The sequence below is a fragment of the Hermetia illucens genome, chromosome 4, assembly GCF_905115235.1.
Source record: "Hermetia illucens chromosome 4, iHerIll2.2.curated.20191125, whole genome shotgun sequence".
In the NCBI taxonomy this organism is placed as follows: domain Eukaryota; kingdom Metazoa; phylum Arthropoda; class Insecta; order Diptera; family Stratiomyidae; genus Hermetia; species Hermetia illucens.
Window position 1 is genome coordinate 89,517,818 of NC_051852.1, and position 72,089 is coordinate 89,589,906.

Below are 72,089 nucleotides of genomic sequence, written 5' to 3' on the forward strand. Positions count from 1 at the left end.
TGCAATATTAATGGGTATGGACTGCCATAAAAATGCTCTCTTCTTCGGCAAAATTTAAGTCGTTGACTTCGCCGATTTCGAGGATACTTTCGAAAGGCGAAGGGAGAACTTTTTGGGGATGCTCTACGGATAACGGGCATTCCCCAGAAGGTACTAGCTAATATTAGAGCGGGATATATAATATATATAGCATAAGCTATTATGGCAAAGTAGTATCGTTCACCGTTCATCAAAATGAGCTTCATCTCTTTCCAGAGCACCACGAAACGTTTCCCCCCTCTCTACACTGTTTTGCGCCATGACTTTTTAGGACAACCCAATTGCTGGCTATCTTGGGATAGTGCAATTGAGTTGCCCCCTTTCCTTAATATGTGGCATCTTCTCCCTTCTGATTAACACGTCCACGAGTAACTGGTCTTCGTGCCGATGAAATAATTTCGAATGAATCGAAATTGTATCAGCCCGTCGTTTTCCGATAACAAGTCGCAAACAAGTGTTAATGAAGGCTTTGGGTCATTGCATGTCACGCTGATTATAGCTAGTAACTAGCAGGGAAACTTCGCTGAAATGCATCTCCTGTGTATAGCACGCCAGGTAAACTCCCTGGAAGCTTTTCGAAATCAGTGAAGAGCCGGTGAAGCGAAAATCTAAACAGCTGTTTTCTTTGCGATGGCAAGGTACAAACAGGTTTGTCGTCAGTTGTCGCCAAACCCAGCGAGTTTGCTGGTTTAGATTGCATTGATGGCGGAGATGTTCTCTCTGCTCTCTTCTGTTTAGAGGACCGGAGCAGTTCGTATCTGCATATTATGGGGATTAGCCAATTCCGTCATATTATTTATATAGTATACTGTTCCAAAGCTCATATAATAGAGGGAGGTTTGAGGCAACGTACTTTGTACTATTACAAGTAAATTAAAAATAACATTTTGAAATTAAGCAAAGTGATAAACAGAGTATAGTTGGAGTTACTTGTCCGGCACCAAGCTGACAAAGAAAATGCATTCAATGTTATTAACAATAAAAAAATATCGTGTTTGAATTCAAAAGTATTGGATAAATGCTAGGGTGTTCAACTCAGTCGATACGGCGAATCTTGGTGAAAAATTAGCAGCGGTTGTTGACGATGCACGGCGTCAGGGCGACGACGGCCAGGCAACACGAAAACATGCCCGCACGCTAAATGTTGATACTGAAAAGACGAAGGAACTCGCAGAACCCTTCGGAAAGGGCGGATAGATATTTGCGCTCTACAGGAAACTCGACTATGGTGCATCAGAAGCTGCGACATACGTTAGAATGCTATTGCGATAAAAGCGGTTCAAAAATTTTCTACTTTGATAGCTCACAGCTTATTATTATGTTATCGACGGCATCTCTGAGGGTTTCCTTATTGCCATTAAGAACTCGAGCGATTTTATGACCGGTTAAGAAAGTATGTTGTGTCCGGGTAGCTGACAGGTTAGAGCACAAGGCTGTAATACAGAAGGTCGCGGTTCAAATCTCACTGGTGGCAGTGGAATTTGTATCATGATTTAACGTCGGATACCAGTCGAATGAGCTGTGAATGAGTACCTGAGTCCAATCCAGGGAATAATCTCGGGTGAGCGCAACGCTGACTACATTGCCTTCTACAGTGCAACATAGTACTGTAGTGTACCGTTACGGTTTTGAATGAAGTGCTCTAACACACTTCAAGACTCTGATCCAATATGGATTGTTGCGCCAATGATTATTATTATTAAGCAAGTTCAGCATTATATCAGCTGATCGCGTGATTCATTTTGCACCGCATACGCACCACGTACAGGTCGCCTTGATACCAAGAAAGATGCCTTCTGGCAACTTATCGACACAAAGATCTGTAACGAGGTGCTGGACACGCGGGGCGTGAGAAAGATCTGTAGGGCCTTTTCAAAAGCCGACACCCACGCACACAGGGTGTCGAACGCGAACAGTTCAGTTCTTCTCTTCCGAACGCACTCCCGACATTTAGAACAATTGCACTTGTCAGCGCCAAATAAGTCGAAGAAGCAATAAGACGAATGAAATCGGGGATAGCTATAGGACCTGATGACATCGCGTATGAATTCTGGGAAGTGGGAGAGAGAGTTGGTATGAAACACTGTGACTCAGCGAGTTTATCAATCGGGCTATTGAAACACCATCTGACTCGCAAGAGAATGTTCAAATTACCATCTGATCTGGTTATTACCCGATACCGTGAAGATTTTTGAATGCATTCTTTACGAACGTATTAATGACATCAACCAAATAAGCGTAAATCTATCCAGATTTGTCGGGAACTGCGGACGTACTGACGCAATATACGCTGTGCGGTTACTCATGGAGATACACCGTGAGGAACATCGCCCTCTTTACATTGCATTTCTGGGCCTGGAGAAGACGTTTGACCGCGTGTCACATGAATTCATCTGGTATGCTCTGCGGTAGCATCCCCTGCCATCTTACGCTGGGTTAAATCGCTCTACCTCGATCCAGAAAGTGAAATCCAAAGTGTGGCGGATGCATTAAAAAAGATGTGTGTCTCTGTTTTTATCCGTCAAGAAAGCATTCTTCCACCAACCCTGTTTGTTATTGTTATGGACACTGTCGTACGGGAGATCCAACGTCCAGCGCTCTATACACTACTTCATGCAGTCAATGTTTTCCTAGCGTCTCAGAGCAAAGTCATCAGTTTCGACGCAAATTGAAGAAGTGACCTTCCACAATGGCATCTTTGTGATCAACGTATTAGCCAACTTCTCAAATCAAAAATTTATAGCATTCCCACCTTCTATAGTTCTGAATATTGCCGTATATAGAAGATAATGAACGACATCTCGCTGTAATGAAAACGAAAATGTTGCCTTAAACTGGTAGCGTAGCATGCCATTATCACATCCGAAATGAGGAAATCCATAATCGATATGGGATTGTAAAGGTTCCAGAGAGACATCTTTGATGGTATTCTAACGCAATTCACGTTAAGGAAAGTTCACTTGCAAAGATTGTTCTGAACATCGAAATCGATGGGAAAGGACCAAAAGGTCGACTGAGACAAAGATGGCTTCATACCTATGTCGTCGTTTGAAAGCTTCGCGGCTACATCCTGATCAGTCGACCCCGCTTCGGAACGGGGTGAAAGTGGAAGAGGAAGTAGATGATGACTAGCCACATCATCTACAAGAGAAATACAGTAGCACAGTGACGCAGGAAGAGGAAGAATATTCCCCAGAATATCCCATCTAACTTCACCTTACCCAAGAATCTCCAGCTTGTGACGTTGCAACTCACACTTAAGTTGATGAATTGTGGGCCTCCTGAGCAGCCTCGATACCCGTATCGTGGAGCATATGAATATTAAAAAAACCAAACCCAGCCAAAAGTCGTTCCTTATTTGAGGCAAGGATAACGTTTGCATAGCAAAGTAAAAATTCGAAATGTGCGGGTTCCTAGCCCACAAATTTCTACCTCTGGAATTAGAAACAGATTCAAACAAGATCTGACTGATGATAATAATGAAGGTTTGCAATCTGATGGGTCATCATATTAATCGACGGACCATCAAGCAATATGAAGAAAAGTCGAACGAAGATCTGCGTCGTAACTGCAATGGAATTCATTATCTTGGAGTTCCTGACAGGTGGTGCCATACAAAACACTTGGGATGGTAGAGTTGAGGATATGTATAAATAGGCTTAATGGGCATATTTCCTCGAATCGATAACGGTGGGACGCAATAATGGACCTGCTATGCTTAATTTAGGGGATATTAACTTCCATATAGGTTCAGACTTTGACGGATCATGGAAATTTTTCTACTTGAATCAATAAGCAGAACACCAAAATGATCCTGATATTCTAGTCAAGTATAATTTCGAAGGGAGGATTTATTCGGCGCACTTACTAGACACCGGTACAGGTAGACGTGTTGATTGGAAGCCGGATGTGATAATGACCAGGCAACACATGGGGGAAGTACGGCAGTTCCACAGTTGGGTATAGCCTTTAATGGAATCCAATAATCTTGAATAGAGTTTCTCAGAACGTTCTGATAAATATACTGGCTTAGCAACCATGTGGCACTGACGGACTCCCAAAATGTAGTGTACCCAGAAAATTTTATCTAACTTTTGCTTAAAAAGTTTATTGTGTAATTATTGCTTATAATGGAAGCTTGTTCGTTTTATGTGCAAATTCGGAGTACTTTTTTTGGGAAAGCCTCTTGAAAAAGGGAAACCATTAGTCGGTTATTTGCGAAGGGGGTAGTCACACATTAAACTGCCTGTAGCTTCCATTATCGAACAATTTATTTTTGATATTATATTTATAAGCGATATTCCCATAATTTTTCTACCAGCTTCATACAGACCTTCCAGTAAATCGGTGCTAACTATAAGGTAACAATAAATTTAATGAAGAAAATCCTTCCATGTTTAGTCTAATTGACGCCCAATTAAATCCTAAGAAGAATAACGTCTACAATCAACAAATGCATTGTTTCGCAACAGCTGAAAATTTAATTCCGATAATGCCTTGGAGCCATTGTCTACTACAATTTCCGTTGTAGTACAAAAGTTCCATTCCAGACATCCGTACAAGACTTCGCGAGACTTCTGATAAATTTTTGGCCCCGACATCCAATCGTTCTGAATGATAACAACCAGTCGCTCAGCTACTAAAAGAAGGGAGAATGTATTGTACTTACAAACGATCAAATTTGAGGAAACCAAAAAAAAGAAAATAGAAAAAATAGCTTCAAGTGGCGAACGAAGTACGATAAAGGAAATCGTCAGAGAAAACGGTATGCTGAGGAAAATTTCCAATTAAAGAACAACTAAGTCGATGTAATACGACAACAACTCTTTGACCAGGGAATTTTTCATTATTGCACTCGTCCCCAAATCGAATCTTTTTTTGGCTGAAAAAGGACGAAAGAAAAAAGATTACTTCACCGTAAGAGAGGAAATTAAACGTCCGTTCAGGACGCGTGTGTTGTTGAAAGAATGGCTACAAGAAAAGTTCTACAGTAGTCACAAATAAATTTTAGAACACTTTACGTATGTGTGGACTTATTGCATTTCAAGTTACAATTCTCGAAAAATTTTCATCAGGAAGTGAAAATTGTTATATTTCTTCCTATTACTTTTCCTTCAAGAATTCGCCAACATCATGCTATGCATGTATGTTCCAGTAACTGCGGGCAAGCCTGGAAAGTACTTCACTCTTTCATTTTTCGAGAAAATATTTCAGGTTTGGGATAGCAGAATTAATTAGAATAATTTCAGCATCTTTACCAAGGGACCTTAATATCAAGAATAATTGGAATCTATTTAGAAAATATTTCAGAATATATTTTAATTCCGGGCACGAAAAATGCTAATTGCGAATTCAAAGCGTTTTGAATGTTCGTATTATTTCGACCTTGACGTTTCTTCAGGCGGATTCTCCTTGATCCTAAATATTCCTTTCCGGGTAGAGCAATTTGACTTTATTTCAAACTGAATCGATGTACGTAGAGGTTCACGAAGGTTCTAATTATCAAAACTCGAGAAGAATCTGGAAAATATCTTTGGAAATCGGAGCACGTAAAGAATCCGATGAAAAGGTGAGCAGAAAATGAAAATGTAGAAAAATACATTTCTTGAAATTCTGATAAGGACGCCGAAAGAAATCAAGAACGAATGACCAGCTCGCAAAATGTATCTCAACGTTGAAGGGAAGAAGCTGAAAAATCGGAAGGTAATGCCTCCTCAGAAGCATTTATCAGCACCTTTTTACTGTTGACGCAGTCATTTATAAACTTGAATTTCCTAAGAAATATCTTAAAATGCTGTTAGATGCAAAATCGTTGAACATAATAAAACAAAGGGTTTAGAAAACATAAGAGTTGGTAGAAGGAATAACACCTTCCCTTTCCCATAATTTCGGGTACCCACACCCAAATCTATTTTCAGATTAACTTAAACGCAAGCAAATATTTAAAATCTAATCTGGAATAATTTGAGAATTCAAAGCGGAAATGTGAATTTGAATTTCAAATACGTAGAACAGCAGTCGTTCACAATGTGACATGGAAATATTTACAATTCAATTTGAATTCTATGATATGGAACCTGAGCTTTTAGCATAGTTTAGCCAGTGCTGTGCAGACATCTTCCGTTTGCCAAATGTTCTAGCACGAATAAAATATGGATGAATTTGTATAATGCATATATGTACGTACATACTACATACGTACATACTCGTACATACATTCCTTTCATTTGCAGTTTAGTGTGAAATTTGAAACGATTTATCCAATCAAGTTTGAAATTGTTTGAAACTTGTGAAATGTCTGACATTTAGCTAGTGAGTTAGCGCAGATTGAAGAACAGATCCGAATCTCAGGCTTTTAATGTTTGAACCAAGTGTTTCTGGCAATTAAAACTTCGTTATGAAATGGAGTACACTTGGCCTCAAATTAATAGCAGTTGATGAAAATAGACACTTCAATTCGGCATCCAATTTTTGTGGAAAATGATTGTATTCGGTTGAAAAATGGAAAAGAGATGAAATGAAGAATCAAAAATCCATTATCGGTTATCTACCAAACTTCTTTTTACTTTTCATATAAAAGTATTATAGTGCAAGTTTTTTATTTGCACATGAAATATTCCATACACGACAATTCAATTTATGTGTACCTAATAAGTCAAACAATTCATTTCAATACGATACAGGCATTCGGTGCTGCCATGGAGTACGGTAAATGCACACAAAATAGAGAATTTGACTTAATATAACTCCCTCGACGATTACCTACCTTGTCGTGGTGAGGGACCTCAGTAAGGAAGATCCTCCAGGGAGGTGACACCTGAAGCCAAGCGATAATCAAAACCCCAAGCCAAGGTGTGACTACCGTGCCGAGGGCTGAATGGTCGCAGGGGTTAAGATGTGGCCACAAACGGTGAACTCTGGGTTCCAGGCGAACCCCAGTTTCAACTAGCCTTGTCTCGGCAAAAAGGGGCTCTGCCGAGATCGACTTACTTTCCCCAGAAAACTTGAGCATGGCAGCAAACTATGAAAAAGCAAAAAGAACATAAACCCATTAAGCAAACACAGTTAAACTTGGATCGTGACGATTCAACCCCGAGTGAAGGGGCAACCCTGAGCTCATCGATAGAGAACCTGAGTCTAGACTCAGTGATCTTCGGACGGTCCTAACTCTTCGACCCAAAAGGCAGCAAAGAGGGCTCGGCCGGCAACGGCTAGGCCTTCGTTTGCAGTCAAGGCTATCGAAGCCGATGGATGGGTCCTGTATGACGACTCTAATCCATCCGGCTACCATACTAAGCAGTGCGAACCACTGGTGGCAGTGGAATTTGTATCGTAATTTGACGTCGGATACCAGTCGACTCAGCTGTGAATGAGTACCTGAGTCAAATCAGGGTAATAATCTCGGGCGAGCGCAATGCTGACCACATTGCCTCCTAGTGTACCGTTACGGTCTTGAATGAAGTGCTCTAACACACTTCAAGCCCCTGATCCAACATGGGTTGTTGCGCCAACGATTATTATTATTATTAGCCAATGCTAGTAACACCCCAATCGCTGGTTCCGGTTCGGAAATCGGGGAAATTGAACCCCCTTTTGCTAAAGTATCCAAGATTTTATTTCCCTGTGCACCACACTGACCAGTTGCCCAGAGTAGTTTCACCATATTCTAGAGACAGAGTTCAATCGATATCAACATTCCTGAACGATTTTTGAAGTGATCACAGGAGTACTCAGCGTGCTCAATACAGCTTGACTATGGCTATAGATTGTGTGATTAGGTTCGCATATACTTCAGCCTGAAATACCTCTCGTTTTTTATTCGAAGCCCTGTTCCGTTTTTGAGCCATCGGTGCAGAAGACGTCAGTATATGCTGGCACGCATTCTTCTGGTTCGTTCAAGTTTTCTCTCTGTTTCAAGATAACGTCATATCTTCTAGGAAAAAGATGGGGATTCGAGAATCAGAACGCATTGCGAAAATTGGCTTCAATTCTCCCAATCATCCTTCCGAAGCTCTGTGCCTCCTTGTCCTTTGTTTCCCCATAGATCTAATCGAGATCAAATCCAAGGGTTGCAAATTGATGTGATGCTCATGGCACCGATGATACCCAGACACACAGTTCTTTGCAGTGTGGTTAGTTCATAGCGAAAACTCTTTTGTTTCTGCTTAACCCACTACACTATGGATACATAGCGAACATAGCATATGTCCACATTATTACCTGAAGCCTAAGTCCTCATGTTGAGGCAAAAGTCTGCTTACACAGCCCACAAGTTGGGAGATTTCGTTTCATATTTATCTGCGCATATTTGCTCCAAACAAGTTTTTTGTCTAGAATAACTAGCAGATACTTCACTCCTTCGGAGAGTTGAAGAGTTGTAACCTTCCTCTCTGCAAGGCAAAAACCATTCAGTTTCCTCCTTTTTGTAAGTTATACCATTGTAATTTTATTTGGATTTACTGAAAGGCCATGCCAGAGGCACCAACTGTTAATGAAACAAACAAAAACGCCTTGCGTATTTCTACACACCATTCCGAGATCTCGAACAGCAGCTAGCACAGCCACGTCATCCGCATAAGCTTGAACGTATGTTAGCAGATTCTGCAGTTCACATAGTGGTCGATCAATATACTCACACAAAAGTGGCGATAGCATATCTCCTTGAGGGCAGCCTTTCGTCGCTCCGTTGTTAAGTAGCGATCAACACTCACTTCAGCACATAGCAATCTCTGCGTTAGCATAGCATAGATCTACTTAATTAAAGTTTCATCAACACCATGCCCTCTGACGGCATCACGGAACTTATGTATGAAGACCATCTTAACCTTCAGCTAAGAAGAAGGCGCGTAGTCCAGAGCAATAAATCCTCGGAAAATATTTCCCTAAAGTCGCTCTATGTGCTCAGTACCCTCCCTTAGCAGCTGGGTAAATGCTATCACTGCCAGATGTTTTGAAGTGTTCAAATGGTAGTATAGCAGTTCTCGCCTTTTCATTGGTAACAACGGTTCTCGCAGTGTCCCAAATCTCTTTGTAACACCTTCGTATTGAAAGGTTTGGAGAAGCCGCCAGTTTTCTTCCTCTCGCTTCTGAGACCGGAGGGTGTCCTTCCAAAAGAGTCTGCGTAAACACAAAGAAGTTCATGAAAGTGTCATCCGGTTTTCAACCTGGCAGACTCATCCTTGGTAAAGACTTTGTACAGTCTCGAAATCTCCCTTTCACCTTCCAGTTGCTCAAAGTATGCTCTAAAAGAGTCACGTTTCATACATTTTACGAGCCTTTTATAAATTAACGCTGTGAGTGTCGGAAGTTTAACCAGTCTTCTTCCTTATTGCTTTTGCAAGCACGATTTATAAGTCGTCTGGTTGATTTCCTCAGACTTTGTAGCTCCGTTTTACCTCGTCGGTATCGAGGAATAGGATAAGCCTTTTAAAAACACTCAAAAATTGTTTGATTCAGAGTTTCCTTGATTGATCTTCTATCGTCAAAGTAGTCCTTACTCTTCCAGGGAACTCCACTTGGTCGCCAAGGAGTTCATCCAACTTGTCCAATCCGTTTTCCTAGGATACCTGCAATAGTCAGACTAAACTCTTTGTGGAGGTAATTTGAGAGTGAGACTTCATCTAGCACTCGCCAGTCTCTAATCAACTCTAGTAGCTTTGAAGTGCAGATTGCAAGGTCAATTACTTCTTTTCTTTTTGGTCCTACAAACATAGAGGCGCACCCTACGTTCGCTGTCATCAGAACAGCTAAAGTGATAAAATTAAACAGCCTCTCTCCTTTAGGATTGCATTTGCTACTGCCCCAACAAATATGCTGAGCGTTCGCATCACAACTTATTAAGAGTTCAAGGCCATTTGATTCTGCATACACTACCAGATTCTTTAGTTCTGTGTCGGCGGAGGCAACAATGAATCATAGGGTAAGTAAGCAGAGGCAACTATGACGTTTCTTCTCTTACCATCAAGAGGAGGATTGGTGATTACATACCTGGCAATGCAGCAGCCGGGCGGGTCGGTTCGGCACGCGTAAAGATCGAAAAAGAAGTCTGTGAGAACTAACGGGCCTGCGAACTCGAGAAGTACAGGAAGCCACCGTACCGGGTGGAAATTTTACTGACAAATCTAGTCCATATACCCCTCGGAGTCATCATATCGAGAGAAACCCAAACTAATGTTGCCAGCTGAAGAGGATGCACTAATGTTGAAAACATAAACGGATTTAAAATGGTCCATGCAATTCATCGGTTTAAAAATCATAAGTGACATGGAATCTATGGAATTATAGCCAAACTAGTTATATGATGCGGCCAACTAGACTGAACGGTTCCTCTAATTGTGCCCAAGGATTCCGACAGCGAAACAATACCTTATGACTGGTACGAGGATAACACCTAACGGCACACAAATGACTTTGAGCAACAGGAAGCTCGACGTTTCAATTACGAAAGGTATTGCTTGTTTCTTATGTAAGTACATTTGAGTGCAAAACTAGTCCATTTGCTGTAATGTATGTGCGTTTAGCATGCCAAACTATTCACTTCAATCTGATATTGATATTTAGTGTTTTGGGGTTGTAGCACACGCAAGAGACAATTTCGAGCGACAGCCCCTTTTGCATGGAGGACCCCCCTTTAACTCAACGTAGAAAGATGCGACTTACTGCATGTGTGGTCTTTCGCAGTTCCGACCTTCTCACTATTTCGTGTCAATTGGAGTAGTCGTTTCTTAGAAAAGTAGGGGTGACAGATAAATAGGCTTGTACCGATTACTGAAAGGGAGGGTGGTCTCTCAGATAGGCAGTTGGTATTCCAAAAAGCAAGCTCTACTGTCAATGTGATCGGCATAATAATAATAATAATCGTTGCTCCTTGCGGAGCCTTCAAATCAGGGAATTCCTTTCACCAACGGGAGGGGAGAGGAGGAAGGGAACTGTCAGTTCAAGCAACCCCCTACCATCCGGCTCCTCCACCGGTCGAACTCTATCGTCTTAGCAACGAGAAGGGCCCGAACGTAATAGGCAACACGGTTCCACCTGTCAGCATTCCTCAGCATCTCTTCCACAATGTTGTTTGGAGAGAGATCCCCTGTGTTTAAATAGAGCTGCTGACGAACCCAATCCCAACTTCCACAAGAAAAAAAAGTGTGGTGGGCATCGTCCACAACTCCATTGCAAAACACACAATCCGGAGAACGCGCCTTTCCAATCTTGCGCAGGTAAGACTGAAAACTTCCATGCCCACTTAAAAATTGGGTAAGGAAATAGTTAGTTTCACCGTGCTTCCGATTCAGCTACGCACCTAAGTCGCGCAGTCCATCTGCCTTTAGTTTCATTTTGCCAAGAGAACTGCCACTCGTCTAGAGTGTGTTGCCGTTCTACGCGAGCAATTACCCCCTTTGGCTGATCTCCTTTGAGCTTGTATATGGCCTGACGCTCCCTAGCAAGAAGGGCAACGGGGATAACTCCCGCGATCACCATCACGGCCGGTTCAGAGACTGTGCGGTACGCAGAGGCCACCCGTAAAGCTCCCCGTCTCTGTACTTGTGCGGGGCGTCTACGATATACCTCCTTGTTAAGAGCGCCAGCCCCTACCTCTGAGCCGTAGAGCAGGACAGACTGCGTTGAGCTCATCAGCAGACGTCGCCTACTAGATGTAGGACCCCCAATGTTTGCCATTAGCCTATTTAACGCCGAAACGCCAACCGCAGCCTTGTTTGTTGCTGCTTGGATTTGCTCAGAAAAGCTCATCTTTGAGTCAAGAGTCAACCCGAGGTACTTTACCGCTGATTTTGACTCGATTATCGACTCGCCGAACGATATGGGACGCAGGGTCGGAATTCTCTTCTTAGTCAGGATGACTACTTCGGTTTTTTTCCAGTGCAAGGTTGAAACCATAAGTAGTCATCCATCCGCTTACCCGTCGCATCAATATGCCGAGTCTGCTTTGCGCCTGTTCGACAGTGCGTCCAGCAACAAGCGCTGCGACATCATCTGCGTAGCCAACCAGGCGCGACTCTTCTGGCATGTCGAGTTTAAGCAGACTGTCATAGGTAGCGTTCCAGACATCCGGCCCTAGGATGGATCCCTGTGCTACCCCCGACGTGACCTCCATCCACCTTTGACCCTCTAATGTTTCATAGAGCAGGAGCGGTTCCTCAGATAGTCCCTCAAAATCCGTAAGAGATAGTTCGGCACGTTGAAGGTATTATCTAGTGTGCCTAGAATGTCTTTCCATCTTACGGAATTGAAGGCGTTTCTGACGTCAAGCGTTACGAGGAGCACCACCCGTCGAGTTCGGCGGCTATGTGCCTCTGCTCGTCGAACGGCGTCCACGACCTGCATGACAGCATCAATTGTCGATCTCCCTGCTCTAAAACCAAACTGCCGGGGAGATAAATTTCCGGCAGCGCGTATCGCTTCCGCGAGTCTACTTCTGATGAGCTTTTCGAGCACTTTCCCAGCAGTATCAAGCATACATCGTGGGCGGTATGAAGACGGCATTTCGGGATCGCCTTTCCCTTTAGGGATCAGCGCAAGCCTCGCAACTTTCCAACGAGCAGGGAAAATGCCCTCTTTCAGGCAAGCGTTGAATGCGCCGAGTAGTAGGTCTGGCCGGTGTTGGAATACCAGTTTGTATACCTCTGCTGGAATACCATCGGGTCCTGGCGCCTTCTTGTTTTTCATAGAGAGGACTGCCTGTTTCAAAGAAAAGTGGACAGTCCCCTGCGCTCTCCGCGCAGACGTCACCATCCCATACGGGGTGTGCAGGGAAGAGTGCCCTCACAATGCGGTCCATCTGCTCGGCCTTAAGTGAACAGGGTTTCCGCAGAGCGCCGATTTTTCGGGTTACAAATTTGTAACCGAGCCCCCACGGATCCCCATTCACCTCGTCGATCAGATCTTGCCAGCAGCGAGCTTTGCTTTTGTTTATTGCGCTGCGGAGTCTCCTTTTGGCTGATTTGTACTCCATCATTATGGTACGGCGCCACCGCCCCCAGGAGTACCCTTCAGCGTGGCCCCACCTGTTCCCAGAGTTTCGACAAACTTCCCGGTGTTCACTTTCGCGACGTTCCATACACAGAAAGATCGCTGGGGTGGTGCACACCGAGAGTTTGTGTCCACCACTTCGAAAGCAATGTATTGGTGGTCACTTGCCGAAAATTCTTCCAGAACTCGCCACTCGTCCACCAGCGACACCAGTGATTCCGATGCGAAGGTTACGTCTGGAATGCTTCCTTCGCAGCCCGGGCGCCGGAACGTTGGGGTGGATCCGGTGTTTAGAACTACCAGTGCTGTTCTCGCCGCCATTTCCAGAATTCGTTTCCCTCTGGAATCTGTGTGAGGCATGCCCCATTCAAGTGCCCTAGCATTGAAGTCACCCCCGACCAGGATCCGCCCATTCGTCCTTAAGACAGCGTCCTCCAAAGCATCAAGCCTCCGATGAAAGTCCGGCATCGTCTCATTCGGCGTAGATAGACACCAAAAAACGTTATCCCTGAACATCGAATCCAGACAAAGCCGTCCCCTCGGCCTTGGGCAAGAACCCCCAGGAGGGTGCCGTCCCGAACCTAGATAGCAGCGGTTTCGGTACTGCTCACTGATGAGTACTAAATCAGCTTTGGTCTCCGCAGCGACTGCGCTAGCAACTCGTGAGCGGTTGCACTCCGGTGCATATTGATTTGTAGGATGCGAATCATGTTGACCGTATCCTAGCTCTTTCCAGTTCTGCTCTGAAAAGTGGACACAGCCCCAATTCCGCAGTGTGCGCAATGCTCTCATCAGTCGCGCCACGGTCCCTGCATAGGACGCAGCTTTCCTTTTCGTTGCAGCTGTTCGCTTTATGGCCTGCCTGACCGCATTCACGGCATGTTGCCCTTCAGTCAGGTCCCCGAAAGTTTGCAGATGTGTGCCCATAATCCAAACATCTGTAACACTTGGTTGGGGCGGCCCGAATTCGTATCCTACACACTACCCAAACAATTCTTATTTTCCCGCTGTTTAGAAGCTTCCTCGCGTATTGCTCGGCAACTTCCACCACAGCGAGTTTTTGGCCTCGGGAGTTTGTGGAGGTGATACCAATCCGGACATTGGTTACCTCCGGGCATTCGCGTTTGATGGCCCCTTCTACCTCGTTCTTTTCCGTGAGACAGACAAGGTCTCGGGTTTCTAAAGCACACGTGGGTTCCAGGCTAGAAACCAAACCTTTTTCTCTTAGAAGCCCCTTGACTGCTTCACAGAACGTGACTTTATTTATAGTCTTCGGGCCTAGTTCGACTAAGACTCCACCACCCTTCGTTTTACGTATGGAAGACACCTCCGCTCCGTTGTCTTCGGGTTTGATTTTGTAACGGATTTCGCTGAGGACTTCCGCAAAAGTCTTGCCTTCCGCCGGCTTAATAAGCAAAGCTGGCGGTCTAGTCCTCCTTCGTCTCTCCACCTTTTCTTTTGGCACTCCGTCCTTCGTGTCCGCCTTAGTTTTAGGCAGAGGTTTTTCTGATGGCGCGACGTGTTGTTGTCTTTTGATCCTCTTCGCCTTCTTTTTTTCAGCTCTGGAGAATACCTGAGTGAAGTCTCCTTTAGATGTCCCTTCCTCCTTTCGTTTTTTACCAAGTTCGCTCGGCAATGGGCTGTCAGCGATCCGTTTGGTACTCGTGGTGTTCTCCTCGGGAAGCGCAGTTGTTTCTGCTTCCTGCGGATTTTGTCTTACTTTCCATGTTCGCCTATAGTATGAAATCCTGTCCAGGAGCTCTTACAGTTCCATTAGCCCGTTTTTCACTCCCTTACCGACGTTTTTCTGGAGGAACGTCGAAGATCGCATGCGCTTCACAACTACCGTGCATTTTTTTAATAAGTCTTTCCTCTTCCGCTTGCGCCAGAGTAATCAGTCCTCCCACTCGGCTTATATTCGAAACCATTTTATTAGTTTCGGCAGTTTCCACGGGGGCTCCGGGGACTCCCAGTGTGTCCCGGCGTGTATCGGTCATTAGCAGTTCGCTCTTCACCGAGAAACTTTCTCGAGGCTACTACCTAGGACGCAAGTATTATGCCAGCTAGGGGGTCAGAACTGCTTGCTCGGGCACCTCGGGGACACCACTCCCCGTATCGTAAACGACCCATGAAGGATCGTTGACGATCCCTGAGGGGGATGCGATCGGTATGGTGACGAAAATTGCGTAGGAAGCAATGAAGGCTACTAAATCTTGCGCGGTAGTCACTCTCCATGTGAAGAATGCCTTCAATACGGTAAAAGGCAGCGACATATTTGGGGCTTTAGCCAAATTAGGCGCCCCCAAATGGTGCGGATAGTCATTGAATTTTTTTCGGGAGAACCTGGAGCACTATGATAGAAACGCTAGAGCGATCAGTCTACAATAGATTACTCCCGTTTTCGAGAACCAAGCTGGTCTTTCAGAGTGGCACTGTGAGTTCCGTACAGTAAAATCTACTATTGAAGCCTTTAAACTGGTTACTGGTTTAGCATGGAAATGGTAATAGCAGCAAATATTGCGTGATAATTACCCTAGACTTCATGATTGCTTTCAATTCAGGGAATTGGTGACCTATCTTGTAACTATTTGCGCGAAAGGTCGCTATGGTATGGCACGGATGATGACCTAAAAAGGATGTTGTCTCTATGGATGTCCCACAATGCACTGCACTGGCTCCACTGCTGTGGAACTGTATATATCACAACAACATCAAATAGTCAGCCAAATGGGGCCAAAAAACCAACCGATAACAACTGTACTGATGAAACCCGCGCATGGTTGTTGGCAGCCAGCGAAGCCTATTTCACCATTCAAAAACTGTTCCGTTCCCAGCCCTCATATATTCTTCAGGGCATGGGTTCTCAACGAGAAAAATTGTGGACTCTTAACCGCGTTCGAGAAAAGAATATTCCGAAGGATTTTTGTCGCATTTGACAAGAATGATCGATCCCATTTTCTATATAATGACGAAAGTGACGCATGGATAAAACCCCACGGGTATTTAATTCGCTTGGGTGAGGATGATCCGGCTCGGAAAGTCAATGGGATACCTCAGATGGAGCGATAGCGTAGGCTATGATGTCAAACAACTTTTAGGAATTTTGTTTGATTTCTATCTTTTTTATGTTTTCCTAAAGTGGAATATTTCAGTATCTGAAATAATCTCAATCTGTCATGTGTAAGAAATTTAGAGTTTTATAAATGATGATGAAGGAACGAAAGTGTTCAAAAGTCTTTCTACAATTTCTGGAACTAAGCAGCGTATAACTTACATTGTGTTATCGATACCGGGGTATCCTTTGTGGATATTTCCTTTCCACCTTCCCTCTCAATAGGCGCTTTGGAATTCTTCAGCCATCTGCAACATTGACATGGCTTGCCTATTGGAGCTTTCGAGCCATACTGCACCGGTAATACGCGGACACACAATTCCTTTTCGGTGTGGCTAGTTTATAGTGAAAACTCTTTTGTTTCACCTTAACCCATTACACTACGGATCGGCGTAATGTAGCAGTATGCACATTACACAAAAGTACTAAGTCCTCATGTCGAGGCTAAGGTTGGCCTTCACAGCATAAGTTGTGAGAACTCGTTTCATCGTTACCTCTACATGATTGTTACAAAGAAGCTTCTTATATAGAATAACTCCAAGATATTTCACTTCTTCGATGAGTTGAAGAGTTAAACCACAAATCTGTGCAAGCAAGCAAAATACATTCGGTTTCCTTCTTTTTGTAAATAACACCAATGTGGTTTTATTCGGATTTACCATTGCCTGAGGCATCAACTGCAAATTAAATCAGCGACGCGTTGTGTATTTCCACACACCGTTCCGAAATTTCGACCTACAACGCACAGCTACGTTATCAGCATAAGCTGGAGCGTATATTGGCAGATTTTGCAGTTTGCATAGCAGTGAGTCCACCAACATATCCCACAGAAGTGGCGATAGCACGCCTCCCTCGTCACTTCCGTTCTTAGGTAGCGATTAACACCTCCATAGCATATTTTTACGTTAGCATAGCATAGATGCACTTGATTTAAGTTTAACCAACACAATGCGCCCCTGGCGGTATCACAGATCTTTTAGAACGGCGCACAGTGCGAACCCCTGCAATGTCCACGAACAACCCATCTTTCAGAATTGAATCCTCTTTCTTTGAAGCCAAAAGGTGAAGGACAGGACTTTCGACGCCAAGAGGTAGGCAGCCTAGATCAAGACATCCTCGAAAAATATTTCTAAAAGTTGTTCTAAGTGCTCCATACCCTCTTTTATGGATGCCATCCGTGCCAGGTCAAGTGTTCAAAGAATAGTACAGCAACTTTCGCCTTTTCATTGGTAAAAAACCGATCTTTCAGTGCCCCCTTGCTGCACTTTCGCGTTGAAAGGTTTGCCAGAAACCGTAAATTCTCTCCCTTCCAACTTCTGCCATCTGTTCTTTCGGGTAGTGTACTTCCATGGCAGTCTGTACAAACTCAACTGTGGAGTTCGTGAAAGTCCCATACATTTTTCCAATAGATTCAAACTTGGTCGACTCCTCCTTTTTAGAGACCATGGAATCATTTTACCACTTTGGCCTCGAGAAACAGGACAATGCTCTTGAAAGCGCTCTGGAGATGTGTGATTCAGAGTTTCCAATTCACCTTCGATCGCTAAAGGAGTCCTTAGTCCAATCCACACAAGGAATGATAGTATAAATAATCAGAGGCAACTATCACATTTGCCCTCTTGCCATTAACATGATATTGCAAGTTGATCGCAACTAGGTCCTAGGAACAGGATGGGTGCCTCTAACAATTATAACATCAGGAAAGTAACTGCCGGTCTGAAGGATCTTTCTTCGAAGAAGATCCTAGTCCTCTTTACTAATCCAAAACCGAAGCATGGATCCGTTTACATATACCGGTATTAGAGCAGTTGCGCCCACAATCACCAACCCCGCTTCTTCGGCTTTTTCTTGATAGAGCGGAAAAAGAGGTTCTGGCAGGCTAGATTTAGTCTATAGTCCCCTTTTCTTTTGTGACTGAAGTTTGCTGAAGCTTTCTTCGTCTTCTTTACTCGTCTTCCAGAAGAATTAGGTGGCAGTGTCACCTACAGTAGTTAATATCCAGCTCCTCTCATTAAAGGAGTTGTTGTACTATACTTTCTGAAATACCGCCCCGCGGACACTGGGTGTAGTCTTTCCATTGAAGTGGAGAGCATCACATTTCTACCTTGGGGAACTTATGCTTCGGTTGTTACCTGACTTCTCAAAGTTACGGGTAGATTCGAAGTATGTGACTCCTTATTACTTGGAGAGTTACAATCCATTGCTCTGCATCCCTACCCACATTGGGCGCCGATAATTGAAATTATATTTTCAATTTTTGTTGACCAAACTTCGTGAATGAATATTTATAGAGAAGGCTCACTTGATAGTATCATATTTAACTAATCTATTCAACCCGAAGAGAGTGCCGAAGAACAGTGTGGAGTGATGAAGGAGTTCAGAGTGCTCATAACTACATGCATGAATACCAGACTTTTGAAGCTACGTAGAGTTATTTTGTTGTTAGGAGTACAAGATATTAGTAAAATGCATTTCACTTATGCAAATAGGAATACTAAAAGCCAACAATTCATTCCGCAATGCACATTTACTTTCATTGTCAGCAAATTGAAATCCAAATTTGCCAAACAGCCCAACCAGAACCATTCATTGCCTAAGCCGGAAAATGTCGCTTCACACTTGCAAAACGACATAACATTCTTTCAGTCAGTGTTTTCCCTTAAGTGTGTTATCAGATCTGAATGTTTATTCATTGTTTACACTTAGAGTAGAAGCTGCCGTCGGAAAATGTTGAATTTGATGTGTGATGGAAACTGCTGAAAGCTATATAATACACAATGATAACAGAGGACAATAAGGAGACGACATGCGTTAGCGACAAACGTTGTCACATACTACGTATATACACACTGCCATATCTAAATTCACATGCATAGATGCATGCGCATTATATGAAGCAAGTATAAGAAAAACAAGGTTCTGTTTCTGTCTTTTCACATTAGCATTTGCGTCTAACTCAGGGACATGTAAATTGTCAGCAACATGATACATAAAATAACTTTTAACGTTTACACACTTTGTAAGCTTGTAAGAGCAATAAAATGGAATTGAAGGGAAAATGGAAATGGTTTTTATGGATGTTGTCTGCATGTAATCGTAATTGGCTTTTTGATATAATATTCGATTTGATCCCTGATACATTCTATTTTTGTCTAATGAATTAAAAGTTTTCGAATAGATGTTTTCATATTAAATAGATATATTTATATATAAGAACAAATACCGCTGAAACATATTCACATCAAACTTTTATAAATTACTAGGGCCGTCATACCATTCATATCAGTCAACAGTTTTTCCTCTGGATAACTTCTAAACGCTTCAAAGCTTTTTCACTTTCAACAGAATATATTAGCCACGACGAGGACCTGCTTCACATATAAGCAGTGGAAATTCAGGATGTGTCGACAGCTATGCTAATTCGTGGCATTAAATGATATTCAAATTACAATGGCCATGCATGCAAACTATGGACTGATATCAAATTGTCGGATCGTAAAACAAAAGGACTTAAGTGAATTGTTTTCTATGTTCCAATTTGCATATAAGCCATTTGAATGCAAATACGTGAACTCATAAAAACGCTTAAGGCAGTCGCGCAATAATGTTTACGAGTGTTGTATCATATAACCATCAAAATTTATTTCAACATTTTACAGTACAAACAACCTGCAGTTCCATGAAGATATCGTGTTATTTTAAGTGGTGACGAAAATAATTTTTATTAGTCTGGCATATCCTTCAGAAAATTGGTTCAAAAATATGTATTGAATATTGGCCCATTCGTTTCATAATTGCATGTTGTTTTGGAAATTCTAACTAAACAATAATTTTATTTTTTTCATGTCGATCTGAGCCAATATTTCATAAATTCACTCAAATTGTATACCATACCGGACGAATGCAAGCGCGAATCGAGATGGCCATGACATCGAAAAACAATTTTTGACAGCGGAAATTGTTTTTCTATGTCAGCCGGGAATGGGTCAGGACAGGGAAGGGAATTTATACATCGTTTTGATTAACATTTATGTAATAAAGAACTTTGCTCGTTGAATATTTATTTATTGTGAAAAATCTAAACCCCGAAATAAAAATGACTGCTAATCTCGTGCTTAGCCAGCAGCAGAAGAGGATTATTTTAATGAACGGAACAGTGAGACCGAGTTTTTTAGGAAGCAGATTAGCAAATTAACACACTAGAGCCAAAATCAACCTCCCCAGTGTGACCGAGTTTCCCGTAACCGATCGAAAAAGTATTTTCGTTTTTGAAGTCAAAATTTTCTTGCAAATCCGCATTGTATAACGCCGGTGGAAAAACGAAGGCAGACCCTGCCAGTAGAATTCGCATTCAAGTCCCAGGCCAGCGGACAGAAGCCGAGTGCGACTACTCCATCTTCCTGAGCCACAGACAACGAAGCCTAGTGTGAGCGCCCGTCGTTCCCCGCAGACACAGCGGAAACGTGATATAAGTCTTCAAGTCACCGTAGTTTCCAAAGAAAACCCGACGACACCGCTTGCCCTCAGGAATACCAGTAACAGTTCGAACGCTAGCATGTAACACCAACCCGACAGTTCCGTCGACGACTGGTCAAAGCTAACCAATGGAAACTAACTATCCTTCTGACAATGCAACTATGTACAAGATCTGCTTCTTGGAAAATCGATAGTAGTATCAAAACTCGGCAGACGCCCCCAGTATAGCTTCTAGCAGTCCTTATTGCTGACGGTGGATAAGTGTGGCGCGGCGGGATACGCAGATTCGAAATTTATTTCGAATGTTGCGAATGCGAACAATAGATGGCGCGGAACCTCCACGTTTTAGAACTCGCCACGGGAGTGGAGAGGCTAGCGTTTAGAAAGTGCCGTTGGTTGGGATCAGGAAAAGACCGCATGGAAATAAGCCGGTCTCTTCTGTCTCCAACGTTGGACTATGGACAGCCGCGTTTTTAAGTAGTGAAGAATTGCAAGTCATTTGATACAACCGTAAGAACGTAGAAACGAGAAAGTTATTTTAATATAAATACGGAAACAGTGAGCGAAGGTGTGCTGATCAACCTAAATTAAACAAAATATAAAATACATACTAGATCATAGAATAAATAATTTATAAATATTAACAAATATATTTACATATACATCTAAAGGATATATTTCATTCGCTACGAAGATTCTTCCAATATCACCCGTCGACGCGTGGTTCTGTGGTGTTTAGACTTACTTGGTATTTTCTGGTTTTTTGTGTGGAAGTAACAAAGAAAAACCAGCCAAGATGAGTTTGTACAACTTGAACAAACTAAATAAGCTTCTGAAGCAGCCGCCAAAGGGATTCACCAGAAGATTCCGTCCAGGAGCCTTCCGATTTTTCAAGTAAGGATGGGCTGCTGTGTTCCTTGGAGAAAGTATTACTGAGTTTCGCAGATTTGGTAGTGCTTTCATTATTCTGGCAAAGTCTAACCAGGACCGCCCCTTGGCGGCCTGGAACTGGGACTTGTTTTTTTTCAGGCACTTCTTGTATGGCTACCACTTTTTGTGCCTGTAACAGTTTTTTATGATCTCTATGGTCAGTTTTCAGAGGTTGCATCTTCATTCGACCATGGTGACAATGTCTTCCTTAGCTTAGTCAGTTCAACAGCCTTTAAGTCGACTGTTGAGCATTAAAGCCCTTAAAATCGGTTGTGAGCTGAATACGGTAAGAAGTTAGGCGGTTTCTAATTGCCTTTTTCAGAGCCCCGACCTTCGACTCAAGTTCGTGCGTTATGCCATTTTCCAACTTGCGCACCGAAGAATTGTTCTTGACCACCTCTTGGAGTGACTGAAAAGGAGAGCAAAACTCAAACTAAAAAGTATCAAAACTGTGGTTTGAGAAAGATTTTCATGCAAGCATTCTCCATTTCTTCGCCCTTAAGAATCCCTTTGTCCGGTTCTGCCAGCCACGGAAATGGAAGGGTGGTGTACTGTCCCTTCCACACGGTTGGTTTGTATTAATAATAAAATCAAGGAATGGTTTATCTGCGCTACCCTCTGCATGATCTGCTTGTGTATGTGATTCGTCAACCCCGTCCGAGCGCCTATCTTCATCTCCTCCACTCAAGTAGGAGGAAATATATGTAGAATATATGGGTGAGGTGATTTTTTGATATTCGGAATCGTTCGAAAATTATAGTGTTAAACACGTGCCAGATTTATGTCGATTGCCATAATAAAGCCCGTATTTATCGATCCGAATGACGTTCGAATTACTTCGCTAAAAGGACAGGAATTGAAGCCAAGGCTGTTTGCATGCATGTTGAAAATCGGCTGTCACCATAGCCCAAAATCTATCAAACGAAATTCTTTGAAATTTTCAGGACTTATTCAGAACATATTTCTACAGTCCGTAATCTAGGATAATTGCGATTCATTCAGTAGTTTCTTGTTTAGTCATTGAGGAAGCCATGAAAAAACACGAAAATTCACAAAAAGAAGTTTAGCACGGCACCAAAAGTTTATCTTTTAATATTTTTTAATAATCCTAATTTGCGGACTGTTGTTAAGTCTGTACGTTAAAATCCCGTTTAGTTTTTTTTTTGTTTAAGATGATCACAGCGCCCTCTAGCGTGGCAGAAAAAAAACACATTTTTTGGAGATGGGTGTATAAATTGCCTTGTATTTCAATAAACTACTATGCGATCGGGGTGGAAAAATTACTATGCACGCTCAAGATATTAATAAATCTATGGTGAAACATTCGTGTTTGTATCTTTATCCAGTTCTTCACAAAAAAATTTCTAAAAAAAGCCAAAAAGAACGACCTTGACACGGGATGACCCCCTTAAAGAAACATTCTATACAAACCATTACTAATTTTTCCCCTACCGCTCTTCTCAGCCTGCCCAAGCAACTAAGAAATTTGGAATACACACTCAAGGCAATAACAAGAAATTGCAGTTAGTATTTACAAAGTTCCAGGGTGAGACTTCATACAAGGTAAAAAATTAAAATTGATTCTTAGACATGATGTTATATTATATAAATGTTATGTTTACAAATAGGTAAAGTGAAATCAACATTCTGTTGAACTCTGCACCAGAGAAAGATGTAACGAATGTGGGGTCGCAGACACCAATTAGCCTTTTCCCAGCATTTTTAAGCTCTTCGAGCAAGTCTTACTTGACAAGATGTTCCCAACCCTAAGAAATAATGATCCCTAACCAAGGGTTTGTTTAGCTCTAGAAGCAAACACAGTACAATTAAACAAGTGTGCTCAAAGGAAAGATGCTGTCTAGCATCGATTCTAGATGTAGCTGAATCTTTTCATAAAGCCTCGTCTGGATCTCAAGCACAAAATATCATTCGTTCAAGTCCGTCTTCACCTACTTAAACATCAGAAACTGTAACCCCAGCCAGCTAGACACCCTCGAAGTTGGTATACATTAGGGTAGTATAATCATACCACTACTATATTTAATACATCAGACGAGTGTCAGCCTCTCGATTCCGTCGCCCCGGGCTCATCGTGGATGTTTGTGTTCATCTTTCTGCTATACCGCTATTTTAGGTTCGCTTGCAGAATATTAAAGGGCAATCTACTGTTAAAGGGCTCATGATAAGTGCCTTCTAAATCGCCATCAAAAAAATGATAAAAAATATCAACTTGAATTTTTGACTCCTTATTTATTAAGGTTTATAGTTGCAATTGAGTTTCCTGCCAGAACTATCGATCGGAAACTAAAATGCCAAACCATTTCCGTTGGCTTTGAACAACAGCTATTGCATGAGCCCCAATTTAGAAAAAAATAAAGATTTTCTGGGATTCGATACACATGAATATTGGCCATCAAAATTCGGTCATTTCCTTTATTGGAAAAAGTGTGCCAAAATGTTAAACAATTTTTTTATCTAAAAAACCCATATAAAGTATATAACGCCGCAAAGAGAGCCAAAGTACGCGTTTGCTAATGTAAAATGAAAGCGAAGATATTAATTCACAATTTCAAATAGGTATTCTTGCAGCACTTTTCTGCCAAAAAAAAATTAAAACAAAATAACAGCAGGTTGTCCCTTTATTATTATTCTGTTAAGGGAAAGTCACACCGCGTCCTTAAAGTATTTTTGTGCCCTTTTTGCTGGTTATAGTGCACCTATTAATTATAGTATCTCAAGCAAGCCTATAACCGTTAGGAATCTCAGTATTTTCCCTACTTCCAGATCTTTCAGCTTTGCATCTGGTATTAAGTGTTCTCTCAGATGCCTCGACCTACTTTGCACAAATGCCGGACACTGTCCCAGAACGTGTATAGAGGTTTCATCAAACTCCGCACAGAGCCTGCAGGTAGTGTCCGTAGATATCTCTACCTTCCCAACATGATAGTTTAACCGACTGTAAGGATTCCTACTATGATTCGGAGGTTCTTCTGGTGAGGTTTAAGTAATCTTTGTGCCCATGGGTTCGTTTCCACAATAAGCACCCTGGATTGCTCCATTCCTGGTAGACCCGCCCAATATAGTTTTCTCAACCATCCCAACCATTACAAAATGAAGTAATGTCATAGCCATGAAACCGTTTCCGATTCCACTGAAGGGTTCCGGCCCCTGTAAAGGCGCCCCTGTTCCCTTCTTGGCTAGTTTGTCCGCTGCCTCATTGCCTTCTAAACCAACATGGCCTGGAACCTAGAGTATCCAGACCTTGTTTGACGAGTCGAGCGTACTCAGCCTCTCTAGGCATCCTCATACCAGTTTAGAGCTCACCTGGTTGGACCAAAGTGCATTGATCGCTGCTTTGGCTGTCGGTGAGAATATCCATGTTCTGCCCGCTGTAGTTCCTTTGGGGATTGATGGAGGCACATCTGTCTACGGCGTATATTTCCGCCTGAAATATGCTAGCAAACCTACCCATTGGCTCCAAGTGCATTTTTTTGGACCAATGACACCGGCATCCACTCCCTCTGTAATGATAATTAAACTAGAGCAAAGACTCAGTTGAAAATCAAATCGAGAAAAGAGAAACCAAAACAAACAATAAGAAAAGGAAATGGTGTAGATTTACACACTCTCCAAATGACGAGAATATCGGATTAAGATAAATAAAAAAAAAATTTAATTCTTTATCTGAGAAGAAAAGAAAGAGCAAACAAGAACTGCCTCTTGTAAAATTTACTGGCTTCTTCTTTTTTAGTCATGATCGATTTCGTCACTTCTCTTGGTTTGCTCCAAGTGGTGCTGACACGCTGTGAAACTACCATCTAGCTTTGGGTTGATTCATATCGATTTTAATGATTTTAAGCAGTCAAAATCATAGAATGCAATCAGACAAACGACTTTAGGGTAATTTTTGGATCTGAGGCGTTCGTTGATACATCTATCACAACGAAGGCTCTTTGTAGAACAGCACTTCATCCAAGTTGTGCTAATGCGTAAAGCAATTTCGTAGCAGAGTTCACCGTTGGCTGATAGTCTCGATTCAAGATACTTAAATAGCTCAGCCATCTGCAAGGTGCTGATAATATACTCCACTTCATTGGGGTCGGTTATGTAAACCTCTGTTTTATTCTGAATGAGGTGATCACTGGTGGTCGAGGGATTCGCATCGTGATAGGATGCTGGAGATCAGTCGACTCAGCTGAGTCAAATCACGTCATCTCCTACAGTATGTGTAGTGTATAGTTGTGGTCTTGAATAAAGTGCTCTAATACCTTTCAAGGTCTTATCCAATTGGATTGTCGTGCATACGATTATTTTATTATCAGGCGATCATTCGATTTTAGGACAAGTTCTTCTAGAAGAGTTTTATATGATACTCTAGGAATGTTAAATGTCCCATGTGACAGTGTCCATGGCAAGGCCAAGAAGGAGTGGGAACAGCGTAGCCGCCTGATGAACACCGGCAGAGGCAGGAAGCGGTTTTTATATATCTGGTGCACTTCTAACTTTACTCTTCATATTCCCGTAGACGCAATGCATTCCACGATGTTTCTTCATGAGTACCCGTTCATTCCAGTAGTAGTTTCCTCAGTCCGGTTTTGTCTACGATAATTTGAACGATGTATTGCATGCATTTGTCAAAGATGCATTGAAAAATCTTCATAGTATATGATTATAAGCAAACCGGACGTAATATTTTGCTGGACAGGCTTTCTTTCCTATTTGGAAGGGTTGGCTTTCTAGCATGTACCCTCCTCCATCCATCAGCGAATGAAAAACGCTCGGAGCCAGTGTCCTCGGTATGAGGCCTTCGTTTTTCAGAAGTCAGCAGACGAGGTCGTTTGGTCGTTTAGCCTAGTTGCCTTCTCCCATTTCGTTTGATCGTGCCTTCTACTTATGTGGTGCTGACAGTGGATATACGTTCAGATATCGGCGAAACTTTTCTGAGAGAATTTTCTGAGAAAATTCTTCCATTCACATCTGTTCTAAATATTCCCGCCATGCGTCCGTTGCTGCTGATCGGTCGCTATGCTTTTATCACTAACATAATATACTGATACAGAAACAAACGTGGTTTGAAACAAATATTTAGCTGGACATTTGTCTGTCTGATATTTGTCTGGCACAGAGATACATATTTGTCTGCGTGATGCTTGAAACAGATGCAGACATTTACCTACGCTGAACATAAGTTAATAAAAGTGTTTTCAACAGATCTAACGCATCTGGCAATATTCTGTCGTATCAGATCGTGTCGTTCTCAGTGGGTGCACTCCTTAACTTAACTTAACTCCCTAACTGGGAGGCATTTTATCGATGAAATATTGATAATGGAATCGTATCTTCCCACGAATCTTTATGTAGCAGATATTTTCGGTACTAGATCGCTAACAAAACCACGAGGATTGCATTTTGGGCTTGATTTCATGTTTCTTTGACGTTCGCAATAGCCGGCGGTCTTTCAAAATCATTACCATTTAATTCGCGACGCGCTCGTGCGCCCATTACGTCATTTCAATGATGGCTTGGTTATCAGGGCAGTAATCAATGAGCGATGCTGCGTTGTGATTGTCTCGTAGGGAACCACAGTCCGTAACGGTGAGAAAATGGCGTCTTTTTACGAGAATGTATTTGAGTTGTGTTTTACTTTTATTTTTTATACGAAAATGAAGCAACCGTTTAATATACAGGGTATTGAAAAGTAGAAGACCGTGATTGTCGGTGAAATCTACAATATGCTTGTCATCCTTATTGTGCGGTTGGCAGTGATAATACTATGCTTTATGAGCCATTCATCAAATCGTTCGACTTCTTTGGTAGTGTCATAGAAACCCTCATATGTTGAATGCGTGCGCTTCCCCGTGTTCGTGTCACTATGTCGTAGTTTTTGGTACCAGACCATGTAGTTTGTTGGATACGATTCTTCCACATTGCCCCGTCTTGTCAGTGAGAGTACCAATATTTAGTGTGCAGACACGGACTTTTGTGGCTTAGGCTAATTTGCTTCCATCCTGGCACCGTCCTTGCATCAAGAACACTTCCTGATTTTTCGGCAGGTGGGGATTTACTTTAAAAGCTTTATTTAATTGGCACCATTTTTTTTTTTAAACACATTCCACGCGTTTTTTGGTTTACTTGTCATAGGGACTATATATTTCTTATATAAAAGTATCAGACAACTCACTTCAATGAGATACTGATATTGTATGTAGCCTGTGGTGAGGTAAATTTACACAAATTAGAAAATTTTGACTCCCTATAACTTGTCTAAAAACGGTATCCACCCAATTGTTCACTTTTCTGTTTTATGTCATGGTCTACAAATATTGCCCTAAAAGTTTTTTTTTCCCCAAATGAAGCTAAAGAGAGTTTTCAGCAATTAATTGAGCAGATATTTTAATGTTGTATTTTGATATCCAGATATTATACGGTGCATCATATTTCCCTTACTTAAGTATGCACTATTTAACTGACTTTCCTCCACTTTTCTTCTTATTTAAATATCTTAAACCTAGAATCTATTCCAAAAAGACGAGTTCATATCGCACAAAGTTACATGTGCGTTTACACCAAGCTTTTGTATGCATATATGGAGGTCTTAATTTCTGTCAAATTTCATATAAATAAGTATTACCGGTTCCGAATAAAATGCATGTGACAGAGACGGACGAGCAAACAGGCTATAAATCCCATTTAATACGGTTTTTTCCAAACATATCTTGAAAAAATATCAATTCAAGGCATTCCCCCCATTACGCCAATCATTAGCCACAATCCCGGCTATTGAAAGCATGTTTGTACAATTCTTTTACTAAGAAAATCAAACTAATCATCTAATCTAACTACCATGCCTACATCTGCAGGCTAATTTTTACTCTATTATAATTTGTTGAACATGCCAGGCTACCAGCCAATAACGCCTAAAATTTCGGCAAGTGACAACCTTGCCAGCTTCCATCAAGCGGGTTGAAAAAGCATTAATGGAATATTTATCACGTGTGAACCTAACCTAAGGAAGCCAAACCTCTCATTAGCATTAGATGCCAGGCGAAGGCCCAGAACGAGAATAATGAGATGTTGGAAATGCGACTTGCCAAATTTAATACTTCTTAAGGGGCAAAAATTTCTAAAATAATGTAGTAGGCTATTATCAACTTTATTTGAGCAGATATCTTAATGAGATGTATTTTGGGGCCTAGATTTCGTACAGATGCATTACTGTAATTATGCTCAATTTTTCGATAGGAGAAGTTTTGCGAAGGAGGCCTGTTTTACTTTGCGCGGCACACATCTTGAGTTCTCACTACCTCCTGTTCTATCCAATATCAGGAATAAAACCATTTTTGAAAAGTACTAATTGAGCGTTTTCATTTAATACACCACATGACTATATTCTGTAAAAAAAATTTGCTTCGCCTTTTCGCATATATGCCACAAACCTCCCCCCTCAACACAAACTGATGTCATTCGTTGAATGTGTAGCGGCTCATAAAATACATATTCTCCGTTAATTTTCGTGACCATAGCTTCAGACAGATAGATATTGAATCGATTTTAGTAAGTAAGTAAGTATTTATACAAAACCTTAAAAACGCCAACTGTCGTCCCTCTTTAATATGTGACCTCTCGAAGGCCACTCCTGCCTTCTGATCATATGGCGTACAGGTGCCAGGCCGAGAGTAAGCAGTAACTGCAGCTGCAGCGGTAAATAACTCGGTGGGGATACAATCAGAATTTACTTGAGAAGTTCACCTGCGAATTTGAAATGGAAATTGTCGTCGTAAGTGAACCCTAAGGATACCGTCACGATGACGTATGGGTGACAGATTTCACTAGTGAAGCGGCAAAACACGCGTGCGTCACGAAGTCAAACAATGTGCTATGAGTCAGTGGATTTTTGTGGGCGAAAATAAGTGGTGTATATAGCAGCTCCGATGTCCCCCCCCCCCATTTTGCGCTGTTACATATAGACATTTGTGGTTAACGAGAGGAATGCACACACCTTTCGGAAAGAGGGGTTTGCCTCAATCACGACCTTTGTCAGCCCTGGACAGGTGCTTGGTACGTTCTGTACCGCCTGCATAATGACAAGTGGGATCTTTGTATGCAATGTGATATCAAAGTCCCCTTTATTGTAGATGGAGAAGGGCGAAGGAGAGAGATCTGTAAATAGATGGCTACGTCGCGGTTTTATTTCTGCAATTGTTTGCACATGATACTTTCAGATCTATATATTCACTTTTAAGATGCAATATAATATCCTAATCTCTCAAGGAGTCAAACTGTTTTATTTCAAATAGCTATCGTTTTCAATCCCATATTTCAATCGCATAACCCTCCTTCGTAAATTGGAAACGAAAAAACGCCAATACCCAAAAATATCGAAGAAGGAAGACATTGCTAGGCACATGGAAATTATCTCCTTCCGAACTTAATGTATTGATGCAATGCAAGCTCGATACGGTGTCAACTTAGTCAGGAAAACGCAACCGTAAATTCCCCAAATATCCTTATTTTTACAAATCCAGATCCTCCTTTTTGGTACCCTTGATAGATCAGTTTTCTATACTGATAATTATCGTTATGAACAGTTTTTCTAACCCCCTTTTTTAGCAGTATTTACCAGTTCCTATTCCCAAAGGGCTCTCCTTACGTCTCCGCGGTTTTAATCCTTCTTTCTCCCATTTTATATTTTATATGAAGTTAACTGTAAACAATTTTTGGTATAAATTGCAATAGATATATTTTTCGAGAATACTTTAAGTTATTGAATTTAATTAAAGTTTATCGTTAATATAGCTAGTTAGTCGCATATAATATAATACTTATAGGAAGAGAGGAAAAAAGAGGTGAATTATCAACCTCCCAACTTGTGCATCATTTTTATTCAACATAAAATTCAACTACAATTACTTCATCAAAAGGCAAAAGCGCTCGAAAAGTTGTCTAGCAATACCTCACCGGAAACATATTGAGGCACTGGCCTAGGGTAAATAAATGTATCCCCGTCGACCATTTTCCGGACCAAATTCAAATAGTTATGAATATTTGATGACGTTGTGACTCGAACCTCACCGAGAAAGATCAAAACAAAATGAAAGTTGAAAGTTTTTCCTCCTTGGCGGTATGTTGAATTTTTGGCGATTGGGCAAATTCGGTTTTTTTAACAATCAAACAATAAATTATTTGGACTTTTGACAATCTTTTTCCTAAGACACCCAGTTTGAAATCTCTTCAAGGCGAATGTTACAAATAAATAAAATGATATCTGATTTATTAAACAGGTATTACTCAAAGTACCAATTTTGGATCCAGACAAAGTGGTGTTCCACTTCAAAACTAAACAACGGCTCATAATACCACTCTGCCTCCTTCCTGATGCTCTCCTGATTTAGGGCATATTTCATCCATGATAGCATTCGTTCTGAATTCAATCTCTCCCTCGACGTAATCTGATTATGAATCATCAAACTTCATAGCATTAAATTCCATTACTACAAATTATTTTCCCTTCGTTACGAGGCAAATTGAATTATTATGATACCAAACCAATTTCAAATTTTTCGAATCCCTATAATCATGAGTCCATGATACGCCAAAATCCATAGAAAATCTCCATTCCATATCCTCCGCAAATAACCAAAACCATCCCAGAGTGGCACATCTTCCCACAAGTCCTGTTCGAGCTTGTGAATCGCGTCATACCATCCGCAGCACTCTCCTCACATTGAAAAGTGTCTATTCTGCATATCTGTGATAATTTACAAGACGAATAGATAAGTTCGTGGACGTACATACAAGCAGAGATAGATACAAATGAATAGTCGTAAGGAGAAAACAGGATTTGCTTCCCTGTTTCTTGCGTTCGTTGTCCACAATATTTTCTACTGTCATCCCAGCATCATTGCGAGATAGAAGGATAGCTGCTGAAAACACAATTTTACTCCATTTTATCTTTTTCTGCAGTGAAATGTTGAAAGGGTTTCATACGACCCAAAACATTCAGCCACTGTCATTTCAAGACGAAGTGATATCATTTCTTTTTCGCTATTCACATTTTCCCTGGATTTTCACTCGTTCGTCTCTTGAAATCAATGATATTGTACGGTCGAAACGACAAGTGAACCATCCATCTTCCAACAGCTCTGTGTTACCAGGGTTTTGAAAAATAGAAAAAAGAAATGGTCAGGCTATTCACTGGGTAAGTAATTGATGATTCATGCGTGTTCAATTCTTTCATTACAGTAGCGTCCTAGACTGAATTTCGTTCAGATTAATATTAGCTCCAAAAACCGTTCAATTCCGAACGCCGCGGAATCGTTCGATGTCCAAGATATTATCTTAGGTTGTGTGGCCACTTTATCCAGTGCTCAGTACAATTTAACACAATTACAAAGTCGTATCAGCCACCCTGGAATAAACCTCCACCTTAAATGGCCACACTTTCTAGCTCAAACTTTCTGTCGGAAAAGTTTCTGGAGGAAAGCTTGTCAAGTCGAAATTTTGTCCTGTTTTTCTGGTAGTGTCAGATCCAAGTGACATGAAACATTGCAATATAATCTTGATGGCGAACTGCAGGGTGATTTCACAAGAAAACGAGCAGAAGGAATGTAGGAGTTCGTCTATTGCTTGGACTTAAGAACGGTTGTCGCAATTCATATTTTAGCGAATCGAGAATACTTTAGATGAAGCCATTGTGTGAAACCTAATTTGGTCATGAAATTCATAGTCCTACGTTTGATATGGGACATTGAATTGAAACCCAATTTTTATTGTTTATTATTCAGATTTATTTGGTTTTACTTTAAATCAGCTCCCTATTTACTTATTCGTGTATTGCAAACCACATTTTTAATATACAATGTATGCCTATGAAACGGATTTACTCGTATTATATATGTAAACCTCTAGAGCTAATCGCAAATAACTCTGAATAGGACTGGTGTCTACGTGAAACTTCACCTTAAGGGGGTCATCCCGTGTGAATGCCGTTTTTTTTGCCTTTTTTGAAAAATTATTTTGAAGGACTGGATAAAGATAGAAACGTGATTTTTTCACCATATGTTTACAGATATCTCTAGTATATGTAATAAATTTTTCAGTTTTATATCGTAGCTAGTTTTCGGAATACGTGTCAATTTATGCATCCATCTCCCAAAAAGGTGTTTTTCTGCTGCCACGCTGGAGGGCGCTGTGTTCATCTGAGGAAAAAAAATTAAACAGCATTTTAATGTGGACAATATTTCACGGTCCGCAAACTAGGATAATTAGAAAATATTAAAAGATAAATTTTTGGTGGGCTTTTAAACTTAATTTTTTGGATTTTGGCGTACTTTTACGGCATTTTTTATGAATAAAAAAACAACTACCCGTCCGATTCCAATTATCCTAGTTTCCGGACCGTAGAAACATGTATTAAAGAAGTCGTGAAAATTTCAAAGAATTTGGTTGGATAGATTTTGAGCTATGGTGGTAGCCGATTTTCAAGATGCAGTTTCGAGAAAAACGCATTTGAAAATTTAAATGTGATTATCAACAGCAAATTTTAACTCACTATTAATCTGCTATACCTGTTCCATAGAGAGCACCCTCCGTTTCTTCAAAAAAGTCTTGTAAGGCCGATTGTTGCTCCCTGGTTTCAATTATGGTTCTTTTAGCGAGGTCAGTCGACCGTCGTTCGGACCGTCAAATTCGCGCTTCATTACGGCGGTCGACATAACCTGACATATGTGACCAACTTGACATCCCATTGTCACTAGGATTTTGAGAATACCATTGAATATAATTACAGTCAGAAAGTGGCTATTTCTACGACCTTGGCCCCAGAATGAAGGTGTTAGGAGCCTGGGTCTCTGCTCCTAAACATCTGTTCAAGAGATCATCTCGTAACAAATCTTCGTAGATTGGTTTGATGACTGTTTGAACTTTTCAGTCAAAGGTGCCTTCTCGTGGTGGAAACTATCCAGTTCTCCTTTAGCTTCCGCTTTGCGCCATTTGCACCAACTGTTCTCGCCTGTTGGACAATTTTGATGCTGAGGATTTTCGTCTATAGAACATTTATGGAAGAAAGTTGTCCAAATTTCTTGTTTCATTCCTTCTATCGAATCGTGTAGTGAAGTCGTTAATAGCCTCATCAGAAAGTTTTCCAGTCCCTTTTTCACCAATGCCTTTGTGATTCTTCTTTGCATTTCTAAGCCGCGTTCCCATCCTTTTCTCCTCCCTCCTTTTTTACTACTACGTATATTTTATTATTTGCAGAAATTTGCAGAAATACCGGAGAAAACTCCAGCAAAATCCAATATATAATATACAAAACTTGTCGCAATTGGAACATCCATGTTCATGCTTGCTAAAAGCTTTTTGCTGATGTTGATGCGAAGTCCTTTTTCTTCTCTGATAAGTATCGATTCCCATGAAATACTCGTTTTTTACTGCGAGCATGACGTTGAACGTTAAAGCGATCTCCCTTCGTACGATCCATTTAAAAAAATCACTGAACACACAAACAGCACAATACTTACAACAAAATATAACTGAGTATATCTTGAAAGCCTTTCAGTGCTCACTCTATACTGGATTATACCTTTTATTCCAAACAGCAAATAAGTTTAGATAATTGATTGGTTTCCATCTTTTTATATTTATACCTGCGTTCGAATTTATAAGGCTCAGGTAAAAAACTAGCAGGTAAAAAAAGATTCGATCCCCTTTCTCATCGGGTACTCTAGCCGCGGCTGCAAACTCCTTACCTGTTTAACCCTGTAATTTCTGAATGACTCGGAATATCGGAAAATCCCTTTTCCCACATATTCTCCACTACATATAGATACAATTCATGCAAAAAAAAATCGATTTCTCCAATCCTACACACGGGATGACCCCCTTAAATGGTAACCTATATATACATTGATACAAGGCCTGCCAGCATTCTTAGTCTCAATGATATAAACATGCCTTTACTGAAAACGTTTTTCGTCTACTTTATAAATACCAAGCAATTCTATCCTTTCGAAAGATCTTTGATGGTGGAAGTTGTGAGGGATTTAGGTATAATACCTACAGCTGACAACTCGCGATGCTAAATTTCTTTTAATTTCCGAACTAGCTCATAGTTAGCCTTCTTCCTCGAATATTTGCGCTTAATGTTCCAATTATTAAGGATGGCACCATCAATAATTACGCGGAGCTACTCATCTTGTCAACCAGCAGAACTTCAGGCATGCATGTGGAATATAGAAATCAATTAAAACTTGCCGTTGGCAGTACATACCATAAGCAGAACTATCAAATACTGCCCGCAGTTCGTAATAATCTGGACTTGTTTGCATGATCACCCCATGCTTGTATTCAAGGTTCTAATGAACCACCCTACACACAGCAATGAGGGCAGCCAGAATTCATATGGGCATTGCCTTGACTTTTTCGATAAGCTTCTGGTCCGACTTTAAACCACTCAGAGGATTATACGATCGATTTTTAAGGTTTTGTGTGACACAAAATTAAAATCAGTTTACTATCTGCCTATCCGTCCGTCACGCGCATTTTTCTCGGAGACGGTTATAGCCATTGACACCAAATTTGGTGGAAAGGTGGGAACTGTGAACGCTCACGCATACAGTGAGTTACACCCTTTAAGGTCGAATTTAAAGGGGGGAAGGCTGCCCATAGTGTCCGGATAGCTGAGTGGTTAGAGCGCAAGGCTGTCGTACGAAACCAGTCGACTCAATTCGGGCTCGAAAATGATCACCTCTTTAACGGACCCATTCTCAGAAATTACTTAACCGAAAAATCTGAAAAAATTCTAGAGGTTGCCACTATATGGTGACTAAGCTCTGATATACCCTCCACACCGATGTCCTTTCAAATAAAATTAATAAGTATACTACTATAATTTTTAGCAAAAGTTCATCCTAGTCCACCGTAATAATGTAGGCTACAACATAGAACATGATCCTACCAAGTCGCGCTATCACTACCGTCGCTATTTCGCAAAATCAAGACTATGAATATCAATATCACTCGAAAGTGGATACTTTCACATATGGGGCAAATGCACACTCATAATCCATATTCGTCACTGGACATTTTGAAGATTGCGGTTTTCATCCGCGGCAATATTGTAAATTCATATGACATTGAAGGCATAACGAGCATATTTAGTATGTTTATATTGTTCTTTACCGACTTCTAAGTGTGTTGCCTCGCACATGGGCCATATTTAATAGCAAACCATTCAGTAGCCATGAAAAAAATCGGTACTATACAAACCAACAAACTTGAACTTTTTACAGAAGAAATTCTGTACAAAGGCTGTTTATTGCTCATCGTAACATTTCTGAGATGGTCAGATAGCTCCCAAATTACAACCAATATTATTTTACCTTCGTCATCAAAAACTGCACTACTTGGGCACTCATATGAGATTTGCTGAGTGATCTGAAAAAACTCCGCTCCGTTTCTGGAGTACCTTACATTCTGAACAGGTCGGGAGTGGCTTTCGCCATATCCTCCCAACAGAAGCCATATTACAGTTTCTACTTCCGTGTCTCCCGAATTTCGATACAGTGGTTTCGATAAACGTTCTGAACTTTCTTCTCCACTCGTCTGTGAGCATTGCCAGTGCCGATTTGATTCAGCCTAACAATATCTTTGCTTAACAAATCGCGTCAGTGTTCCATATGAATTTCCTATGATTCTTGCGTAGTTATAGTAGCGATGTATCAGTCGCAAGTAATCTGATCACTGATATGAGATAAAATTTTCGGAGCTGTTTTGGGTTCTTGGAAATATCTGTCCATTACAGGAGTCCGACACAACCTTATCTTTCGCTGGTAGTTGATATTTGTTTGGTAATTGATTGCTTACTTTAGATGCAAGTCCTTTTCTTTTCTGCAGAATTTGTTTCGGTCCCAGGGGGGGGGGGGGGGGGGCTACTCGTTCTTGGTTATGCTGTTCTATCAAAGGCCTGACCTGGATGCAGTCTCAGCCAGTCTTTTGGTCGCTTACTATCGATATTCAGATCACTCTTGCCAAGTGAGTTTTCGTTAGCGCGATTTCGTGAACATACCATTGAAGATATCTCTCTCCCAATTTTTCCAAGATCGGTGCAACCCCATATTAATCGCCGACATTCTTATTTCGGATGTGACCAAGGCGTGTTACGTCACTTGTCCAAAGTAACATCTTCGACTCCATTACCGCAAAGCATCATTCACTATCTTTGTCGCCATTCCTTACCAAGGCGGACGATATTGCGATAAATTTTAGACTTAAGGGGGTCATCCCGTGTGTCGGGTTGGAGAAATCGATTTTTTTTTGCATGAATTGTATCTACTTATCATATATATAGTGGAGAATATGTGGGAAAAGGGATTTTCCGATATTCCGAGTCCTTGAGAAATTACAAGGTTAAACAGATAAGGAGTTTGCAGCCGCGGCTAGAATACTCGATGAGAAAGGGGATCGAATCTTTTTTTACCTGTTAGTTTTTTACCTGAGCCTTATAAATTCGACCACAGGTATAAATATAAAAAGATAAAAAACCAATCAATTGTCTAAACTTATTTGCTGTTTGGAATAAAAAGGATAATCCAGTCTAGAGTGACCACTAAAAGGCGTTCAAGTTATACTCAGTTATATTTTGTTGTAAGTATTGTGCTGTTTGTGTGTTCAGTGATTTTTTTAAATGGATCATACGAAGGGAGACAGCTTCAACGTTCAACGTCATGCTCGCAGTAAAAAACGAGAGAAGAAAAAGGACTTCGCATCAACATCAGCAAAGAAACTTTTAGCAAGCATGAACATGGATGTTCCAATTGCGACAAGTTTTGTAATTACATATTGGATTTTGCTAAAGTTTCCTTCGGTATTTCTGCGAATTTCTGCAAATAATAAAATATACGTAGTAGTAAAAAAGGAATGCGTAGGACATGTCGAGAAAAGAATGAGAACGCGGCTTAGAAATGCAAAGAAGAATCACAAAGGCATTGGTGGAAAGGGGACTGGAAAACTTATTTATACGGTTATTAACGACCTCACCACATTTTTTGGGCTAGCTATTCGCCGACACGCAAATTCGATAGAAGGAGTGAAGCAAGAAATTTGGGCAACTTTCTTTCATAAATGTTCTACAGACGAAAATCCTCAGCATCAAAATTGTCCAGCAGGCGAGGACAGTTGGTGCAAATGGCGCAAAGCGGAAGCTAAAGGAGAACTGGATAGTTTCCACCACGAGAAGGCACCTTTGACAGAAGAAGTTCAAACAGTCATCAAACCAATCTACAAAGATTTGTTACGAGATGATCTCTTGAACAGATGTTTAGGAGCAGAGACCCAGGATAACAATGAGTCGTTAAATGCATTGATCTGGACTTTCGCTCCTAAACACCTTCATTCTGGGGCCAAGGTCGTAGAAATAGCCACTTTTCTGACTGTAATTATATTCAATGGTATTCTCAAAATCCTAGTGACAATGGGATGTCAAGTTGGTCACATATGTCAGGTTTGTGTCGACCGCCGTAATGAAGCGCGAATTTGACGGTCCGAACGACGGTCGACTGACCTCGCTAAAAGAACCATAATTGAAACCAGGGAGCAACAATCGGCCTTACAAGACTTTTTGAAGAAACGGAGGGTGCTCTCTATGGACCAGGTACAGCAGATTAATAGTGAGTTAAAACTTTACTGTTGATAATCACATTTAAATTTTCAAACGCGTTTTTCTCGAAACTGCATCTTGAAAATCGGCTACCACCATAGCTCAAAATCTATCCAACCAAATTCTTTGAAATTTTCACGACTTCTTTAATACATGTTTCTACGGTCCGGAAACTAGGATAATTCCAATCGGACTGGTAGTTGTTTTTTTATTCATAAAAAAAGCCATAAAAAAACACCAAAATTCAAAAAATTAAGTTTAAGAGCCCACCAAAAATTTGCCTTTTAATATTTTCTAATTATCCTAGTTTGCGGACCGTGGAATATTGCCCACATTAAAATGCCACTTAGTTTTTTTTCCTCAGATGAACACAGCGCCCTCCAGCGTGGCAGCAGAAAAACACCTTTTTTGGAGATGGGTGCATAAATTGACATGTATTCCAAAAACTAGCTAAGGTATCAAGCTTACATATACTAGAGATATCTGTAAACATATGGTGAAAAAATCACGTTTCTATCTTTATCCAGTCCTTCACAATAATTTTTCAAAGAAAGGCAAAACAAGTCGGGAAACCGGAAGCTAGACGCTTCAGGTATGAAAGGTTTTGTGTATTTCTTTTATAAAGAGATTTGGGTGTGCATTGGTCCCATTAGCATGTAGCACGTAAAATATGCATATATTATGTGAAAATAGCCGCTTTCAAGTGATATTGACATTGATAGTCTTGAATTTGCAGAGGACCGACAGATTTTACCTAGTATAACTTCGTTAGTAATAGCGCGATTTTCACCAAATTCGGCAGGATCATGATCTATACCGTAGTCTACAATACTGCAAAAGTTTGTGATTCTAGGGTGAACTTAAGGGGGGTTTCCTGTCAATTACTAAAAATTATAGTAATATACTATTATTAACTTTATTTTAACAGGTATCGATATGGAGGGTATTTCGGAGCCTAGGCACTATATAGTGGCAGCCCCCTGATTTTTTCCAGATTTTGGGCTGGGTAGCTCCTGAGAATGGGTTCGTTAAAAAAATGACCACTTTCAACCCCCGCACTCCCCACCTTTTCAACAAAAGTCAAAACTAAGACTGGCTTCGAAAAGTACTAACCGAACCTTTAATTTGATACCCCACATGACTATATTTGATGAAAAAAAAATTTACACCCCCTTTTGCATGTATGGGGATCGCCCCTTAAATCCATCGTAAAAGGATGTAGCTCACTATATGCGTGAGCGTTCACAGTTCCCACCTTTCTACCAAATTTGGTGTCAATCGCTGTATCCGTCTCCGAGTAAAATGAGTGTGACGGACAGACAGACAGACAGACAGACAGGAAACCGATTTTAATAAGGTTTTGTTTTACAAACAAAACCTTAAAAACGGCCTTCACACGGGATGACCCCCTTAAGACATTCGTTGACGTGTCGATCACAAAGAACACCAGTTGTGGGACGGCACTTCATCCACGCTGCACTAATGCATGAAGAAACTTTAGAACGTAGTTTCCAATGGCTGATACCAGTAATCTGAGATATTTAAATCGCTCTGTTCTGGGAGGGTCACTACCGTTAACAGTGATAGTACCTGTTTGATGAAGCTCGGTCGTCAGAAATTCAATTTAACTCAGATTCAACCTGAGGCCGTATTGAACGAGGCGATCTTTAAAATTTTGGACAAGTTGCTTAGGATCATGTTGTCTATTAGACGCTAAGAAAATACGATTTGCATAAAGCAATGTACAAGGCACTGGCTTTTGGATGTCTTGTGAGCCGAGGCCAGATAAAAGCGGCAGGATCACTCTCAAGCCCATTCGACATTCACAACGGTCTACCACAAGGGGATGCCCTATCATGCGTCCTCTTTAACCTGGCCTTAGAAAAAGTGATCCGTAGTGTTGAGGTAAATGCTAAAGCACGATCTTCTTTAAGTCCACCCAACTACTGACCTATGCTGACGATATCGACATCATGAGAAGAACCACCCGAGACGTATAAACTGCCTTCATCCAGATCGAGCAGGTGGCAATTAGGGCGAGATCTTGGGCTGCACATCAATGAAGGCAAGACAAAATATATGGTGGCAACGTCAGCACCGAAAACCAAGCAACCAACAACATCAAACCGCACTGGTCAAACGGGAAGAATAAAGATACGAGAATACAACTTTGAGACCGTTGATGATTTCTCCTATCTAGGGTCGCAAACCTCAACCGATGACAGCTACGATGATGAAATCCGCGCACGGTTGTTGTCAAATAACAGAGCCTATTTCAACTTACAAAAACTGTTCGGCTCGAAACGCCTCACCATAGGGTCAAAGCTCTTACTGTACAAGACAATGATCTTGTCAGCCCTCATGTATTCCTCGGAGACTTGGGTTCTTAGCAAGAAGAATTGCGAACTCTTGGCCGCGTTCGAGAGAAGAATCCTCTGAAGAATTTTTGGCCCCCTACATGAGGATGGACGATTCCGTAGCCTACACAATGACGAAATCTATGAGCGATAACATGACCGTCCGGTTGTGGATAAAATTCGGCTCAATAGGGTACAGTGGGCGGGTCACCTAATCCGTATGGATGAGGATGATTCAGGCCGGAAAGTCTATAGGAGCAATTGCTATGGTAGAGAAAGAAGACGAGGCAGACCCTGCCTGAGATGGAACGATGGCGTGAGTCACCAGACAGCTTTTAGGGATATCGAATTGGTGGTCCTCGGCCCAAAACCCGGATGTCTGGAGTTCCTTATTAAGGCAGGCCTAGACAGGATACCGATTGTTGCGCCGTTGATGATGATAGGTTTTGAAAACGAGACCTGTTGCACCAAATTAATAAGAGTATCGAGAAGAAAAGTGCGTGTGACAGACAGACCGTGCATCGATTAGCAGACTGTTCAAATTAAGAAAAATAAAAACAAACTCGTAAAATGTTCAAATCGCGAGCCGACTTGGTTGTTGTCCCATACCATGATGATTTTTGGATGCATTTTTGAGAACCGTGTTCGTAAGATCGTGCAAATTACCGTGAATCAGTACGAATTTGTCAAGAGCTGCTAAAGTATTGGCGGGTAACATACTCAACACAAATACTTCTGCTTATTGGCGGATCATAGCAAAAAAGGCATTCAAGTCGTAGGATCCAGGAGGGACAGTAAGATCTTTTTCTTGTCCTGTTCCTTCCTAGAGGACAGGAAGGAGATCTTAGCTACGCTTGGGAAAGCAACTGAAAGAAGCTGGATAGATGGATTGGGTTGAATTGTGAAGGAACGGGAGACTGCTCGTTAAACTGCCAAATAGAAAAAAATGGAGTGGTGGTTTCGACTATATGCAACAAATGTGAGGAGAAGAAAGAGATTGCCCTGCACTTCGTATACAGCTGCCCGGCCCCTCAGACCTCAGACGAAGATACCCTGGTAAGGTTTTCTTGAACGGGGAGTCTGCACATTTTCTTTCTCAAGAGAATACTCTCACATTAGCAGAACCCTGCGAACGCCGTAGAGAGTACAAGGGGCCTAACAAAAGTCTGAGTGCTTGGAGCTGCGGCTACCTAGTCAAATTAAAGTAAAACTGAAGTGTAAGAAGACACGCTTTGTTTACTCCGATGAAGAAGGCAGCCAGTTACTGTGGGGATACATTTGGGAACAATAAGAAGAAATATATCCAACCTGTCTATAGAAGAGTGAATTCTTATGGTTTTGTGTAAAACAGAACTTTTTTAAAATCGATTTGCTGTCAGACTGCCTGCCTGTTTGTCATACTTATTATCTCAGTGTCGGTTACACCTATCGATACGTTGTTGAGAAGGGTGGCCGTGAATCCTCTAGCATGCAGTGATTAACAAAGTTCAACTTCTGGAAAGTTTAGAGTGGAAAGGGTTCCTTTCGAAATGGGAACCACTGTCTTCCACCTTCACGTCCTTGGTATAGGTCGCAACAGGAATCCTTTATAAAGTAGCGCTTGGATAATACCATCCATTTCGTTAGTTTTAAAATTCCCGCTGACCAACGTACCGCGGCTTCCAAGGAGCTCTCTTTACCTATTTTACAGTTTTCGGTTTCCCCCCACTGAATCTAACTTGAGAGCGTTGAGAGACAGAATGCTACTGTCCTCCATTGAGGATAAGACTCCGGGAAATGAGTTTTTGGAAGTAGCTTTACTCTGTCCCTCTCAGTCTCGGAAAGATTTCATTCCTCTTTTTCAGGCAGACAGAAGGAATTGTTCTGACAGAGTTTCCTGAAGTTATTTCGCGTTATTTTATTAAACTCGTTACTATACTTTATTAGTGTGTTCTATTATCTTGGCCAATCATGAAGCCCGGTTGAATTGTCGTCAGACCTTTGTTCTCACTTCCTCTTCTTCCAACAGGGGGCACTAAATAACGATGCTGTTGTCATTACCGAATATTTGGCGTACTACACATTAATCAAGACAATGTTGAGGCTTTACAGTGATTCAAGATGAGCCACGTTACTGCTTAGGTGCCTCACATGGAAATTCCGACCTATTCTTCTGAAATTTCTTATTATTCCCTGCCCTCAAAGTCCAGTTTTATTTTATTGCTATGGTTGTTCTGAAACTCTGCAGTTCCTAACCCATTCAGAAGAGTATTCCTTGGGGCTATGTCTTGGACCTGCTACCTTCTGGTCACGAATTTTATCGCAGTTCCTACATTGTATATAGTTAACCTATTACTAAGAATAAATTCTAGAAGGCACACATCCCTCCGATTTATATCGCTGCTTTTCAAATCTCGTCTGCGTTGGGATTGCAGCAGAGGAGAAATACCTAATCAGTTTAATGGGTTATTCTAGTAGCATTCGGATGTACTCTCCTGAGAAGTAGCCCACTAGTTCGATATCCGAAGTATTTTTGATTTTTCATGTGCACTTGCATTTCGTTATTACCGAACCTGTAAATGCTGCAGCAGTTGATGCTTCTAATTGGCTACAAAGGTCAGTCGTCCACCCTAATCGTGAAGAATTTCCTTTTGCTCTCCGCCTTACTTCTGAATACTCTCCCCAGCCATGTCTGCAGGTCTGATTTGGGCAATTAAGAGATTTAGAAGCTCAATTGGCTTCATCGATGTTGCTTTGGCTATTTAGGGACTGCGGTCCTGAGCCATTCTGCCGGGCCTGGTCAACAACCTATGCCACTGAGCACAAACTTATCACTCCACTGTTTATACATATGCAACAGGGTTTCCAATTGCTTTCTTTTCCTTAAAAATAGGTATTAGCTCCATAAATAGTTTGGGTAGAATAGTCAGTCGAATACTGTGGACTACACTGGTCTTGACTTTCATCCTTAACCTCGACGAGTTTTCTTTCACTTTGGTTTCGGGTTTAGGTTTCGTGCAAGTTTTCCACTTTTGTGAGCTGATCTTTGGTGATCTCTCTCTCTCTCTAATTCTACTGGTTTTGCTTTATCCTGGGTCTTCTTAAGGCCTTTCCCGATTTGATTCCGCCGCATTGGAGTCCGTATTTAAAATTCCGGCTTGTGTTTGCTGCTTTTGTTATTGATTGGATAGCGATGTGGATCCCACGAGTATGGAGGTTAAGAAATCCGCGTGCCATACTCCGTTGTAAGTCAAACTTACTTAGCCGGGAAAGTAGAAGTGAGGTTCCATTGGAGTATAGTCAGTCAGTCAGGCATTTTTTTCATAATATCGTGGATGGCTACATATCCACCCCCAGGGAGCGATATACTGGCTACCAGAGAGCTATATTCGTCAATGGCCTATGTTGCAGTTCACTGCTTGACCGGAAGGTTCTTGATCAGTTGACTGCTCGGTCATAATTACGCAGTTATCAAAAAGCAAATTGGTTAACACTCATACTTCCATTCTACTATCTTAAGCTTTTAACCCAGCAAGTTCATTCTTCATAGAAAAGAAAGTTGTCTATTTATATTAATAATTTCATATAGACAGGATCAATAGTCAAACAATCACCCTCAGAAAGAAGAGCAAGAGAGTGCAATTGTCAATTTTGTAATAAGATTTAAACATTTACGTATTTCGCTATAATGTTGTCAAACCAATTGAGGATATTTTCCTATTGTCTTTCCCGTTGACTCCTCGCAATGTTACCGCCAGGAAACTTCGGCATAACTAGGACAATTTAATGAAAAATTCATAAAGCGAAATATGGGACTTTGAGGCAAACGAGATAGAGTCAGCTTTTGCTCACGGTGAGTTCTAAATATTTCATACACGGGGAGGTGAATTTGCCTTTACATTTAACATTCCATTGACAAAAGCATTTCAAATTCAAATCGATTTGATGGAGAATTCACGTACTCAGTGTTCTATATTTCATGCAATTGGATCGTTTGACGGTGTCCTTAAAAGTGACAGCAACAATATAGAAAGAGATATGGTCGCATGGAAGTTTTGCATGTCCGCTTCGATATAGACGAACGAATGTAGACATGTTCGCGTACAATATATAATTCTGCTCATAGACGTGTAGCTACTGTTGAATCCTGAACAAATGACCGGCAATGAGCCCCTAAAGTGTTACCTAATGGTCAAGGCAATGAATGAATACAATTAACCTACTTTCTAGTCTAATTTAAATTCCCGTACGGCATGGTAGTATTTTCGACATGTACGACACGTAACATCCAGAACTTTTGCATTACCGTACGATGTATGAACATTTAAATTAAGCATTCACCCTGCTCCTTTCCAATTTGCTTGCAGTCTGTATTCAGACATGCTGGATGACTGGTTCCTCGGTCCTGAATTGAAAAAAGAACGTGGAAAGCGATATAGCGTTCAGAAGGCATGCCCGTGGTGAGCTGTTAAAAGAACAGAACGGAAATAAATTACAGTCAAGGAAAATTAGGGAATAAAAAGGGAATTAGAAATGTAAGTTATTGTGAAGGCGGGATTTGTTTTTTTTTATTTTAAAATCGGTTTTCTAAAAACAGGGAAACCACATAGCTGTTTCAATTCAGAAAAAGAACGTTTCTCAGGAGCCATTACAGCAAAAATAATTTTAGGATGACAATTTCCTAATTATCATTTGATAGCATCATTAGATAGTGTTAGGTCAGTGCACTCCGATGACACAACACAGACAGGTACTGACAAAAGCTTGGAGCCTTTGGGTAACAGTGGATAACTCAGAAAGAACACTAGCATAGAACAGTCTCGACTTGATCTTGGTGTTGAGATAATTGCATTTCCAGATTTTAGATAGGACAGCGAATGCGGATCTAGCGCAATTAATGCGTCGGGCAACATCCAGTTCGGTGCCACCCTAGATATACAACTTGATCGACGCTTTCGATGCTCAGTCCATTAATACTTATAACGAGAGTATAATTATCCGTCAGACTGAAAACATTGGTTTCGTTGGTGTTTACCAGACCAACTCTATTCGGTTCTCTTTCAAAATCCGAAGAAATTTGGCCAATATCCATGAACCTTTGAGGAAAGATCTCATTTTCTATTGAACTCGTCCACTTCCTCCGGACAAGGCAGCATAGAGTACGTTAAAGATAACAATAATAAATTACATCGGCGATACGATGCAACCCTCCGCTTTGGACGTCAAAATCCTCAGAGATTTTACCTACCCAGGTTGTTAGTTAGTCTCCTGCGTAGAGCACTCCAGATACACTTCCTGTTTACGATATCGAAAGCTTTCCCGAAATCGATGAAGAGTAGGTGCAGCGAAGATCTAAACTTCGCCCACTGTTCCGCAATGATCTGTAGCGTGTTGATGTGATCAATGCAGGAGGATCCGGAGCGGAAACCAGTCTGCTCTCTGTGGATCAAACTTTTCAGCTGTTCACTCAATGCGGGGATCTTGCTGATCATGTGCATCTTCTACTGTGGGAAAAGTTTCAGATTCCCAAGATTTCTGTACGAGTGGAAGCAGCTCATCAGCAACTGTAGGTGCAACTCTGGAGGAGACCGTCAAGCCCAGTGGCTTTACTCCATTTGAGTGCATGAGGAACAGTCCGTATCCACATGTTATAGTAATTATAATAGTTGCAAAATACTTGGGTATGGGAGGTCAATTCCTGACTGAAAAATTCCGACCTATCACTTACCGAATATAAAACAGAAGTTGTTCTAATCAGCAAGAAAAGGAAGGGCACAACTTTGAAACTTAGAGTTGGCGAACAAATAATATTCTCCCAACCATTGGTCAAATACTTGGGAGTAATGATCTCGAAGATACTATCTAATATTGGTGAGTCAAGATAAAGTCGACTTCTTCTTATTTGAAGAGTAGTTAGTTCCGTGCAACTCTACGCAGTTCCAACTGGCAACCGTTCTGCAAAAAAATTAAACTACAGAAAACTAGGAATGGTGTATCTGCTATGTGCCGTATGTGTATATTGGAAAACATCAGGACACCGTGACACCGTGAATCTGGGAAGACTGCCAACCGGCAACAAAGGAAGGCACTGCGAAATTAGAGAGTTTTTTGGGAGTTTTTTGCATGGGCGTCGTAACACTACCAAGTCCGCGATATTCAGAGAAATCAAACGCAAGTTAGCGTAACTTTCGGCGGAATATGAAGACAAGCTGGTGTCTCCGATAACATCCACATTAGATGCAGCAAACTCTTCGTTTAGTAGATGTCTTCACATTAGATTATACTTACGTTCACAAACATACATGTTAGCCAAATTAACATGCAACATGCCAAAGCCTTTCCTATCTACTGGCAGCAAGGCTGGCAAATTTGCAGGATTGTCCTTATATATTCCCTTGTACAAGAGCCATGAGTTCTGTGCTATTGTATTCTTCGGCGAAAGATCCTCCGGACGGAAAGTTTGCGTCCTAATGTCAAAATCGTTAGAGGCAAGAGACAACTCGGTTCCCAGAACCTACTTATTGTCAACTTACAATACCAGGTTAATGGCAAGAGAATATACCCCATAATTGCCTCTCCTTAGTTATCCTACGAATCTCTGTGTCCTCCGCCGATGCAAGAACTGGGGAATCTGGTAGTATATGCAGAATCAAGTGGCCTTGAACTCTTAATAGCTTGTGATGCAAACACCATATATTTGTTGGGCAATAGCAAATTTAATCCTAGGGCAGTGAAACTGTTTGACTTTATCATTTCAGCTGGTTTGATGACCGCGGACGTCAGGTGTGCAGCTGACCAAGAGGAAGTGAAGTAATTGAACTAACACTCCGTACTGGAAAGTTGTTATACCATAGTCGCTACCTAACAACGAAAGCAACGAAAGGCTGCCCCAAGGAGGTGTGCTATCGCCGGACAGAAACGCAGTTTACGCAGTGTCCTGTAGTGTACTATGACGGTCTTCAATGAAGTGCTCTAACACACTTCAAGGCCCTAAACTCCGCCAACGATTATTATTTTTAAAATAATTGTGTCTTCAATATGTAGGAGTCTCGAATCGAAACGATAACCACTGAGGATAAAATCAGCTCATGACTCGGTGATTGGGTTATAAGCGGGATTATGAAAAGTACGTTTGGAAAGGTGTGCCTGTATGCTTCAAGATGCGGAACCGGCATAAATCCGACTAAAGGGATAAATTAAATTAATTAATTAATTAAATTAACACAAATCCAAGGATACCCATATTTTCCCTCCTACTGTTGAACGAACATAGCTTGTCACTTCTAAGTTGAATTTGTTGAACAAAAATCTAAGGCTTGAAAGGGTTTTGTATAGCCCTCTACATCTGATCTTTGTGACGAAATGAGAGCTGGACCTTTAGATCTGCACAACCGTGACCCATTCCACTCTTACATAGGGTTCTTTTTTTAGTTGTTGGCGCTGAGTAGGAAATATAATAAGACCAAAACTAAGAGGATCCAAACGACTACATGTGCGATTGTTTGTGAGGTTCTGTAATTCTACTCTGGAAGCACCTTCAATTTACTCCCACATTTCCTTCCCCTGGAACTTTATGTTGAAAACTCTAGGTTTTACAATACTGTCAGACTCTATGAGGCTGTAAAACCCGTCTGCTACGGTAACATTCTAGACAAAATCTCAGCTGAACTCTGCACATACGCAATATATATACAAGCGGACTTCAAGAGGAACCTTACAGTCGGATTTTCATAGGGCATAGTGAAAGACTGGCGATGTGTTTTTGCGCTACGACATAGCACCTTTTACCGACTGTTTAAAAATAGTTTGTGGAGTTAGAGTCAGAATACTCTCGAATAGGGACATAGTATACGGTTCGTCTGATCTTCCAGGATACACCAGTCTATCCCAATTGCATTGTTGATTTTGTTTAAATACCAGCAAAGTTTCGACTGATCGGCTATCTTCATTATGATCAGAAGATAATTATCAAATGATATCTTGTTCTATTCAGTCCGCGGACAAGAGAGTGGAGACACTCTTGAATATTAATTTAGGGTATGGTGTCTCCCTTATTTATTATCTGTCTCTTCTCCACGCCCTGCAGTTGGGCAATCACAAAAGGCAAATGGTCTACGAACAGTATTATTTTGAAATCCTACCATTTTCAACACCACAGCACAAAAGCAATCAGACAGTAGATTTATTCTTCCAGATGTGCATATTTATAGATCGTCGGCTTGCGTAATGCATCCGCCACTTTTCGCTGGGTTCGGGAGCTGTGATCCCCCAAGTTCAACATCGATTAATTGTATAATCCAATAGCCGGTGTTCGGATAGCTCAGTGGTTAGAGCACTAGGCTGTCATACGGAAGGTCGCGGTTCAAATCTCACTGGTGGCAGTGGAATTTGTATCGTGATTTAACGTCGGATACCAGTCGACTCAGCTGTGAATGAGTACCTGAGTCAAATCAGGGTAATAATCTCGGGCGAGCGCAATGCTGACCACATTGCCTCCTAGTGTACCGTTACGGTCTTGAATGAAGTGCTCTAACACACTTTAAGGCCCTGATCCAATATGGATTGTTGCGCCAACGATTATTATTATTAACAGCCGGTTGACAATGAGAGAGCTATCTTACTGATGGGACGGCAGATATACTGGGTAACCCGCCTGAGCATATCAATGAGCATTGGACTGACATCAAAAATGCCCCTTTTTCTGGCACTACACAGGCCCTCGGCTACGTTCCGAAGAGGCGCCATACGGCTGAATGCGGAATTGTAGAAGCGGATCGGAAGGAATTGAAGACTCTGCTGGTCTTTGCAAGCAATTGGGAGCGTGAAGCGCTGCAACTCCGATAAGGTACGAAATTTCGTGAAGTTCAACGTAGTGAGCACCGTATCAAAATAGAATGTGTTATTGAACTGCGGGGAGGATCCTAAGTCTCTCTCAGAGAGTAGAAGAAGAACATTATCGTTAAGATTTCAAAGCAAGATTTCATGTTCCCTTATTCGAGAGACATGAAGGAGTTCAGTGGACTATGACATCTTTCTTCAACTGCGCCGATGTCATCGGTTTGCTCTCTCACCGGGTCAGGGACCTTAGACAAATGGCTCTGAATTAAGAAATGAAGACAAATAGAGTTGGACGGAAGATAAACACCAATCAAATTAAGGTTCTCAGTCTGCCGGTTATGACACTCCCCAAGACCGTAATGGTACACTACAGTAGTACACTGTAGAAGGCAATGTGCTGAGCATTTCGCTCGCCCAAGATTATTACGCTGATTAGACTCAGGTACTCATTCAAAGCTGAGTCCACTGGTATCCGACGTCAAATCACGATTCGAATCCCACTGCCACCAGTGAGATTTGGGCCGCGACCTTCCGTACGACAGCCTTGCTCTAACCATGTAGCTATCCGGACACATGTACTGGGACCGGCAAGTTCTAACTGATCGCCATACTCCACACAGCAAGCCTGACGTACTGTTAGTTGACAAGATAGGTGGCTCCTCGTATATTATTGATGTTACTTTTTCCCACAGTAGCAAAATTGAACCGAAATACTTGGAGAAGAAAGTGAACTATAATATGACCGATTGGCTCGAGAAATCAAAGAAATTTGGCATCTCGAGCGGGTAGTTGTTGTTCCCATAATATTTTCAGCTACAGGTATTGTACCTAAATCCCTTACGGCTTCCCTTGATGTCTGGGACTTTCACACAGTCTGGTTCAAATCATGCAAAAGTACACCATTCTGCATACCTGTTCGATGTTCCGGGGAGTTCTCGACGGATTCTCCCACTAATATTCCACCGGTCACTACCACCAGCGCCCGTTTAGTTTTTATGTAGGCAGGTTCGTCCGAGCCTAAATGCTTGGCACTTAGTGGCATCTGCCAAGATTGTCACAGCTCGGAAGAAATAAAATGATGTTTGTGCTGCAACCCATATTGGATCAGGGCCTTAAAGTGTGCCAGAGCACTTCATTTTAGACCGTAACGGTAAACTGCAGTACACTGTAGGGGGTAATATGGTCAGCATTGCGCTTGCCCAAGATTATTATCCTGATTTAACCTAGGTACTTATTCACGGCTGAGTCGAATGGTTCCGACATCCAATTACGATAACGAATCCCTTTACCAGCAGTGAGATTTGCACCGCGACCTTCCACTACCACAGTCCAGCGCTCTAACCACTTTAGCCATCCGGACACTCATCATTATTCCCCCTCACGAAATAAGTTGGCACCTAATGTTAGATATTTCAGATTGGCTTTTTCCTGAAATTTTTTCCCGACACCTATTTATTGTTCGAATGACCAGAATGTTTAAGTTGTTTCCTCTTATAGGGACCTTCGGTTTAGACTTCATTAAGTTGTTATTCTCGGCCAAGTTTACGGAAAGTCTGCCTTCATTCTTCACTCCTCTTACCAGTTTATTGATATTCATTCACCACTCATTTTGAACATCCTTTGCCGGCAATATTTTTTGGGTACTGTTACTATTATTATGTTGCACTTCAGAGGAAGTTTACTTGCTCTCTGCCTTTTAAGGGGTTCGTGTTCGTGTTATCTGGCTGGGAATTTTCTTTTATTAATTTTATTTGAGCCGATATCGTCCCGAGGTGCTTTTCGGAGCATGGGTACCATGTACATGGATCACAATTTTTTCAGATTTTTCGGTTGGGAAGTTTTTAAGAATGGTTCTTTGAAGTAATTGAACTATTTCGGACCCTCGAACTCTTTCCCTTTGCAATCATTGCCAAAACTAGCACCTAATTCGAATAATACCAATGGAAATCTTCCATTTGATAAATGCCTGAATACGATGGCAATTTCTTCAGTAACCACAGACGAGCTGTTCGAGACGGCGGCAGAATAAGCGACAACAAAGCTCCGGGATTGGATGGAATACCAAATAGGACATGTTTGAGTCGCAGAAGTTGGTATTGTTGCCTAAGGTTGGTAAACCCCTGGGTGGGCAATTGTCTTCTAGATACGGTAGGTATAATGCTGGAACTAGTAATCTATAATCGATTGCTCCCGGTTGAGCCAAGGAGGACAGTATGGGTTCCGTACGCCAGATCAAGCATTGATGCCATCAAATTAGTTACTGAGCCTGGGTGGCCAAAGATGCAATTCATGGAAAGGGTAGTACCAGCAAATATTCTGTGGTAGTAACCCTTCACATGAAAATTGCATTCGATTTTATGTTGTTACCTACCTAGTTACCATTGTAGATAACTACTTAGAAGAAAGGAGAAACATAGATAGACCTTCGGTTTTCACAGTTTTTCTGCTGGGTTTTATACATATACATATACAATGATGTAGTTAATCTACTGTTTCTGGAGGAGGCAACGTTCTTGGTTTATACTGATGACATTGCACTGGTTGTGGTCCCAAAACATCTTTAAGATGTTGATTTGTACTGGTGCAAAGCAATCAGTGTTATTAAGGTTTGGTTGGCTAGTGCTAGTCTGGCACGTGGGGAGGAAAGGGCGGCAGCGGCCCTCATCACTAGGCACCACAAGAGAAATTTAACTTAGCATTAGAATTGAGAATCATATCATCACTTTCAAGCCAGCCATCGAATATTTGGAAGTGATAATCGATGCAAGGCTCAGTTTTAAACAGCATGAGATGGAGTTCCGGAGAACCCAGCGCACGAATTCTTTCAATGCCCGTAGCGCGTAGAACCGAAGGAGGAAATTGGAAGAAACTATAAGTAAAATACTATCACCGGAAATTTTCTTCCGGAAAATGGTGGCATGCTAGTAGGATTGGTATACTTTTCTTTACTCCCCCATGATTGTCAGAGCGGACGAAGACGATGTTGTTATTCGAGGCCGGAGAGTCAAATTGATAGATACCAACGAAATATTGATCTGAGTTTATATTGAAGTTGAGATATGCTGGAAATGTGGTTGAAATTAGCCGCACCACTATTGTTTGTTTTGTAGATGTTATTCCGGGCAAACCAGGTACTAATAACTAGCCATCCCAACTTAGCTGATAAAGCTTAAGTAATCCAATTAAGTAATTATGATTACTTATTATTTTTATTGAAATATTTAAGCGAACTCAATGCGAATTTTATACAGCAAACTCAACGCGAATTCTATACAGTAAACTCAACTCAAATTCTATTTTCAAAAAGGACTTCCATATTCTTTAGCAATTTTCAACTTAATAATTAAATTCAGTGACAGGTCTGAAAAACATAATTACTGCGATCTTCCACTCCCTTGGTGTGCCACGCAAAGTGGATAGATCCGCGCCATCTATTCGCTCGCAACATTCGAAATAAATTTCGAATGCTGCGAATCCTACCGCGCCACATCACTCCGCCCCCAGATGAAACCTAGGGGGTTTCAGCGACTGATCCCCGAACTTCGTTCGCCGTTAATCCACAAAGCGGACACGACGTTGCTTCGGGGCGCACGCGGGTTTCAGCCTGGACAAAGAGACCGCCTTTTTGTGACCACCGATCTCGAGCTGGAAGAAATGTTCTCCCCGCTCGAGAACGCGGTACGGGCCCTCATATGGAGGCTGCAGCGGCTTCCGGACGGCATCCGTTCTGATCAGCACATGCGTGCATGTGTCCAGTTCCTTGGGCGAACAAGCAGGTATGGACGAGTGTCGAGTGGGTGGTGTCGCCTTGATGCGCCGGAGATTGTCCCTCAGCAGACGCACCAACCCCGACTCCGTGAGACCCGATCTCTTGTCGAAGACCGGATCGCTTGGGAGTCTTGGGTTCTCCCCGTAAACCAGCTCCGCGGGGCTGGCAGCAAATTCCTCTCGGCGGGTTGTACGAAGGCCGAGTAGGACGAGAGACAAGACTTGCGTCCAGGACGGGTCGTCGCGTGCCATAATGGCGGCTTTCAGCGTCCGGTGCCAACGTTCCAACATCCCATTGGATTGTGGGTGGTATGCCGTAGTCCGCTGGCGTTTAAAACCAAGGAGTTTGCCTAACTCGGAGAAAAGGGTGGACTCAAATTGCATTCCCTGGTCAGTGATGACCACTGCAGGGACGCCAAAGCGAGGTATCCACTCTCGACAGAGGGCTTCAGCACATGATTGCGCCGTGATGTCTTTCAGAGGTATTGCCTCAGGCCACCGCGTGAACCTGTCGATGATTGTGAGGCAATACTTATAACCATGCGAGTCTCGCAAAGGCCCTATAATGTCGAGGTGTATGGTGTGGAAACGCTTGGTAGTGCGGGGGAATGAGCCCACTTCTTTCCTAACATGCCTGGAGACCTTACATTTTTGGCATGCGATGCACTCTCTGGCCCAGGAATTAATATCCTTGTTCATGGAGGGCCAGAAGTATTTTCCGGTGACTAACCGGTTTGTTGTCCTGATGCCGGGGTGCGCCAAGTCGTGAACTGCGTGGAACACTTCCTTGCGAAATGTGGCCGGAATGTATGGCCGAGGTCCCTTTTCCGAGTCTTCGCAGCAGAGCGAGAGGTTTGAGCCGAAGATGGGCAACTCCCGAAATTTGTATTTGGGGTTGGACTTGAGGCTCTGAAGTGCTGCGTCATCCACTTGCGCCTTGGCAATAGCCGAGAAATCGAGTGAGGCGGGGATGTTAACTTCGGAGACACGAGACAAAGCGTCAGCAACAATGTTGTCCTTCCCGGACACGTGCTGGATGTCCGACGTAAACTGGCTTATGAAGCTCAGGTGTCGAAGCTGACGAGGGGACGCTTTGTCGGGCTTCTGTTTCAAAGCGAACGTGAGAGGCTTATGGTCCGTGAACACTGTGAACGGCCTGCCTTCTAGGGAGAAACGGAAGTATTTGATGGACAGGTATGCGGCGAGCAGTTCGCGATCGTAGGTGCTGTAGCTCCGTTGAGCGGGATTCAACTGCTTCGAGAAGAAGCTCAACGGCTGCCAAACTTGGTCCACCTTTTGGTGAAGGGCAGCACCTACTGCGATGTCAGAGGCATCAACAAAAACGGCTAGGGGTGCATCTTGCAGAGGGAATGCCAAGAGTGTAGCGTCAGCCAGTTGTTGACGAGATTTGTCAAACGCGCAGATAGCCTCTTCAGACCACACGATCTCTCGTGTGTCCTTAGTTTTGGGGCCAGACAAGTACGCGTTCAAAATGGACTGGAGATGGGCGGCCTTGGGCAGGAAACGACGGTAGAAGTTTAGCATGCCTAAGAACCTCCTCAACTCCCTCACTGTCATTGGACGCGGGAAGCTTGTGATTGCTTGCACCTTGTCTGGGTCGGGCTGTATTCCTTCAGGGGAAATGAAATGGCCGAGGAATCTCACCTGTTGTTGAAGGAATTTGCATTTCTCAACGTTTAGGACTAAACCGGCCTCAAGGAGACGTTGAAAAATGCACTCGAGATGGGCTAAGTGCTCAGACTCAGTGGAAGAAGCGACCAAAACATCATCCAAATATACGAAACAGAATTCGAGGTTTCGCAGGACTGAGTGAATGAACCTTTGAAAGGTTTGCGCCGCGTTGCACAATCCGAAAGTCATCCGGGTGAACTCGAAGAGTCCAAAGGGTGTGCATATTGCCGTCTTTGGAATGTCTTCAGGAGCTACTGGAATTTGGTGATAAGCCTTGGTTAAGTCCAAGGTCGAAAAGATGCGGCAATTCGCGAGGTGATGCGCAAAGTCGTGGATGAGTGGAATTGGATATCGGTCAGGAACAGTCTGTGCATTTAGCCTTCTGTAATCCCCACATGGGCGCCATTCGCCGTTTGGCTTAGGGACCATATGCAGTGGGGAAGACCAACAGCTGTTTGAGGGCCTGCAGATACCCTGTTGAACGAGTTGTTCAAACTCTTTCCGTGCAATTGCCAGTTTCTGAGATGGTAGAGGACGCACCTTCGAGAAGATCGGGGAACCAGTAGTGATAATGTGGTGCTGCACATTGTGCTTCACTGGTTTGGAGAGACTACAGTTGGTAGTAATCTGGCTGAACTTTTGGAGAAGTGCCCGAACACGAGAGTCGGTAATGTCTTCTAAAAGAACGGAAAGATTATTGCCTGGGTGAGATACCATATGTCCCGACGTATTAAGGTTGGTCGTGGAATCTATAAGAGACTTGTTTTGCAAGTCCACCAGCAATCCATAGTGACACAGGAAGTCTGCGCCTAGTATGGGGAAGCTGACATCCGCCAGGATGAAACGCCACGAAAACGTCCTACGCAAGCCAAGACTCACGTCCACTTGCCTATACCCGTACGTGTTTATGCGGGAGGAATTTGCTGCCGCAAGTTTGAGCGGTTGAGGGAAAAGTTGATGATGCTGGGGTACGGGAAGAACCGAAACCTCCGCACCCGTGTCGACGAGGTAGTTGCGCCTGCTGAGGGGGTCAAAAATAGTTAGGCGACGTGGTGCTGCGTTCTGGGTGGCCGCCGCCAAAACCCCCCGCGGACCTAGTTTTTTGCGGTAGAAGAGAATCTACACGGTAGCGTACATCTTGTCGCTTTATCCCCGAATCTGCGGTGGTACCAGCAAATCCCTGGGTCCGTGGACTGTCTTGACGACCTGCTACCTGATCGCCCTTTTCGGATGGCAGACCGCGAGCGTGCTCGCGATCTGGCGCCCGAACGCTGAGCGTCCAACGTCGCCCGCATCTCGGCCATACTGGCTGTTAATGCAGCAATCTCGCGCCTCAATTCACCCACCTCATCCGACGGTGGTTGAACGGCCGCCAAGGTTGGGCGTACGTACACCTCCTGAACCTGGTCGGCCGTCGCTGCCAGTTCCTCCAAGGAACCGGAGACGCAAACGAGGATCGCCTGGGTGCCCTCCGGGAGCCGACGCAGCCAGAGCGACTTGATCAGGTCTTCGCCGATCTTACTCCCACCCAATTGCCTCATTTCACGAAGCAATTGGCTGGGAGTTCGATCACCCAAGGTTAAACCTGCCAGCAAGTGGTCTAATTTTGCCGACTCGCTTGCCGACAGGCGCCTGATCAACTCGCTCTTGAGCTGCACATACGATGTCGACTTCACCACGTCGGACACCAGAAGTATGGACTCTTCGTCCAGGCCGATCACCGCGTAGTTGAAACGGGTCGCGTCCGATGTGATGCCGGACATTTGGAACTGTGCTTCCAGATGCACGAACCACAGTTCGGGGTTCCGCCGCCAAAACGGAGGAACGCGTACGGCGAGGGCGGTCACTTGCGGGTTCGATGGGCCTGCTGCGTCTTTATTGTCAAAAGACATCTTGTTTCACGAAAAGTACGAGATTGAAATGCAAACGCGGTGAGTTTATTCTGAAACGCGGTGAATTTTACACCGACACGGCAGGCCGCACCCACAAATGCACGCACGAAACGAGAAAAAACGAAGCGGACGCTATCCAGCGCAGACCAAAAACACCACCAATGAGAATGGAGGACTCGCGATGCTAAACACCTGCACGCCGTCTCTTGGCAGCGATTTCAATTTTTTATTACTATTTTTTTTTTTAACTGAATAAATCAATATATTATATATAAATGAATAATAACTTCTCTTAAGAATACTCCTCGTTGTTTGTCGGCTGTAGCTGCGGCGTTGGCGGTGCTGGGGACGTCCGTTTGTTGCCGTTGTTGATCGTTGTGGCAATGATGACTAGGTTCGGTGCGTGAAAGGTGTTGTGCAGGAGGGCGTGCGTACGGGAAGTCGCGTGAAAATCCACTTCTGGTGAGGGTCCGACGTGTGTCGCGCAGTACACTGTGTAGAGAAGGTTTTCTCGCGTTTTTCTTTCTTGCCTCTGTTCCGACTCGGGATGTGGAGATGTGACACGTTTTCGTGATGTTTACCACGGCACTCCACACTCAACTGTAGATGCGAACGCGGAAAATCAGCTTGCCGTACGGTCTACTGATGTTTTGGAAGGATTTCTCAGTCCTTGGAAGTTCTATTTCTGCCGTGTTGTTCGGACGAATTTTGGTCGTTAATAGAACTTCACCAATGTCGGCGATGGTGGAGTTGAGTGCGGCGGCGAAAGTGGCTGCGGCAGCGATGGCGGCTGCGGCTGCGGAACTCTTACTTATCTCCAATCGGTTGTTGCGGCTGCCTGCTGGGCGATTGTGCTTGCGCAGGACTGCGATTTGTTGATGGGGATGGTGCTTGAGTTTTTCAATTTTGCAGGTTCTGGGAATTCGGGATCCTAGTTGTTGATGCTGTTGGTGCGAGGTTCCGGGGTCCACCAAATTAAGTAATCCAATTAAGTAATTATGATTACTTATTATTTTATTGAAATATTTAAGCGAACTCATGCGAATTTTATACAGCAAAACTCAACGCGAATTCTATACAGTAACTCACTCAAATTCTAATTTTCAAAAAGGACTTCCATATTCTTTAGCATTTTCAAACTTAATAATTAAATTCAGTGACAGGTCTGAAAACATAATTACTGCGATCTTCCACTCCCTTGTGTGCCACGCAAGTGGATAGATCCGCGCCATCTATTCGCTCGGCAACATTCGAAATAAATTTCGAATGCTGCGAATCCTACCCGCGCCACAAAGCCTTCAAGTATAATTGTGATGTCACATCTGGGGCAGGCTTCGAAGATGACTCTGCAGTTTTACCTTTAAAGGAGTGAACGCTCATGATTTTGGTCGCACAGAGTGTATAGTCGTTGTTTATGTTTTCAAAGCCGATGTGGCTTAAAAAACCTATCTCTGTCTAGTATAGCTATGGAACGCGAAGGCATGGGACTTATATTGGTTAGGAAAGGAAAGGAGCTAGTTGCTGAGCAGCTCTCGGTCTATACAAAGTTCAGAATGTTCCTGAAAAAAAAAGGCAACACTTTTTATACTGAGGATCTTCTATAAGGAGACCGTCCTTGTGTCGACGGTACAGTCCAAGACTCCTGTTGTGGCTTCATAATAATCGTTTTCCATATAGGGGTTGTCAGCTTTACCCAACCCTCCACTCGGAAGACCAGTTGGTGCAGTTCTTTCTGTTTTAAAGTATGAAAGACTCATTCATTTTTCTCTGCCTGCAGTTTTTCATTAAGAAATGATACCAAAGGATCATGACGTCGTGGCAGAGATACGATTTGGTAGCAAAGCTGCTTTGGTTAGACTCGGCTTTGAACTCCGCTTTTCTCCCGATTTCCGTTTCTTGATATACATATATGTAAGAGAAGAATATATTAAATGCATGTATGATTTGGGCACCGACTGAAAGCGTAAATTCGCATCTTACATTATATTGCTTTCTAATACTTTTTCAATGTATTAGTTTCAGGTTCGCATCCTAAGGGCTTTGCAAATTATATAATAGCTTTTTTGTTTCAAATAAAATTCGTTTAGCCATGTTTTCATATGTAGCTATTTTGCCTACCTATTTCCTAATTTTTATTCAAATAAGGTACAAGCTAGCAGACCTATAGATCCAATGTATATTTGCTTTCTTGTGAACTGCTCTAATTGGCCAATTATAAGTCACGCCAATCCGCCACGAGCCCCTCATTAGAACTTGTCTACGACAAATTAGATGTAATCAGCCATGTAAAATAATCCCATTTTCACGAAATTCATACAATAAAGAATGAAATCATGTCCAACACTGTCGATAAAAATCATTCTGGGGATTTCGAGGTAATTTACAAAGGTCCTGGCAATCATCACTTCACGATAAGCTCAACAACAAATTATTAGGTTTCCAAAGTACTTGAAACCCTACGTACATAAATATTGCACGGTCGTTTATAAATTCTGGACTAATGCCACCTTTGTTTGCTTTACAAATTAACTTAAGTGTTTAAGTGTCGCTTGAATTTATACAGAAATTCGCCTAGCAGAATTGTTTCAGCTACAAACAGCCAATTGCTTCTGGCAGTATGGGTACCTAATTAATGAAATTAAATCTGAATAAGCTTCCCCAAAATAGAGCTTTTTATAGTAATAGCATGCAATATAAAAAATACTTTAAAATTTGTTCATTAGCACATGCGAATCCAATCCTCTGAGAAGTCTTTAGCTGCTTTTGTTCCAGACTTTTAAAAAGTGGTCCTAGCCATCCGTGTTCTGCACAAAAGCGCTGCGGACGAGGAAAGTGCTTCCAAGAAAGCAAAGGACAATCAGAAAATACAAACAATGCCCTCTCAAAACCCAAAGGGCGGTAACCTCGAAAACAGGAGTAGAGAGACAGCGAACGACTCTTTTGGACCCTCATCGGAAGCCAAAAAAATTAAATGGGCCCTTATCAGAAAAGGGAAAGGCCAAAAAACAACCAAAATTGTGGAAACAGTGGCGCTGGATTCAATGAACTCAAGCGGAGTAAATCCTCAAAAAGTAGCATGGACCAAGGTTGGCAGCAAAAAAAAGGGGCTATGCAAAAGAAAATTGCAGTACGAATTGATTGAAATTTAAAGAACCGTTTTTGGAAAGAGGCATAAGTACGGGGCGCAGACACTGATTAAGTTACTACAGATATCCAGGAAGCCTTTGAAAAAAAAATTCGGGGTACTCTGTTTGCAAGAGTCCGCAATGAGAGGACTCAGAAAGACGTTTGCAGGTATGCAAACAGTAACCATCTGCTTACTGCCGAATAATAACAATAATCTGTAGTGACCGCGGCTGCGCGACGGGAGCGGAATTTCATTCGGCTCTTTCTTAATTAATTTGCTTAAACAATGCATTTAATAGTGTGCAATTGCCTTAAAGTTCGCCGCAGATTGCACATTATTCAATGTATTCAAGCGAATTGATCTTGACAGGAGGGGAATGATTTGCCGCATCTGCAGGCGCATGCGCATGTTGCCGCAACATTGCCGAGTGAGAAAGGCTATGTAGCGGGAATAAAAGCGGTGCACGAACAAAGGCAGCGAAAATGTTGCTGGGGAGAAGGTTTTTTGGCGGGAAGAAAGGGGAGTTGGATTTGAGATCTGGAGGACAGCGGTGGTGACTAGAAGTTTGATCTGGAGAAAAATTTGAAGAAGAATTGGGAGTTGGATTTGAGATCTGGAGGACAGCGGGCGTGACTAGAAGTTTGATCTGGAGAAAAATTTGAAGAAGAATTGGGAGTTGGATTTGAGATCTGGAGGACAGCGGGCGTGACTAGAAGTTTGATCTGGAGAAAAATTTGAAGAAGAATTGGGAGTTGGATTTGAGATCTGGAGGACAGCGGTGGTGACTAGAAGTTTGATCTGGAGAAAAATTGAAGAAGAATTCGGAGTGGAATGGAAGAAAAAAGTGACAAGTTGGTGATAAGAAAACAAAAGGATTTCAATTAGTGGAGAGGAACAAATTGTGAATGGCAGTAAAACGTGCAAGTTCAACCCGTTATTATTAATGATTATGATATTTAATTGTTGTTTTTTTTTTATATAAAATTCTTTTTGGTTTTAGTACTTGTTTACACCAGCCGCCAGCCGAGCTCGGAGGGACGAACTGGGTAAGTCCTAGTTTTTACTTTTTTATCATTTATTTTTCTTTTTTTATTGTTTTTTATATTAATAGTTGAATTTTAACATATTTTTTTTTCTCTTTTCCTTTTTTTGAACTGAATTTTGACTTTTTATTTCCTTAAAAATTATACCACATTTTTTTGTTTTTTTTGTTATGACGGTTGAACTTATATAAATGATGTGTAAATAATAAGAAGTGGTTTGAGGACTTCCTCCCCTTAGTTCCTCCTTACTCCCGCGGAACTCACATGATAAGGAACATCCTCTAATCGAATAACTGGCCGGAGGATGTCGAGGAAGGGTGGGAACCTCACCGGCCGCGCCTCGTACAAGATCTGAGGCGGAAGGGACGGCAATCGGGACGGTCATCCGTCGTGGATCTTCCCCTACTTGATCGCGGCACTCGGGTCCGGAGACAAACGGCTCCACGCGCGCGGTCGAGCCGGTTTTTTTTTTTTTATTTTCCAATTTAGCTCGCGTTCTGGTTTTCATTCGATAGGCCGTCGCGAATTCCTACCTAAAATCGATTTTAAAATCCGGTGCGGACCCACGCATCGGAAAAGGCACGTTGTTTTTAGTAATGAAGCGTGAGGGATCAAAGCGCTCAAAGGACCCCCCCCACATTCCCGAGCCTGCTTAGCACAGAGGCGTGCAAGAACGTGTCGACCGAGAGCTTTGATAGAGCTGCAATCTTTGTGGGCGGACCTTCACGGTCAAATTTTGCCAATTTGTTTATCTTTTTGAGATAGCTCTGCCCTCTAGGTCGTTATCGGCCACTCAAGGGATCGACTTGATCTCTTATTTCCACTAATATCATTACAAATCATATTAATAATCGTTGGTGCAACAATCCAATTGGACCAGGGCTTGTGTGTGTGTTACAGCACTTCATTCAGGGCCGTAACGATACACTACAGAAGTGCAGAAGTACAGGAGTACGCTCGCCCTAGATTATTACCCTGATTTGACTCAGGTGCTCATTTACAGCTGAGTAGACTGGTATCCGACGTCAAATCTCGATACCACTGCCTCCAGTGAGATTTGAATCTGGCTGAAGCTGCGTTCAAATTGCTGGTAGCTTCAAAAGTAAAAATAGCGGAGAAGATGATATATTGAGGAAGGGCAAGGCTGATAATGAATGTATGCTTTGCAAAGGGAAAAGGGGCGCCGACTGTCGACACATCACAAGATGCCCAGTATTTAGGAGAGCCTTGAAGAAATGAGGTTGATATAAATCAATCTGAACCATTGTGAGACAACAGAGGACCTACTCTCATAGACTAGGAGAGAGTTAAAGTGTCCTTAATCAGTGAGCCTTATAGCAATAATAAAAGTTGGATCTGCACCACACGTGTAACTGGCAAGGCAGCATATGGGCATGCAGCCCCATTTACGAAGTTCGCAAGATAGATTCGACAGGGTAAAAATAAGTTACATATACTGCTGCTATGCTCCACCAACCCCACGATGAAGCAACACGAGGAAATGTAAGGTGTGTTAATTTTGGATGCAAAAAATCGAAACCACGAAATCCTTGGTTGTTATGATAAAAATAAGAAGGTATACCCGCCAAACGACCTGCCTGCATCTTCCTCTCGCATAAAGGGTAGTGCGAAAAATATAAGCAATCTTAGGATATCTTCACCATATCTGCGTAACAGAGTGCTTGGGGGATTTACCGGAGAATCGGTGATAATGAAGCTCCCGGTTTAGATGTTGTTCCCAATAAACCCCTCAAGCTTGCTGTTGGGGTCAAACTTGACTGATATATCGGCGTATTTGGGACATTCATAGTAAATGAAGTTTTTTCACCGCTCGGTAGAAGAGACAAAAACTACTTTGACTGCTGAATGCCCAGTTTGCCTTATAGACAGGGTGGAAAGAGAGGATCGTCTACAAAAATTCTCTATCTCCCTTAAACGTTGTCCTGAATCTGACTCGAAACGCAATAGCCTCCAATAAATGCTGTGCCGTGATAACATTGGATGTCAAAAATGTGTTTAATTCAGCTAGTTCGAGGTAAATTCCTAAAACGTTTTAAGTTACTTGACTATTACTTGAGCTACTCAAAAGTTTCTTCTAGCAAATGATACTCTCGTACGACACGGCGGTAGTACCTCAGGAGAAAGTGTTGAGTCCTCTCTTGTGCAACGTGATTTACAATGGGGTCCTTGACTTTTTTGTGCCAAAGAAGACTATAATAATCCACTTCACGGAACCTTTAGCCATGGTAGTTGACGCGAAACAACCCGAAGATGTTGAAGTGTACACTAATGAAACCATCAACACCATAAAAGCGTAGTTGGAGATGGCTCTGCTTAATCAACCTTGCAAAACAAAAGGCGGAGACGGTATTGATTTCCAATTGTAGGAAAAGAAGTGCAATTAGTTTTTCATGCTGGCGGCTACATCATCACTTCAAAGCCGTTTATAAAATACCCAGGGATGATGGTTGACGCGAAGATCCATTTCAAGGGAGATTACTTGTGGTCAGAGTGATCCGCTCTACTGACGTGTAAGAGCAATCGGAGGAAGGTAAATATGACTTACCGTTTAGACAATAGCAAGTGAGGCAAAGTGTGAGAAAATGGTCCCGATGACATTCTGGGAAATGGCCCATCTCCCCCTGAATGAGAAAAGGACAATAAATCTACCTGAAAAGTATACAGAATACCGAAAGGGCAACGAGGTGGAAGCCGCTAAAAAAGTGGCTGCAACGATAAAACGACTCGCGGAGGGATCACTGGACCCACACTGTAATTCCCCGTAGTGAATAGTGGATTCAATCACGGCACGGCGAGATTAACTATCACCGGACTCATTTCCCTAAATGTGGTTTAACCGCTGAGCACGCAGAGCATGTCATGTTCTACTATTCATGATTTTGGTCTGGTCTGCATTGAACGGCCGTAATCAAAAAGATTCAGGCAGAACATGGAAAACGGAAGCGCGGGCGGAATACGCGAGAGCGAAGGTTTGCACGAGCGGAGGAAAGCTGAACGCTTCAGATAGGAAAGGTTTTGTATCTTTCTGATATAAAAATAATTGAGGTAACATTTGCCCCATGTGTATCCAGCTCATAATACGTAATGTGCATATATTATATCAGACTATTCCCCTTAGTATGATACTGACATTTAAAGTCCTAGATTACAGCCAATTTAGGCACAAGCGACAAGTTGCACCTATTACAATTTTGTTAGTAATGACGCAACTTCCACCAAACTTGGTAGAATCGTGCTTTATAATATACTTTTCTAGAATTTCATGATTTGAATAAACTTAAAAGGAGATTGCAGCCAATTTCTGGAAATTATAGTAATATACTATTATTAACTTTGTTTGAGCAAATACTGGTATGGAGGGTATTTCGGGGTCAAGGCACCATATAGTGACAGCTTTGTGATTTTTTTTCAGATTCTCAGAATGGATCCGTACAAGAAATGATAAGTTTCTAGCATCACACTCCCCGTTCTGCAACAAATGTCGGAACTGAGCTTTGGAAAGTACTAATTGAGATCTTTCATTTAATATCCCACATGATTATATATTGTAGGGGGCCCCACTGAGGATACACGTAGGACGATTTTACTGACCTGTGGGTGCACAGTTCCTAGCTTCTCACCAAATTTTATATCAATTGGTGTAACCGTTTCTGAGACAGACTGACAGTCAGTGAACCGATCTTGATAAGGTTTGATTTTACACAATACCTTAAAAAAGGCAAATTGAATTGCCATTTCTCCTGTCAGAGTGTCCCTTCGTAAGGGAAATGCTCGGCGAGTGCGTATGAATGTGCGCTTGTAAGCATTTGGAAGAATGCGTGCATGGGAATGTTTTGGCGTAGATTGTGTAGGGGGAGGAAAGCTCCCTCGCCTAAATGTGGAACGAATTTGCATTAGATCTCCCTTGGAAAAACCTATGATTTGTTATATTATTCAAGGATGATAAACGTTTTTGACATAGTTTAGATTTACATAAGTATGTCAACAAAAAAATTTTAAAACAGAAAAGATAAGGGTTTTTGGGAGATGGAAGATCATCAAGGACAAATCACTACAAAACATCCCCAAAGTGTTGTGACTCTCTCTTCAGCAAGAATGTAATTAAATGTTGTCCATTTCTAGCTTAAAATATAGAACTCGTAAACAAACGAAAATATTCATAGAGAGAGTATCCAAACGAATTACATCTCATCAACGAACACGTCCGGATAGCTGAGTGGTTAGAGTACAAGGCTGACGTACGGAAGGTCGCGGTTCAAATCTCGCTGGCGGCAGTGGGATTTGTATCGTGATTTGACGTCGGACACCAGTCGACTCAGCTGTGAATGAGTACCTGAGTCAAATCAGGGTAATAATCTCGAGCGAGCGTAATGCTGACCACATTGCTTCCTACAGTGTTCTGTAGTGTACCGTTACGGTCTTGAATGAAGTGCTCTAACACACTTCAAGGCCATGATCCAATATGGATTGTTGTGCCAACAATTATTTTTATTATTAAAGAACATAGCACCAAATAAGTAAAAAGCAGAAAGGAGGTAGCCTCGAAATCCTTCTTCCTTCTGATGGCACGAAGTTCAAGAAAATCGAACAAAAATTGTTGGAGAATCACAATTGCGCTGCGCTAAGCACCAAATCTAGCAACGTGTTTGTTATGGATTATCTTGATTTCAAAATGGGCTCTATCCAACACGTTGCTCGGGCACACGTTGGGAGGCATAATCTTAGTGGCGGTAACCACAAACGTCAGGGGTTTGTCGATGCCTGTAGTTTTTAAGACAAAATAAGTATAGGCGCACTATGCAATCTCAGAGACTGCCACAAATTGAGTTAGGAGAAGCCCAAACCCATATCAATCGCCGAACATTTTCGTTTCCACTACCGCGAAACGCCGTTCATAGCTTTTTAGTCGGCTAACGCTGAGATCCATAGGGAGCGACAGGGCAGACGACATTATGGTAAATTTTGGTTTTGAGAAGTTCGTTGATACGTCGATCACAAAGAGTGCCAGTTGTGGAAAACCAATGCATCAAACCTAAAAATCAGGGCGGCAATTATATAGGTTAAATATCCGCTTGAGTCGCCAAGCTCATCTTCCATTCACAGTTAATTCCCATGAGAATTATTAAGCCAAGCATTGTAAACATGAATCATTTTAATAGAATCATAAACATTATTGAATTTAACAGCATAACAATATTGCAGGTGCATCTGCATAACAGATGCACGAATCAATAGATCATGGGAAAAGTAAACAATGGAGCGAGCATCGTAGGTGTTAAGATAGCATTAAGTATTAGAAATAATTAGTCTAGCTGGAACTGTACTAGTATTAGGATCATAAAGATCAATAAAATATATTTTTTTAATAACCTCCAGTGTTATTAATTTTAGTGGCGCAGTCGGTAGGATCCATGCATCGAGCAGGATCCAGTGATACGCGAAGTTACGTGCTTTAAATTCGTTCAAGAACCGGCGCAATTTTTTAGAAACAAAGTTGTTTTAACTAAAAAAATCGAGCGCCGCGATTCGTTTAATCAATTATAAAAAAAAAAATATATTAACTAAAATAAATACAAAGCTAGGAGGCGGAGTAACAAACATAAATCCGTCTTAAAACACATTCTGAGGCTGGTTTGGAATCCTAGCAATAAAAAAAAAATCTAATATAAAAGTGCAGTGAAATAGACTCACCTTGAAACTCAACGTAGAGACAGACTAGCTATTTACCATCGACGCATCCTTCAAGCCGAAATGGATAACGTATTAGCGCAACGATTGATAGCAGCTTTGGAGAATTTAGCTAATCTGCAACGGCCAAATCGAACAGAAACAATAATAAAACAAATTGCCTACATAAAAGAGTTTAAGGGAGACAGGAAGCAGCTAACGCAGTTTTTAACAACCGTTGGTGGTCATCTTAGTGCTATCGATGAGGAATCACGGGAAGAAGCCTGGCAGGCAATTTATAACATAAAAATTACAGGAGCGGCAAAGGAACTTTTGTTAAATAATCGTCCGGAAAACTGGGAGTCGGCTAGAAACTTACTCAAACAACATTTTCGACCATCTACGAACTACAAGGACCTTTCGAGAAGAATAACGCAACTCAAAGTAAGTTCTATTTCCGATCTTAACTCTAAAATTGAATATATTATAGAAGAAATCAATACATTCGCCACTTATGAATCGAATACAGCGGAAACTCGCCAAACTTTCTACGCGTTATTAGTGAATAGAATTAAGCAAATAGTTAGTGGTAATTTGTCACGTGATATAAAAAATTTGTTTGATTTACATGAAGTAAAAGAAATTTTATACTCGTACGTGGGCTACGATCAAGATAATTTAGACCGAGAAACGCTATATCAGGAAAGAAAGAATTATAACAGTCAGGACTATAGAAAACACCATAACAAACAGGACAATAGACAGAAAAAATCCGGTAATCATGGACAATACAATCCAAATTTTGGTAGACCAAATAGGGTAGTATCAAACCAATACAGACGTAGCTCGGGACATTTTTGGCAAGATCGACAAAATTCTCGACTAAATAACTTCCGAGATTCTGAGTTTTGAAGTAATAATAATTCTACGCTACATAGACAACATTCCTGGAATCGTTCTGACCAGGTTAGGCGACCACCACCTGAACCTATGGAGATAGGTACCGTGACCCATAGAAGATCAAACCAAAATAGAAATGACCCATCACCCGGGTCTAATTCAGTAAACGAGGAGGTTCATAATATTGAACCAGAGTTTTTTCTGAATTAGGCCTCAGAAACAAAATCTTTGCTAATCTTACCATTGATAATAAATTGTACAAGTGCTTGATAGATACAGGTTCAACAATGAGCATTGTGAACTCTGCCATAGTAGATTGTAGCAAGTTTAAAATCTTCGATAAGACTAACATCCGTTTGCAGACTATAAATCATACAACCACGGAAAGCGTTGAACGAGTAATTACAAATATTCCAACAGAATTTAATTTTGATCCAAAAGGTAGAATCAAATGGTATAAGAGGGATTTATTAGGGAAGTCGTATGACTTTTTAATCGGAATGGACATATTATCCAAAATTGTGAAAATCTTCGATTTTGAGAATAAATGTCTCATCCTAAATAATGGTAGTAAAATATCTATAGATTCTTCAGAAAATGAAGAAAATCTCAAGTGCTTTGAACTTAATGCCGAACAAGGGGAAGTTGACTTAAGTCATTTAAATAAAGAAGAAAAAAGTGAAATGGAAAAATTATTGAAGGAATTTAGTGGGTTAATTTACAAGGAAGGGGATCCTTTAACTAACACCGACACAATTATGCACGATCAGTCAATCCGTTCGAGGCTATACCGTCTTCCTCCAAAACACGAGGAGGAAGTCCGCCGGCAAGTGAGGGAGTTTGAGAAACTGGGGATAATTCGGAAATCACACAGCCGATATGCCTCACCTATTGTAATCGTACCAAAAAAATTAGATAAATCAGGTAAACAAAAATTTCGCATGTGCGTAGATTAAAGGGCGTTAATCGAAATCACAGAGGATGATCAATTCCCTCTACCTAACATAGAGAGTCTATTAGATAAGCTTGGACGAGCACAATATTTTTCAGCCGTGGACTTGGTTCATGGATATCACCAAATAAAAGTACATCCGAGGGATATCCACAAAACTGCCTTCGTTACACCCGACGGCCTATACGAATTCCTTAGAATGTCCTTTGGGCTAAAGAATGCCCCAAGGACCTTCCAACGATTTATGAACTATATATTATTAAACAATTAAGGGGATTTTTAGGTGCTACAGGCTATTATAGAAAATTTGTAAAAGGCTATGCAAAAATTGCACACCCGATGATCAAATACCTGAAAAAGGACAAAAAAATTAATGATAGAGATCCAGAATATATTCAAGCATTCGAACAACTAAAATTAGTCTTGACTAAACAACCGATTTTAAAATTTCCCGAGTTCGATAAACCTTTTACACTCACTACCGACGCGAGCAATTATGCGATAGGGGCCGTGGTAACACAGAATAATCAACCTGTGTTTACTCTGTTACCGATAAAGAATTTTTAGCAGTTGTCTGGGCTGTAACATACTTCCGTCCCTACTTGTGGGGTAATCGATTCAAACTTATAACAGACCACTTACCAGTAAAGTATATGACAAAGAAGTATAAGGGGAAAGAATTTAGTCAACGTAATCAACGGTGGTTACTGAAACTACAAGAGTATCAGTTTGATATAGAGTATATCAGAGGTAAGGAAAACAAGGTTGCAGACTTCTTGAGTCGCATTCCAGAAGCCACTAATCAAAAAGAAAATTCCACTGATAACCAATCGATCAATGATTTGTCAGATAACGCTACAGTTCATTCACAAGATGAACAACAGTTGGATCACATTCCTATTAAAGAGACCATAGTAAATAAGTATAAAACGCAGTTAATACTAACATATGACGTAGATCAGGAAATAGAAATATTGCATAACCGTAGAATAATATATATTGATATGACTAGGGATAGGGACCATTGGGTTGACCTTTTAAGAAGGTATATTCGACCAGGTATAACAGGAATCTACACCGAACTTTCATACCATCAGTTTAATAAAATTCAGCAAGTATTAATTGAACTATTTGGACACGATAGGAACATAAAATTTATCAAACCTACAATGAGGGCTAGAGAAATAAAAACAGCAGAGGAAATCCATAGACAGATATCCTTATATCACACAGTTGAGAGTATGCACAGTGGGATTAGAGAAACCTTTAAAAGCCTAAAAAATAAATTGTATTACCCGAAGTTAGTCGAGGAGATAACCAAAGTTATTAATATTTGTAAAACGTGTTTGGAAACCAAATACGAACGTAAGCCTTTCAGAGTTAAATACAAAATTAGTGAAACTCCCACTAGTATAAACGAAATTTTGCATATGGATATATACTATTTCATGAAGCAGGCATTTCTAACGCTAATTGATAAGCTGACGAAAAAAGCTTATATTTATCATTTGCAAAATAGAAATTGGAATAGGAAGATCGAAGCGTTGGAAGAACACTTCTCTAAATTTGGTAAACCGCAGAAGATTATTACCGATAATGAGTTCGCTAGTATTAATATTAAGGACTTCTTTAGAGCGCAAGGTATAGCATTACATTTCACGAAACCTAATACCCATACAGGGAATAGTGATATCGGAAGGTTTCACTCAACATTACAGGAAAAACTAGTATCTATGAGGAAATTAGATCTAACCTTATTACAGAAAATACATAGGGCAGTAAGTAATTATAACGATAGATATCACTCTTCTATCAAAATGACTCCGAATCAAGCAGTACGGGCTGATCCTGCAATGCTTGAAAAGACTTTGAAGGACTACAAGAATAAATATATAAATAAGCTTAATAAGAAAAGAGAAGATTATAGGGAGACTAGGAGAATTATTCCAGTTAAGAACTATAAACGTAATTACTATCCTAACGAACGAACCTAGATATAGGATTAAAGAATTAGGTAGAGAACATCCCATTAATATAAAACGTCCGCGTAAATTTGCAGGTGATGACCTCAGTTTGGGTAGTTGCACTACAACTTCTACTATTAGCAACACCACAGATAGACGCAACCCTGACAGTAACAGAAATTCAAACGCGTAATGGATTTACCATAATTTACATGGGACAGACGGAAATAATTAAGGACACTAAAACAATTTTACACGTGATTAATACTGACGAAATCAAATAGACAGCAGACAACATTAGTAGGCTAAGGATAGAAAACGATACATTGATAAGTAGGGAACTGGCGAACATATACGCAAAAATTAGTGCTATTGAACCTCATCCCAATCAAAGGATGAAACGAGGGTTATTTAATGCGGTAGGCACCGTTTACAAATGGCTTTTTGGGACCATGAATGATGACGATAGACAGGAAATAGCAGAACATATCCAGCTAATAGAAGAGAATTCTGAAAACGCAATTCAAAGCCTTAATAAACAAATTGAACTCAATTCTCATTTTAATAACTCGATTAAATACCTTAAAAATTTGATAGAGTCAGACCGAAACGCAATTAGTAAAACCTTTCAACAAACGAAAAATTATTAGTAAAAAACCAACTGAAAACAGACCAAATTTTAAAACTCCGAATTTTGGAAGAGAAGTTAAATCAGATTATTGACAACATAGCAATGATGAAGCATGGATTGATTCACCCTAGTATGCTAACAGCAACCGAAATTTTGACGACTAAACTGGACTTTTATAAACTCAAAAACGTACGAACCGGACTACTGAAGTATAAGGAAAACACAATAATTTTGGCCCTTAAAATTCCAAATTCTTACAAAATTGAAGAGTACAAATTAATTACATCGTTACCCACTACGAATAATTTACAAGCAATGTTAGAAGATCGGTATTTTATAGAAATATGATAAATGGAACAAAATATGTTTATGATGAAAACTTGAATTATGAAAGGGAGTTGAAACCTTTGAGTAATTGTATTACAAGAAATAATTGCGTACTTGTAGAAAATACTGGAACAGAAATTGTGAAGGTTGATGATAACACTATAATCTGTAAGAATCTTAAACAAACTAATATTGTTAATAATTGTGACGACAGAGGCATACACCTAAATGGTAACTATTTAATCAACATCAATAACTGTACAATCCAGATACTAAATCAAACCTTTGGTAACACAAATGTAAAATTTGTTGACAGGTTCTTTTATAATGAAAATACGGATTATAATTTCACCAAAAACATTGATTTCAAAGAGATAGTTTTAGAAAATAAGAGAAACTTGGAACATATCAATATTTTAAAATTTCATAAAAATATAAATTACCTATCTGGTTCAATTGTAATCGCATTTCTGTTAATACTATTTATCATAATACTTACCCTATATCATGGACACAAAAAATTGAAAATTGTTGTAAAAAGCTCGCAATCCAGTAAAATTCCGGAGAATTTTAAGTTAAATAGGGGAGAGGTTAAATATCCGCTTGGGTCGCCAAGCTTATCTTCCATTCACAGTTAATTCCCATGAGAATTATTAAGCCAAGCATTGTAAACATGAATCATTTTAATAGAATCATAAACATTATTGAATTTAACAGCATAACAATATTGCAGGTG